General features: G+C 40.5%; 2 protein-coding genes across 2 annotated transcripts; one reads left to right on the top strand and one right to left on the bottom strand.

Moving 5' to 3' along the window:
• Positions 1 to 7,554: 7,554 nt before the first annotated feature.
• ZNF830 (zinc finger protein 830) lies at positions 7,555 to 9,204 on the bottom strand. Its single transcript, XM_002923605.4, has one exon. The coding sequence runs from the start codon at positions 9,161 to 9,163 to the stop codon at positions 8,051 to 8,053; it is 1,113 nt and encodes a 370-aa protein (XP_002923651.2). The 5' UTR covers positions 9,164 to 9,204; the 3' UTR covers positions 7,555 to 8,050.
• CCT6B (chaperonin containing TCP1 subunit 6B) lies at positions 9,204 to 35,500 on the top strand. The gene is made up of 14 exons (XM_002923603.4): positions 9,204 to 9,477; positions 11,057 to 11,120; positions 11,678 to 11,812; positions 15,211 to 15,384; positions 17,343 to 17,446; positions 21,742 to 21,852; positions 22,193 to 22,352; positions 24,420 to 24,502; positions 25,085 to 25,181; positions 25,697 to 25,844; positions 30,879 to 31,012; positions 33,268 to 33,370; positions 34,719 to 34,791; positions 35,313 to 35,500. The coding sequence occupies exons 1-14, from the start codon at positions 9,341 to 9,343 to the stop codon at positions 35,383 to 35,385; spliced, it is 1,596 nt and encodes a 531-aa protein (XP_002923649.1). The 5' UTR covers positions 9,204 to 9,340; the 3' UTR covers positions 35,386 to 35,500.
• The last annotated feature ends 18,726 nt before the right edge of the window (positions 35,501 to 54,226 follow it).

The following is a 54,226-nucleotide window of genomic DNA, read 5'->3' as shown; positions in this document are numbered from 1 at the left end:
TGCTGCCTATGCCAGTAATTTAGTGAATAATTGGGTCCTGCTCAATTTCTTATACCACTTACAATACAACCAGCCTCTAGTTTTCTTGAATGTAAGGGTCTTGTCTTCAGTCATTTATTTAATAGTATTATTGGCCTGTACTAAAAGCATTTACATGCACTGAATTCATTTAATCCTCTCAGTAATTCTAGAAGGTAGAAACTCTTACTCATCCTGTAGTGGAGGAAACCAAGGGTGAGGTAGCCTACCCAGTATCATGTGAAGAGTGGTGGACCACACGGCCCGGTCTAACTTGTTTCCCAGTTGCAGTGTCTGGGAACTGAAGTCATTCTTCTTGATCCCATCCGAGACCACTAGAGAGTAAAATTGATTGCTGGTGAAATGGAGGAGGGTGGGGCAGCGTGGACAGAGTCTGTTAACAAACTTCAGAAAACATAGCTTCCACCCAACCAAGGTCTCTGAACAGCACCGGTTCCCTTAACGTTGATCATAAACTTCCCTAATCTTAATTCTTGTTATCTTGGGGGATGCTCTCCCACTTTCCACATTTCACTAATAAATAATAGAACAATGGACCAGGAATCAAGTTCCATCTAGTCTTAACATTAGCCATTGCTGAGTGACCTTGGAGAAGTCATTAGATTGTGGTGATGACAGTTGTTTTACCTCTGGGGGGTGTTGAGACTTGAAAACTGATGTGAAGGCTGTGCATAAATGATGCTCTCACTACTATGTGAATATAAGGTAGTGTTAAATAATAATGATGCAGGATAACACTGGGGATTCTGGGATTGTTGCCTTGAGCAAGCTCCTTCACTTCTGTGCATCATCAGCTTCCTGGTTTGTAAAATGAAGGTATTATGTAATTTACAGGGTTGTTTTGAGGATTAGAGACCGTGGATGTCAAATCCTCGCACAGTGCCAGACATGTGGTAGGAATCCAGTAAATGGTAGCTATTATTAATAATAACCTGACAACCTGGCTTGGTCGACACTCTCTCCTAACCACATTTGGCAGAACAGCAAGCAAACAAACAACACACACACACACAACGAAAACAGCAATAACCACCACCATCAGCCACCCAATCAGTGTGGTCCTCTGAACTCCCCTAAAGGTGACCGCTGGCTCCCAAGTGCACATGAAGCTGGCCAAACGCCGTTAGCAAAATGGAGGCACAGCCAGATGGAACTCCTTTCCTCCTCCGAGGGACTGGGAGTGATTTCAATGAAGGATGGCTGAGTGCAGACTCACTCCGAAATAGCTTTGACTGCCAAGTGACAGGAGGAGGGAGCCAAATGAAATGGGGGTGGAGAAAGAGGACTGAGGGCTGAGAGCAGCTGGGAAGCAATGTGTCCTTGCTGACTCTTTGATCTTACTCTGCTGCTGCATCACTTTATTCCTCCTTCTCTCCACTTCAGAGGCCTCTGGGCAGTCAGGTCTGCCCACTCACTCCCGCAGACATATGGACATCCCTTTGGCTTGTTTGGTGCCGTGAGACATTCTCGTTAGCTGCTAAATGCCGAGGTGGCCCAGTACACTCCAGAGGCTGTTGTGGATACCTCCTTGCTTTGCTGCTCTCAGAACGGGTAAGGGCCTCATGTGTGAGAGAAGGGAGACACAAGGGAGGAAAAGATTGCTCAGCCCTTTAAGCCGCTGAATTGACTTTTGTTCTGGTTCCAACTTCCATGAGTTAGCTTGGTCTTTTTACCAGTTTTCCAAGCAACTTCCTGCTAGGTGGGTATTATTCAGTCGGTAGATATTTATTGAGCTGTTATTGCTTGGCATTATTTTAGGTTGTGGGCGAGGCGTACGAGTCCCCTGCCCTTGTGGAGTTTGCATTCTGGTGGGATAGAGACATAATCCATGTGCAAATAAACAAGCTAATTCAAGATAGTGGTAAGTTTAATGAATTCACAGGATGATGTGACAGAGTGACAAGAGGTCGGGGGCCGGGGGGATGGCTGTTTATTTCATCCGAGGAAGAAACATTAGGGCTAAGAATGGAATGGTAAGATTGCCATGCTGTTTGGGGGCACCTGGGTGGCACAGCGGTTAAGCGTCTGCCTTCGGCTCAGGTCGTGATCCTGGCGTTATGGGATCGAGCCCCACATCAGGCTCCTCCGCTATGAGCCTGCTTCTTCCTCTCCCGCTCCCCCTGCTTGTGTTCCCTCTCTCGCTGGCTGTCTCTATCTCTGTCGAATAAATAAATAAAATCTTAAAAAAAAAAAAAAAAGATTGCCATGCTGTTTGAAGTCAGGTTCTGGGCAGAGGGAACCGCAAGGTGCAGGTCCTAACACGGTATGTCTGAGGAACAGAAAGCTCACCAGTGAGAACCGGGACGTGGAGAACAAAGGGGAGAGTGTAACAGGTGAAGTTAGAAGACAGGTCACAGCATGGGGGCCTATGGATCACATTCAGCCCACATGGTGTTTTTATTTCACTAAAAACAAAAACAATCTTGACTTGTCATGCTTCTTGATAATTAAAAAGACTTGGCCATGCCAGCCCACTACTGAATGATGACAATTGATTTCAATATAGAGCAGTTATGCTCTCCTGCCCTTTCCACTGCCCCCCCACCTTTAGGGGAGTTTGGGGTCTGTCATTAGCTTGTAAGTAGTAGACATTTGAATCAGCAAAATGCTGAGCACCATGTGAGCTTAATAAGGGCCTGAATTTTTTTTTTCCCCAAGTGTGATGGAAGCGTATGATGAAGGTTTTCAGTGACAGTGACTTGACCTACATTTTTAAAAATCATTCTACTTGTTGATAACTGATTGTGGCTAGGGTGTGTGTGAGGCAACAGGTAACACTAATGGAAGAGATGGTGGCTAGGACCAGTGGAGACAGAACGTAGTAGACAGATTCTGGGCATATTTTAGAGGGAGAGCTGCCAAGACTTGGCTAACGCATTAGATTTGGGGGAATAAAAGGGAATGAAGGATGACTCTCAGGAGAAGGGTCAAGGCTAGGGATATAAATCGGGAGTCATCAATGTATAGGTGATATTTAAACCCACAGGAATGGATGAGATCACTGAGGGAGGAACTATAGATAGGAAGTAGAATGCAGGAAAAAAAAAAAGAAAAAAGAGAATGCAGAGTTTTGGGATTTTTTTTCCCTGTTCAAATTTAAAGCTTCTCAAGTAATTCCTGACATTATACAGGCTACTAGACTCTTAGTATTAAAAAGCAATCGAAAATGATCTTTCCAGCCACCATTCCTACCCATATACTTACTCAAATCCCCCTACACAAATATCCAGCCAAGTAGCCAGCCAATTAATGCATCGTCATTAACAGGAAACATACTATTTCCATTAAGGCCTTGATTCCATGTTCATCAGAAAGTGGTTTTTCTTCCTATCAAAATTTTAGGTATCTGTACCTCCAGAAAAGGACAGTGTTGAGAGTGAAGGGGGCAAGGCACTGTTCATAATTGCACCAAGACAAATGGGACTATGCTGGGCAAACCTTGGAAGTAAAAGCAGCGATTCTTAAGTCATCTGTCTCCAAGAGTTAATTGAATGACTTTAAAAATGTTTAAAAGGTGAGATGCCACTTGTCTTGGCAAAATTTAAAATTTGGAGTTAAAAGAAATCTCAAGAAAATCACCTGCTCTAATTACCTCAGTTTCAAAGAGGGAATTCAAGGGCATTAAATTACTAGACTAAATCAAGTTAGCATGCAGCAGGGGAAGACTAGTCCATGGTAAGTCCCGATAAACCCATTGTAAGTCAAAAATACCGTACGGTGAAAATGCATCTAACATAGCCCACCCACCAAACATCATAGCTTAGCCCAGAGCCCACCTTAAACATGCTCTGAACGCTTACATTAGCCTACACTTGGGCAAAATCTAACACAAAGCCTATTTTATAATAATGAAGTGTTGAATGTCCCATATAATTTATTGACTGCTTCACTTAAAGTGAAGAACAGAAGAGCTGTGTGGGTACTGAATGGCTGTCAGCGTATCGGTTGTTTCAACTTGTGATCACGTGGCTGACTGGGAGCTGGGGCTCACTGCCGCTGCCCTGCGTCATGACAGAATGTCACACGGCCTACCACTGGCCGGGGAAAAGATTCAAATTCGGAATTCATAAATTTGAAGGACGGTTTCTACCAAATATGTATCACTTTTCCACCATTGTAAAGTCGAAAAGTCGTGAAGTAGAATAATTTTGTCGGTAGTAGACACTGAATTTCAGCTTATAAGCCCCTTTCACACACGTGTCATGTGACCTGAGGCAGCGCTTTGTTTTTAAAGATTTTATTTACTTATTTGACAGAGAGAGGGAGAGGGAGAACAGTCAGCCCGATGCAGGACTTGATTCCAGAACCCTGAGATCATGACCTGAGCCGAAGGCAGACACTTAACCCACTGAGCCACCCAGGCACCACCCCCTCCCCGATTATCATCGTTTGGTAGTAGGCTGCACTGAGGTTTAGAGGTGTGACTTGCCCAAGATCACAAACCATTAAAATGTAGAGTGGGAACTTGAACCTGTCTTGTTTTCTCTCGCCAATTCCCGTTATTCCTATTGCTCCATACTAATCTAGTGATTGTTACTACTACAGGTTTTAGGTCTAAATTAATTTTTCTCCTGGAATTTTAATTCCACAGCCTCCTGCTTCCTGGTTTGTAAAAAGTAGTCATTACTTTCATCATTAAAGGAAATACAAATGTGAAAGCATTTTCCAAGTTGTAAGGGCAAATTTACATTTAAAGGCTAGTTAGTTCAGCTTTTTGTTACCCTCCAGTTAGGGGGACTACATTAAATTGGTAAGTGAATTAGTGAGAGGATTACCTTTGTAGCATTTATAGTAACTCTAATAAATTGTTGGCTAAATGAAGGGGTTCTCTAAAAAGAGAACAGTGACTGGAAGAGATCCACGGGACTAAGTCTTACAATTTGGGAACATTGGTGTATTCACAATCTAATGCCAAAACCGATTTGACCGAGCTCAAAGAGGTACAAAGGAGCTCTCCAATGTGTGGAGGATCAGGAAGGATCCACTAATACCTGTAGCTGTTACCACTGATCGAAGATCCAACAAGGATTTCTTTGATTTTGTTCAGGGCCCCACCATTCATTCTCTGGGATACAGAGCATTGGAAACAGAGCTTTCTGTCCCTCCTAAAAACCCAGTGCTGTTTAAATGTATAGTAACGTATCTGGCACTCCTTAAACTCTTTAACTGTGTTATAATTAAGGACTCAACCTCAAGGGTACTCAATTGTTAACTTAAAGTTCCAACTCCTTAAGAGCATGGCATTCAAGACCTTCCAAAACGGTTCATCATCTCCCTTTTTTTTTTTTAAAGATTTTATTTATTTATTTGACAGATACAGCCAGCGAGAGAGGGAACACAAGCAAGGGGAGTGGGAGAGGAAGAAGCAGGCTCCCAGCGGAGGAGCCTGATGCAGGGCTTGATCCCAGAACGCCGGGATTACGCCCTGAGCCGAAGGCAGACGCTTAACAACTGCACCACCCAGGCGTCCCCATAATCTCCCTTTCTAATCATAACTTCCACTGTTGTCAGGAGTGAACATTCTGCTCTAAACTGGTCTGCTCACTACCTCCTGCACAACTTGCTCTTTAAGCCTGTGCTGTCCTTTACTGTTAGCCACAACTGGCTAGTACTTGAACTGTAACAGCCAGTCCAAACTGAGATGTGCTATGTCAGATAGACCCAGATTTCTGAAATCTAGAACCCCCCAAATGTAAAATACTTCATTAATGATATTTAAATATTGATTATATATTGAAAAGGGGATATTTTGGACATATTGGGTAAAATAAATTACATTAAAAATAATTTCATATTTTTTACTTTTTCATGTGGCTCCTAGGGAAATGAATATATGTGGCTTGCATTGTATTTTTTTTTTATTTTTAAGAGGTTTTTATTTATTTGAGAGAGAGTGAGAGAGAGCACAAGCAGGGGGACCAGCAGAGGGAGAGGGAGAAGTAGACTCCCCACTGATCTGGGATCCCCGACATGGGGCTAGATCCCACGACCTAGAGATCATGACCTGAGCCAAAGGCAGACGCTTAATCATCTGAGCCACCCAGATGCCCCAGCATCGTATTTTTAAATGGACAGTGCTTTGCTAGATTGGCCTAGCCTCTTAAGCCAATGTAAAACAGGGCCTACTACTCAAGCCCACCTTTCAATTTTCTCATTCTAAAATAATAAAGTGATAGATGATAGAAAACTGTGAATATGTGTGGGTTTACACATTTAAGGGAGGCATGCCCTCTGTTATCATATTGAAGTTTGCTATTACCAGTCAGCTGACAGCTCAAGAAAACAGACTTTCTGCCAAAGACAACAAGATAGTTAATATGCTCAATTAAGTGTTAGATAACTTCTTTAGGGACCAACACTAAAAACCCCCAAGCCCTTGAATTTCATCTTTATCCCTCCTGTTTTTCTTCTATTGTCTGTCACTAAAATGTTGGCCCTTCCTATGAAATTTTTCAACTTTATTCCTTTACTCTCAGTCCATAACTAATCGAAGTCTTGCTCACCTTGCTTTTAAAATCTAGTTTCCAAGTAGTCTCCCTGCTTCTTTCTCCCCATCCACAATCATTCCATTTTATACACTGCAACTAAAATCATCTTCCATAATTTTTTTTGCAAATATGATTTTTTGCTCAAAAACTTCCGCTTTTCCTACACTGCTGACAGAGAATTCCTTCATCTGGCATCCAAGTGCGGCTTTTTCTTGTTATCTCTTGGTACTATTCTCTATAAACCTGGGCTTTAGAGCAACTAGACTTGGTTTATGTAAAGCAAAAGCACTTAGAACCACGCCTGTCATATATTGTAAAAGCTCTATGTTTTAACTATTATTATTACTACCACTTTCATTTGAGTATGCTGTATGCATTTCTACCCCTGGAACACTGCTAATCATTTGCATTTGAATACCTCTTTCACTAGAGGGAAAAGGAGTGATTTAAACAGTCAATGACTGCAACGGGCTAATTGTTACTCCCTGAGAAAACAACTTACCCTCCCAATAATGGACAGAAACTTTGAACCCTACTTTATTATGAAATGTAATAAAATTTAAGACTGGATGAAGTAGAAATAAAAGGTAGTATTTCTTTTGTACAATAGATGGTACACTTATGGAATATGGTATCTGAAAAAAACAAAGCCTGAAAAAATATAAATGGGTTCTGGATTTAGGGCCACATGGCTCTCCAAATTTTGGCGTATATTAGAATAACCTGGGAAGTTCTCAAAACTAAACAGATGCCTGGGCCCCATTCCAGATTTATTGAATCTCTACCACTACGCCTTGGGTACACAAGTTTTTTAAAAGCTCCAAGGTGATTCATTTGCACCTTTTTAAAAGCTTGGTGGGTGATCTTCATGTGTACCTACATCCAAGAACCACTGGTTTAATCGCTGGTTTAATATATATATGTATATATATATATTACTTCTCTTTTTTCCCCCCACCATGTTCTCCTAGTGCATGTTTTTGAAACAGAATACTTAGAGACCTGATATGCCCTGAATGACTTATGTGTTTATGAATAGTATTCTTGAAAAAAAAAAAAAAACAAACCCTCCTCCACCTTCCTGCAAAGCTCTCCTTGAGCTGACTTAGGGAATCAGAAAAGAAAAAGCCACACATATCCCAAATACCATACTTGGTTTTCATCTAAAAGCTTGTCTGTTGGCTTGGCTTCTACTTATTTATAAATTTCAAAACAGAATTACTTAAGTAAATATATATTTAACTATATATAATATTTACAGCTTACAGATTTGACAATTCAAAATTATACACTTAAGTAAATGTGTGAAAAAGTTGACATATTAGTATATAATAGTTCAAAAATTTCAAAAACAACTTTACCTCAAAAATATTTTACACCAATTTTCAAAAGTGCTATCTTCACAGGCTCATTGTATCTCAGCAACCCAGTTAGGTAATCAAATGAAGTAACCAGTATCCTATCCAGAGACAGCACTTTTGGTACCATTGTAGTGGGTATGAAAATCTTGGGTCTTCAAAACCCTATAATAAAGCCCCTTTTACCCTCCAATCCTGAGACAACAAATCTTGTAGCTCTCCTTCATCATCGCTGTCAACATTCTCCTCTTCCTTTTTCTGTAGTTCTTTTATAGTCAGAACCTCTTTAAGCTTATTTTTTATTTCATCCTGGCGATTCCGAAGCTTTTCCACCCGACGGTAACATTCTATCTGCTCATCGATCTCCCCAATTTGCCGGTCCAACCGTCCCTCCTCATCCTCTTCGGCAACTATGGCTTCGGAAATGGTATTGACCTGTCTCATGGCCTTTTGAAATTCGTCCCACTCTTTGTCCATCTGATCCTTTGGGGCATCAACCTTTCGTACTCTAGCGTCTATCTCAGGGTCGTCAAAAAAGCCTTCCGGTAATGCTTCCGCTGTGTTTTCTCTCCTTTCCACGACTTTTTCATGTATTTCTGCTTTCTCAATTGACCCTGAATGAGGAATTAAAGGGGCCTTGGGAGGATTTGTATCCGAGAAACCGCTTGGCAGCATACCACTTGTTGCCTCTCTCGAGGAGGAAAGCGAGTGTTCCCTGCCCTGTGCGTCGGGCGGCTGCTTGCTGGTGTCCCCTTTTTTCCCTTCTCCTCCCTCTTCCTCCTCCTCGTCTTCCTCATCTTCATAATCAGGGAGTAAACCGAGTCCCGACGCCTTACTGAGGGTCGCTCTGGCGGACTCCTTCCCTGTTCTGTCAATGTTGGCGGGCAAAGCGGATGTGGAGGGCTGTACCTGAGGCAGCGGGGAGGCCTTGGGTCTTTTGGCATCTTGGCCATCCGCATCCGGCGCCTTCCTCTTGGCTGACTGAGGCATTGAGCTGGAGGACGGACCCTGGGTGGTTTCCTTCGCGCCCTTCAGCTCGGCCACTTTCTCACGGTGCTGTTTTCCCAGGACGTGAGTCTGCCATAGGAGCTCGCTCTTCACCGGGGTGTTACACAGGGCACAGCTCAGCTGCCCCAAACGGTTGTACTTCGCAAACGGAGATTCTATCCGTTTCCGATTGGTGCTCAGACGCTGCTTCTCCTTCATCAACCGCCGCAGTTCGTCCTGATTCACCACTCGCTTCCCAGCCGGAGTGCGAGCGGAGGTGGTGGACGCCATCGCCGCGCCCGGAACCAAGGCGCTTCTGGGCTCAGTGCGGGCGAGGCCTGGTAACGTCACTTCCTGTCGCGGCGAGGATTGGCTGAAGCTCCGGAAGTCGGGCGGTGGCGCCGGGATTTTTCTCGAGATCCGCCTTGAAGCTGTTTTTAGCTGCCGGGTTGCGCACGCAGCGGGCCTATGGCTGCGATCAAAGTAGTAAACTCCAAGGCTGAGGTGGCGCGGGCCCAGGCGGCCTTGGCTGTCAATATATGCGCCGCCCGAGGGCTGCAGGATGTGCTGCGTACCAATTTGGGGCCTAAGGGCACCATGAAAATGTGAGAGGGCCCGGCGGTTGGAGCGGCGGTTAGGGCCGGGGGTTTTTTGGGTGTCGTGGAGCGCTGTGAGGCAGACGTTCCGCGAAGAGCCTGGAGCGACGGGATATTCTCGTTCTCATTCCTGCCCGGAGGTCACCCCTGGCCTGAGGCGGGAGGACAGCCTCCCGAGGAAAGGGCCCCGAGTGAAGCTGTGACACCCCCACTGCCCCACTTTCGTTAGCGTTCGTGTGCAATTGAAAGTCAGTTCATCTGGTGTCTCTTCAGAAGCATAAGCCATTTAACTCCCCTGTTCTTTGAGACTGTATGCCCTTAGTTCGAGTTTTGTTTGGCAGTGTGTTGTAGTGGTGCGGGCACACAGGTCTTGGACCCAACAGGCATGGGCTCAACTCCCAAGTTCCCTTCTAACTGTGCGTCCTTAGGCAAGTTACTTGAACGCTCTGTGCCTACACTTCTTCCTATCTATTCACCATTTCAGCATATATTTACTTAGCATCACCATTTTCTTTAGAAGAGTGAGGAAAAGAGGGCTAAAATGTGTAAGAGAAGAAATACATTCTAAGGGGAATGAGCAAAATTAATACTAACGGTAAAAGAGGGCTTTTGGATACTAACTGGATGCTGGAAACAAAAAAATATATATAAAATTAATTATATTGAGGGAAGGGACTAATTGCTGATAGGAGTAGGGAGGAGAAACCTCTCAGATGACAGATTTTTGATTAGAATCTTGAAAGATTAAGTTAGAGTTCACCAGTTGGAGAAGGGAGTAAAGGCCTTCTGGTAACTTCAGGAACAAGAAAGCCCATTGGTGTAAACCCAACAGAAATGAAAACAAACATGATGTATTAAGGGAGCCACAAGATTTTCCTACAAGATCTCATTTAGTAGCTACGGCAGGAAAAATAGACATAAGCTGGATTGGGAAAGGTGAACTACATCATTGCTAAATAGTCCAGATTATACCTTGAAGGTGATGGAGAATGTAAAATTCATTGAAAGATTTTTGATCAGGAAGCTGACTCACATTATTTTTTAGAAATAAATACAGTGTGTGTGGGGGGGTAAATTCAAATTCAGAGATACCAGGATGCTGTCTAAGTAGTCCAGGCTAGAGATGTTGATGACAGTGGACATGGAGAGGAGGGGGTGGTTTGAAGAAATACTTAGGGATTTAGGTTGTAGAATTAAAAGAACTTGACGATCTAATAAATGTGAGGGATGAGGGAAAAAACTTAAGTTGAGTGAACGAATGGTACATACTACCAAAATAAAAAACCTGCAGGAAATTTATAGTTTTGTAGACTTCCAAGTATCCTTTGACCAAACTTCTGCTCATAACTCATCAATTTCTCTTAAACTTGTAAATGGTCCATTTGGAATGAAATCATCATAGCAGTCCATATGGGAAGAAGTGAATCTGTAGGCTGCACATGGTGGTGATTACCATGGTATTGCCCCATGGCACTTGGAAATTTTGAAGCTCAGTTCCTTATATTAAGGATAGTGAGTGGCAAGAACTGAAAATGTCTTGCTTGACTGTTGCCATATGAGGTTAATAATATCACTGTTTTCTGAACAGGCTTGTTTCTGGTACAGGTGACATCAAACTCACCAAAGATGGCAATGTGCTGCTCCATGAGATGGTGAGCTGATGCTGCTGACTTTAATAAATCTTAATAAGCCTAGAACATAGTACAGATTGTATATCTTTAAACCAAGGCTATCAGTTAAATACTGCAGTCATGAGTTATACTTGTTGGGTTAGATCTTAATAAAAGATGATTTTGATTGTTTTCAAATCTTTGTAGAGTCCAAGTAATAGCGTAGGGATACTTCCAAATTTGTTACATCTTTTAAAAGCACTGAATTATGTTGTTGGTAATATGAAAATATAAAAAAAGTCCTTTGCAATTTTAGTGAATATATTCATCTTAGAGACTAAAGGATTTGATCTTATTTCGGAAATGTCATTGTATTCCAAAGCAAAGACTCTTAGAAAATGTTCAAACCTCATTAGTTCTCAATTGAAAAAATTTGGTATTGATATTTATTAAGTATCGATAATAAGAATTTGTGAACTTGTAGAATGAAGCTTATTTCTTAATTTTATTCTTGGCTCTTAGGTTATCTTGTTTTCATTGGGCTATTTTTTTTTTTTAAATCTCATTCTCTTTTTTAATCTGTTGCTTACTTTTCCCAGCAAATTCAACACCCAACAGCTTCCCTGATAGCAAAAGTAGCAATGGCCCAGGATGACATTACAGGAGATGGTACTACTTCCACTGTTCTAATTATTGGAGAGTTACTAAAACAAGCTGATCATTACATTTCTGAGGTATTCACGTTTTACAGAATTCACATTCATGTGATACTTTACTTTGAATGGGAAATTGTTGTTTTCACTAGTAAAATGGTTTAATTTTAGAGGGCAAAAATAATTTTTATCAAGATACTTTTGGACAATTATAAATAGAAATAATCACAAACTTTTTTGCCAAAATAATGCCTTTCATTGGAATTATATCCCACTTTTTAAAAAGAAATATTTAAGGTATATAAGAAGTAAAAAATTAGCCATTTACCCCTGAATAATGGCCAAAAAAAGAAAACATCACTGATAAAGTTGAAACCAAATTTTAAAAAAAATAACTGGAGAAAAATAATTGAAGGTTTTTCACACTGTGTATTTACCTATCTTTCTAGTTTTATTTTCCTTATAAATCATCTACTCTAGTGAAACTCCTCCATGCTGCTCATTAGCCTCTGAAATCACTGTACACGTTTCTACCTAAGTGCCTTTGTTGAATCTGTATTCTTTTCTTGGCATTACTTATCTGTCTTCTTTGATTAAGTATTTGAATGTTTCCTTTCTTTCAAGGACCATTTCAGCAAAGCATTACTTGCTCAAAGTGCTAGAATTATTACTAATTTGCATTTCATTTAGTATTGGGAATTGTCTAATAATTCAGTATCTGCAACGTACCTCATTTAGGATTCTTTTGGCTGTAGCAGCAGAAATTTGACTAAAAATCATTTAAACAATAAATTATCTCCCATGACAGAACATCCAAGTTTGGTTGATTAAAAAATTCTATTAGTCATCAAGTACCCTGGTACTTTCTGTCTCTTAGCGCCTCATTTTATAGTGCTGTTTCGTGGTAAGGCTTATTTCCATCCTGATTATATGACTGTCAGAGGGAATTAGGAATACCTGCTTCCTTTAGTAACACTCAGAAGGGGCGTGCAAGAGAAAACCATTTGCCCAATTATGGAATAAAATTTCTTCTTTACAATATGATTGAGCCAACTTTGATCTGTGTCCATCCTAAATCAATAACAGGTTTTTGGGGAATTGACTTAATCTAATAAGGATCCACCCTTTGAGTTAGCTAGAGAGGATAGCTTCCTCTGAAGACTGAAGGAAGGGATAACTTAAATTAGGGTTTTGTTAGGGAGAAAAAAGTTTGGGAAAAGGTAGATGCTGACAGACACTGACATAATAATGAAACTGTGGCAGTATAGTGATAGAGCTAGGCACAATATATGATAGAAATAGTGAGGAGGGAGGGATATCCTAAACTAGACTGAATTACGAAGCACTTTCTGGAGGAAGTAAGACCTGGGTTAAATCTTCAGGATGAGAGGGAGTGAGCCAGAGGAAAGAGTGAGGGGTAAGGAGAATGACATTCCAGGCAGAAGGAACAGCACGAGCAGAGGCAGAGAGAAGGGAAGCAATGTGGTATGTGTGTAAAGCTACAAGCATTTTGGTGTTGGCAAAGTTTAAAGTGATGTGGACAGGGGCGCCTGGGTGGCTCAGTTGGTCATTGGGCTCCCTGCTCAGCGGGGTGTCTGCCTCTCCCTTTCTCTCTGCCCCTCCCCCACACTCACGTGTGCTCTCTCTCACATAAATAAATACATAAATAAATAAATAAAATCTTTAAAAATAATAAAGTGATGTGGACAGTAATGAAAGCCTGGAGAAGTAGGTGGGAGCTAGATCACAGAGGGCATGTAGTTTGCTAACCAAGAAGAATGTTCACGTTAATGTATTAATGACTGATACGGTCAGATTGGCATTTTAAAAATTTGGGTGACAGTTTTAAGGGAGTCAAGACTGGGAGATCATAGTAGTCCAGATGACAAGTTGTGAGACCCTAGACTGAGACCATGTTTTGAAAATGGTTCATAACACAGGCTTTAGAGTCAGGGTTTGCAGGTTTAAATCCTGGTTCCACCTCTTACTATCCTGGTAATCTAAGGCAAATTACATTATCCATATAAATCTCCGTTTCCTCATCTGTGAAACAGAAATAATACCCACTTCATAGTGTTGAGAGGATGAATTAAATAATACATGTAAAGCCTTTTAGATTAGTACCTGGCACAAATGCTCAGTAAATTTTAACTTTATTTATTTTTTTTAAATGTTAACTTTAAAAAATTATAGTAGGACTGATGTAAAAGAAAGTAATTTATCCCCCGAGGGGAATAAATTAGACCCAGTTCCAGCTTTCAATAAGTTTATGTATTTTTTCCAGGATAAACAATATTATTTAAAAAAATCATTTTGTTATAATGTCAGACCTAAAGAAAAGTTTCAGGAATAGTCCAAAGAATAACATTTCTCTCTCAGACATATGCATATATATGGTGTATGTATATATATGTATGTACATATTTTTTTCTAAATAGTGTAAGTTGCAGACATGATCTTCTAAATATTTTAGTGTATATTTCTTAAAAACCAGGATATTCTCTTATGTAATCACAGAATAGTGATCAAAAACAGGAATTAGGGGCGCCTGGGTGGCTCAGCCATTAAGTGTCTGCCTTCGGCTCAGGGCGTGATCCTGGCGTTCTGGGATTGAGCCCCACATCGGGCTTCTTCGCTGGGAGCCTGCTTCTTCCTCTCCCACTCCCCTTGCTTGTGTTCCCTCTCTCGCTGGCTGTCTCTCTCTCTGTCAAATAAATAAATAAAATCTTAAAAAAAAAACCAGGAATTAATATTAACATTGACACATTGTTATAGTAGTATAACCTACAGATTTTATTCCAGTTTTATCAGTTTTCCCAACAGTGTTCTTTATAGCAGAAAAAAAATCTAGGCTCATCCATTGCATTCAGTTGTCATATCCCTTTAGTCTCCTTTAAATTGGAATAATCTTTAACTGTCTTTTGTGTTTTATGATATTGCTACTTTTAGAGTATAGGCCAATTATTTTGTAGAGAGTCCTTAATTTGGATTTGACTATTTTATCATAATTAGACTCAGGTTATGAACTTTTGGCACGAATACCATAGAAGTGCTTTAGTGTTCTTAATGCATTGTATCAGGAGGCACATGATGCCTGTTTGTCCCATTACTGTTACGTTAACATTTGGTGAAGGTGGTGTCTGTCTGTACTTTTCTCCAAATCAGTGCTCATTCTTTTCCTCTGCCTTAAAAAGAGTCTTTTCTTTTGTGCCCATTCAGAAGGGTACCACATGACAGTGTGTCATAATTCTTGGAAATAAAGAGGACTATTATAGTTTTTTGTACTGGACTTAAAATTTTTCTGTAAGTTTGAGATTGTTTTAAATATGAAGCACTGAAAAGTTAATTTTATAAGTTATATACATACACATATTTAGTGGCATTGATGTGGGTAATATTACTTTTTCTGGATATACCTGTTAATAGGAGAAGGTGGTTCCTTTTACTTTATAATTTTTAGTTTTATGTTGATGTCATAGGGCCTGCACCCTAGAATAATAGCTGAGGGATTTGAAGCTGCAAAGATAAAAGCACTTGAAGTTTTGGAAGAAGTTAAAATTAACAAAGAGATGAAAAGAGAAATCCTCTTAGATGTGGCTAGAACATCTCTACAAACTAAAGTTCATGCTGAATTGGCTGATGTGTTAATAGAGGTATGTGACTGAACTTTTGCATTCAGAATGAGTATAGACTAATGCATGATGATATTTTTCTTTTTTCTATAAGATAATCAAGCACTGCATGTAGTTGTTTTGTACGTGAAATAAAATATGGAAGACAAATATTTATAGACTTATTTAGCGACTAGACTTGATTGGTCAGAACAGTATATGTTTTTCAAAAGTGTCATATTAAACCTGCTTTTAAGTTACTGTGAAAGTTAGGAGGGGCTTGACTGTCTGTGGGTCATCCCTTGTGGATGCCATTGGGGTGATGTGCTGGTGTTAGAAGTCCATAGTTGTTATGCGAGGTGACACATAGGGAAGTGGTTAAGCTTACCACTTTAATGAAACATGATTAATCTGATAGATAATATTCACATCTGGGAAATGCATATTTGTTTTGTTTATTTCTAAAGGTAAAATGTATGTAATATAAGGACAAGACTGGGTATTTTGGGAAGGCTTTTATCAGGTGGCTATAGTTTGATATCACCATTGTTCCTCAGCTTTATATTTTTCGAAACTTGAATATATTGTTTTATTAGGAATAATGAATTCATAACCAAAATCACAAGACATTGACATATAAATCAGAATGCTCTCTTGCTAATTTGCTTTGGGAGATATAAATGACAAATGGACTGGAACACCCGAGTTGTTTCTGGTCGATTCCCCTTACCACTAGAAAAACCTACTTGGCAAATCAGATTAAGATCAGACAATTTCTTGCTCAACAGAGTTCAAATAAAGACTGCAATATTTTCTCCTGTTGGAGTACATATATCAGGTGACCCAGAATCTTCACATTATCTGGTTAAGGCCTCCATTCTCTTGGAGTTCTAGAAACACTGATATTCTCATTACCCAATCGTTTTTGTCATTAGTTCCTATTAGGCTCCAAAACCAAATATCATGTTATCTCAGATAAAGTTTTCTAAGGTATAGTTTTTTGCTTTATTTACCTTTTAGGATGGTTATACTGTAGCACTTAATTTCTGTAATTAGTTGTTTTCATATTGCTTTCTGAGCTAAGCAATAGGATGTATTGTACCATGCTTCTCAAATTATATATCCCTGGGGATAGGTGGCAGAATATGTGAGACATGTCTTTCTAGAGTGTCAGTTTTACTTTGCAATTTTGGGGAAAGGCACTACTTTCACATTAAAACAAACACGTGTATTATGGCATGATGTGGAAACTTCATGATAAAACACAAAACTTAAGAAATTTCATATTGGTATAACCAGCAAATTTTAACTCTTACCGTATAATACATTTCCTTCTTTTCCATTAATACGTTCTTTGGTGGAAAAGTTTGAGTAGTATTGATAGTAGAAAGAGTAGTAGCTTGGCAGTTGAGAACTGAATTCTAGTCCTGGCTCTGCTACTGCCTTTTAGACTTTGTTTTAAGACTGTAGCAAAAACAGCTACTACTAGTACTACTACTATTACTGCTACTACTCCTCCTCCTCCTCATCCCCCTGCCTCCTTCCTCTTCTTCTTCAGACAGAGTGTGAGCTAGTGGGGTTGGGGGAGCAGAGGGAGAGGAAGAGAGAATGCCAAGCAGGCTCCACATCCAGTGCAGAGCCTGACGTGGGGTTCGATTCCAACACCTTGAGATCATGACCTGTGCTAAAATCAAGAGTTGGATGCTTTACCAACTGAGCCACCCAGGTCCTTCTAAGACTGTAACTTCTTAAAGTTTTATCAGAGTTTACTTATCTGTGAAATGAAGGATTTGGGCCTGATGATCTCTGAAGTTCCTTTAGGTTCTAAGGTATCCATTGGCATTGGTTATTACTGGTGTCCATGATGAAGTGGCCCTTTTTGGCCTTGCCCTGTGTTTTGAGGCCTGAAGCCCTTTATCTGCTTAGTCTGGTGATTACTTGGGCCAGTGGTTTCTCTTAGTAGACCAATAATTTACCGTTCTCATTTGCTTCTCTTTCAGGCTGCTGTGGATTCTGTTTTGGCTTTTAGAAGACCGGGTTATCCTATTGATCTCTTCATGGTAGAAATCATGGAGATGAAGCATAAATCAGAAACAGATACAAAGTAAATTACATAAACTTTGACAATACATAGATTCTAGGATATTTGGTTTAGTTCCGATGTTTTTTCATTAATTTCCTTTTATTTAACATCAGTCTATTAATTCAACATATATTAATTGAATACTTAACCTGAGCCAGTCATTATTTTGGGTGCTATGGATGAAGAGTAAACAAAGCATAATTTCTTTCTCCAAGAAGATTTTGTTTCTAGTTGAGGGAGGTAATAAATACATAGTGATAATAAAAACTTGAAGAAGATAGAGTGACTATGTGAGAGCATGTGTGTGATTTTACAATGTTCAGGGAAGGTCCTTATTATAGTAAACTAAACTAGAGAGCTAAGGAGGTGTCTGAAGAAGTAAGGGAGCTAGCTGTGTGCATATCTGGAGGAAGAGTGTTCTAAGCCGAGGAATAATGGTTGAAAAGGCCCTGAGGCACAAGTGTGCTGGGGTGTTCCAGAGTGCCTGGAGCACAGGAAGAGGAAAGAGGAGTAGGAGATGAAGTTGGAGAGGAAAGAAAGCCAGACAATTGTCTGAATATGTATGTCCTCAGAGTATGTAGCATCTTGTTGATTTGGGACTTAATGAATTTTAAACTTTCTATTATGGAAAGTTCTAAACATATGTAAAAGTAGAGAGAAAAGAATAGTGAACTCCTATATACCTGTCACTCATCTTTATCAATTTTCAACATATGGCTTATCTTATTTTTCCTTTTATTTCCTTATATACTCCGTTTTCCTCCCTCCTCCTTGCCCCAAACCTGGATTATTTTGAAGCCAATCCAGATATCATTATTTCATTTGAAAATACATTCTTATTTATTTTAACATATATGTGTGTGTTTGTGGGCATCTTTATTTACCTATTTCTTGAAGTTTTATTTGGTTTTTCTTAAATCTGCCATGGCACTTTTTATGGTGGCCTGTTCCCTGCAGATCTTTATAAACCTGCCTTACATGTTTTTAAACATATAGTCATATATGATAAATTATAATATTTGAAGTTTTGGCTTGTCTGTTTCTGGTGTTTATTATATTTTGCTGGTTCTCCCTAACCGTATTTTGTTTCTATATGTGCCATTCAATGTGTTTGAAAAAGGTATTTGTAGAAATAATTTGAGACCTAGGATGAAGATCCATTTTTGCACGGAGACTTGGAATTTGCTGCTACAAGGAGCCCAGGGAATACTTTATTTTTTATTTTTATTTTTTTAAGTTGTCTCCATGCCCAGCATGGAGCCCAATATGGGGCTTGAGCTCATGGCACTGAGATCAAGATCTGAGCTGAGGTGGAAGAGTCTAGGCGCTTAACCAACTGAGCCACCCAGGTACCCCAGGAAATGCTTTAAATTAAATCCACAGCTTGAGGGCTTTTTTTGTTTGTTTGTTTTTGTTTTTAATATCCAGCTAATTTTTTTTCTAAAAATTTATTTATTTTAGAGAGAGAGAGAGCGTGCGCACACATGTGAGTGGGAGGAGGGGCAGAGGGAGAGGGAGAGACAGAATCCTTAAGCAGACTGCCTACTGAGTGTGGAGCCTGATGCAGGGCTCGATCCCAGAACCCTGAGATCATGACCTGAGTGGAAATCAAGAGTCGGCTGCTTAACCAACTGAGCCAGGCGCTCCTATCCAGTTAATTCTAATTGCTGGTTGATATAAGGGCTGCTTGCTTCTAGTTCATCCTTCTGGTTTATACGCTGAGTATGTACCCCTTTGGGGTTCCTATTTAATGGGAAAAGTGTCTCCTATTAGACTCTCTACCTTGGATGAGCCCCAAGCTTTTAATTCTGTCCCCTTCTCATTGTGAGGTTGTTGAAAACAAAGTTCAAATTTTCCTGAATTATTTAATGACTTTAGGATAAGAGTGCCTGCAGTTCTTTTCTTATCCCTTGGAGTTCATTTTCTTTACTGTTTTATAGCTCTTTAATATTTTTTTTAATGAGAGAGTGAGCGTGTGTGCATGCATGAGCCAGTGAGGGTTGGATCAGAGGGAGAAAGAAGATCTTAAGCAGGCTCCACGCCCAGCATGGAGCCTGATGCAGGGCTCAATCTCACAACCCTGAGGTTATGACCTGAGCTGAAATCTGGAGTTGGATGCTTAACCGACTGAGCCACCCAGGTGCCCCAGCATTTTTGTTTTTAGCCCAGAATTTTTAGTTGCTTTTGGTGGTAAGGTTTGGTCCCAAATAGTCTGCCATTGCTGAGGGCAAAGCAGTTCTTGATTTATATTTCAGAAGGATCTCTTTGGTTGTCATGGAGAGAATGCACTGTGGAGCAGGGCGCCTCCCAGTGCAAGGGAGAAGCAGGAGGCCAGTCAGGAATCTGTTGTAATTCAGCTGAGGGATGAAAACAGTTTAGATCAGGGTATACTTAGAAGAAGGAACAACAGGATTTGTTGATGGTTCAACATATAATGTGACAGATAAAGAGTGAAGGATATCTCCTGGGTTTTTGCATGGAACAGCTGGAAAAGGGGAAGTACCATTTCTTGGGATGGAAAAGACTGGGAGGAAAAGATTTGGGGAAATAAATCAAGAGTTTAGTTTGGGAAATGTTATGTTTTAGATGCCTATTAGGCATCCGTGTGGAGATGTTGATTCGGAGTTGGAGAGGTGTGTCTGGAGTTTAGAACAGAGGTCTGATCTGGAAATATATTTGGGAGTTATCTGTGTGTAGGTGACTTAAAGCCTGTGAGAGGTAATGAGATCATCTGGGAAGTGAATATAGATAGAAGAGGAGATTTAAAGTTGAATGTTGGAAGCTCTGATGTTTAGAAATTGAGAAGATGATGAGGATTCAACACAGGAGCCTGAGAAGGAGTGGTCACTGGTAGGAGAAAAACCAAGAGAAGCTAGTGTCCCAGAAGCTAAGAGAGGGAAATGTTTCAAGGGGAGAATAATCAAATACATCATATGCTCCTGAAACTTTGAGCAAATTGTTGTGGACTGAAAATTGACCATTAGATATGGAAAGCATTTAATGTTTTTGGTGGCTTTAATGAGAACTGATTCAATAAAGGAGTAGGTATGAAAGTCAGACTGAAGGTGGGCTCCAGAGGGAAGGGTTAGGGAAGAAGTGAGGATGTAAACTTACACCACTCAAGGAAGTTAACAGAGAAATGGGGCAGTAGCTAGATATGGGAAAAGACTTAAAGGAGAAGCATTCTTTGTTTTAAAGATGGGAATTATCATGGCAAGTCTGTATCCTGACGAGAATGCTCCTGGAGGCAGGAGGAATCGATGGCAGTTGGGGGAATGGGGGCATTGCTGGAGCAGAGAGGAGAAATGGAGTAGAGTATGCACATGCAGAGGAGCATGGGTAGTTCACTCATAGGAATACAAGGTTCAGGCTCAAGTGCAGGTGGATTGGTGGAGGTAGTGATGGGACAGTGTTTGTATCTTCTCAAAGCAGCAGGGTCATTGGCTGAGAGCAAGAGGGGGAAAGAATGGAGACTTGAAGAGTGATGAATACTGAACATATCATTTGCTTGTTTCTTCCTAAATATCTTCATTTTCAGTTAGGAGTTGGAGTAATTAGATTAAATTTGTAGTTAGATTAAAATCAGTAGTTAGGTTAAAAATTCGAAAACTTCCATATAATCATGTTTATTTTAAAAATTACTTCTTTACTTTAATGTAGAACAAATACTGGTTATAAAAGATTCAGAAGTAGAAATACCATTCCCTAACTGGGTATAAATGAAGTTTTAAAAGTTATGAAAATATTTACTCTTGAAAGAAAATTTGGAAAACAGGAAAAAACTCTCCCATCCCCCCAAATTATCTGTATTCCTACTGCCCAAGCATAACTTTACTCTAGGTTCCTTTCATTTTTTTCTTGTCAATACCAAGGTGCTTATTTTTTAAAAGAATAGTTATAATCATGCTTTATAGGTAGTTTGTTGTTCTGTGTTTATCAGCTTACCTCTGTAAATATTTTTCCATGTCATTACATAGTTTTCATGACCACCAAATAGTTGGGTCATTTATTTGCTGAACAATGCCCTATTGTTAGACATTTAGGTTAACAATTTTTGGTTGTTCCATATAATTATTTTGAACAAATGTTCCTAAGAAACTCATTGTGTGCCTGCCTTTCATTACTTGACCAGCTGTGTCATGTGTTTGAGCCACATAATTTAGAGAATAATTCTGGGTTGACTTTTCACTGTGACTTCACAGTCATGCTGCGTTAAAGTAGATTTTCTTTTCCAATTTTACTAATTATATGTTAGGCTTAAAGTTGGTGCAAGGAAACAATTATTCAGAGTAAGAAACATTACATATTTTTAATAGATTGATCAGAGGATTAGTTTTGGATCATGGTGCCCGTCATCCAGATATGAAGAAGCGAGTGGAAGATGCATTTATCCTCATTTGCAATGTGTCACTGGAATATGAAAAAACGTATGTGGCAGTTACTCTTTGTAAATTTTGAAATTATGTTTTCTAAAAGTGTTTTTAATTTCAATTAACTGATTTAGAGAAAGAGAGGTGGAGGGGGCAGAGAGAGAGAGAGAGAGACAGACGGAATGAATCCTAAGCAGGCACAGGGCTCGATCTCATGACCCTGAGATCATGATCTGAGCCAAAATTAAGGGTTGGATGCTTGACCAACTGAGCCACCCAGGCTCTCCCTAAAAGTGTTTTTTAATCTCTTTCTTCCCTCCCAAACTTTTAGTGTAAACTCCTACCTTTCCCTCTTTTTTCCTCCGCCTTTACTAGCTTGTTTTTATTAATCTTTTAGAGAAGTGAGCTCTGGTTTCTTTTATAAGACTGCTGAAGAGAAAGAGAAATTGGTAAAAGCTGAAAGAAAATTTATTGAAGATAGAGTACAAAAAATAATAGACCTGAAGGACAGTGTCTGTGCTCAGTCCAATAAAGGATTTGTTGTCATTAATCAAAAGGTGAGAAAGAAAGTTCAGATTTTAACTATTTGTAAATATTTTTCAGCATTTCTTGCAGTGTGGTCTGTGGATTCCTGGGAGTCCCAAAGACCATTTCAGGAGTCTTTGAGGTTAGAATTATTTTCATAATAATAATAATGCCTTTGACATTGTGTCCACATTTGCAATGATCATGCAAAAGCAGTGCGAGGTAAAGCTGCTGATACCTCAGTACAAATGAAAGCAGTAATGCTACATGGTACTAGTAGTCATTATGTTCTTTATTGTCACACTATCACACACTTGCAGTTTAAAAAACAAAACAAAACAAAACGGCAGTTTCATTTGAGAATCTCTTTTTTTTAAAGATTTATTTTTTTGAGAGAGAGTGAGAGAGAGTGTGCGTGTGAGCGGGAAGAGGGAGAATCCCAAGTAGATGCCCTACTGAGTGCAGAGCCCGACATGGGGCTCAATCCCATGACCATGAGGTCATGACCTGAGCTGAGTTCAAGAGTCAGACACCCAACCGACTGAGCCACCCGTGTGCCCCAATTTGAGAATATCCTGAAGTGGTAAAACTTATTAATTAAATTTTGGTTAAATATGCATCCTCTTATAATTCTGTGTGACAGAGTGTGAAATCTGCATATCAAAACATTGTTGTCTTGGGGGTGTTTGGGTGGCTCAGTTTGTTAAGCGTCCCATTCTTAGTTTCGGCTCAGATCACGATCTCACGGTTTTGAGATTGAGCCCTGTATCAGGCTCTGCACTGAGTTGAGCATGGAGTCTGCTCGGGATTCTCTCATTCCTCTCCCTCTGCCCGCCCCCAGTACAACACCCCTCCCCCGTCCCCCCCCACGATCACTCTCTCTCAAAACATAAAAAAGTTTTTAAAATATGGTTGACTTGAGGGAAAATTCATGTGTAATTGAGTTGCAAGCTGAACTAGCCACTTTTTTCATGGAATGCCATTTTTACTTTAAAGAGTAACTGGCAGGGGCGCCTGGCTGGCTCAGTCAGTAGAGCATGCAACTCTTTATCTTGGGGTTGTGAGTGCAAGCCCCATTTTGGGCAGAGAGATTTACTTAAAAAAAAAAAAAAGAATAACTGACAGAAAAACTGGTTATTTTGACTGGGTATTTGGCAGGCTTTTCTCAAAAAGGAAGAAGCGGTCTGTCACTTCAAGGAAAACAACTGACAATATTTGTTGCCAGTAACTTTGAGCTTTCAAGCCAAAACTAAAATTTTGGAGAACTTGTATCTGCCGCTGTGAACTTGACTGCTTTCCAATACTTAAAGGACTTTTCTGATAATATTAGTGGTGATATTAGCAAATGTGATATTTTTGATACTATATACCCAGGAAATGTATCAACATTTGGAAGCTCTGCTTAACATAGTGAACCACTGTTTTCTAAATGACTAAAAAATGTATAATTTAATAAAGTCATGCATGGGCAAATAATACAATCAAAGTGTAAGACAAATGGATCTTAATATGAAAGATTAGGAAAAGTTTATTAATAGGTTCCATATTTCAAATTGACACTAACCTTTAAGAAACTATCATTTATTCAGTTTTGATATAGTGTCAAAGAAGAATATCCACATTTATCTGAAAAGGCTATTAAAATATTTCTCCATTTTCCAGTACGTATTTGTGTGAGTCCAAGTTTTCGTAATATACTTTAACCCAAACAACATATCGCACCAAATTGAATGCAGAAGTAGATGTGAGAATCTAGATGTCTTCTATTAAGATAGACATTAAAAAGATATCAAAAATGTGAAACAGTGCCATTACTTTAAATTATATATTTTTTCATTTAGGAAAGTATAGTAAATTTCACTTAAAGATGTTATTTATCTAACATAAAATGGGTTTATTATTATTTTGAAGGATTAATATTTTAAACATTTCTCAATTTTAATTTATAATATGACAAATACTATAGATACAGTTCACATAAACAAAAGCTTTTTGGGTTCTTAACAATTTTTAAGAATGTGAAGCAGTGCTGAGAGCAGAAAGTTTGAGAACTACTGGCTTAAGATGTGCTTATAACTTTTATGCTAATTTTATTTTAGGGAATTGATCCATTTTCCTTAGATGCTCTTGCAAAACATGGCATAGTAGCTCTTCGCAGAGCAAAAAGAAGAAATATGGAAAGGTAAGCTTGCAGATTATTATGTATCCTGTTTTTTAACAGATTAAATTGAAATGACCCCATGGTATTCCTTTTAGCTTATATGTAAACATTATTGAGCAAAATAGCATACAAATTCCAAACATTGTTTTTAATTTCAATAAATAATGGAAGTGTCAAAAATCAAGACTGTTAAACTACCTCAGAACTTTGTTGAAGTACAAAGAAGGTTTTTATCTTAAAACATTTTTTTAAAAAGGACGAATGGGCAGAGCACTGAGTATTTTTTTAAAAAAGATTTATTTATTTATTTATTTGAGAGAGAGAGAGTATGAGCAGTGGGGAGGGGCAGAGGGAAAAGCAGACTCCCTGTTGAGCAGGGAGCCTGACGTAGGACTCAATCCCAGGACCTGGGGATCATGACCTGAGCTGAAGGCAGCCGCTTCACCAACTGAGCTACCCAAGCGCCCCTTCTTAAAACAGATTTTAAAAACAACACAACACAGCAACAGTGCAGTCTTCTGTGTTAGATATCTTTTCACCTTTAAGAAATTAAGTTTTTAGTGCTTTCTATAACAAAAGCTATGATGACATATGTCATTTCAGACTCTCTCTTGCTTGTGGTGGAATGGCTGTGAATTCTCTTGAAGACCTTAATGTAGATTGCTTGGGATATGCTGGTCTTGTACATGAGTGTACATTAGTGAGTATCTCTGGGACAGTGGTTATAAAGTGACGAGTAAACCTATTTTATTTTATTTTATTTTGTTTAATTTTTTTTAGATTTTGTTTATTTATTTGACAGAGAGCACAAGCAGGGGGAGTGGCAGGCAGAGGGAGAGGGTGAAGTGGGCTCCCCGCTGAACAGAGAGCCCACTGTGGGACTTGATGCCAGGACCCTGGGATCATGACCTGATCTGAAGGCAGATGCTTAACTGGCTGAGCCACCCAGGCACTCCACCTTTTTTTTTTTTTTTTTAATACTAAGTCTTTTAATTCAGGTTTTATCTTTTGTTGTCTGAATAATCCACAGGACCGATTTTACAATTTATTTATCTGAATGTTTGTTGAGAGTTCAAATATAGCTTAACAACGCATATTTAGTTATGTTTGATAAGACAAATTCACATGAAGATTGGATTCTAATATTATAAGCTGGGTCTTCATTTCATAATAACGTTAAGTATTAGAGTTATATCTTCTTGGATTATCCTCTAGGGTGAAGAAAAGTTCACTTTTATCGAGGCCTGTGTTAATCCTCGTTCTGTCACCTTGTTGGTTAAAGGACCGAATAAGCATACTCTCACACAAATCAAGGATGCTATAAGGGATGGACTTCATGCCATCAAAAATGCCATTGAAGATGGTAGGCTCTTTTTTGTGATGGATATGAACCTTATGTATTTTTAAAGTAGTAATAAATCTATTGTGATATATATGTAGATAGATAGTATTTTAAAAGATATGAATGATTACTATTTTGTCACTTCATTTTGGATAATTTGTAGTTTAGATTGTGAAGATTTTTCCATTGGAATATTCTTAATAAGTATGCTGTGCTTTTTTTTTTTTTTAAGATTTTATTTGTTTATTTGAGAGAGAGTGTGTGAGCACAAGTGGGGGAAGGGACAGAGGGAGAAGGAGACGGACAAGCAGACTCCCAGCTGAACAAGGAGCCTGACTTGGGGCTTGATCCCAGGACCCTGAGATCGTGACCCGAGTCAAAGTCAGATGCTTAACTGACAGCCACCCAGGTGCTCCAGTATGTTGCCCTTTGAATTAACTTCTGTTTATGAAATGAAAAAGCACTTAATTTAATGCTATAGTATCACTTTTTTATTTTTAGAAATTTATTTTTAAAACCACTGGGGTGCCTGTGTGGCTCTGACTCTTGATCTCAGCTCAGGTCTCAATCTCAGGGTGGTGAGTTAAGGCCCAAGCTGGGCTTCACGCTGGGTGTGGAGCCTACTTAAAAAAAAAGAAAAAAAGAGGGGTGCCTGGGTGGCTCAGTCATTGAGCGTCTGCCTTTGGCTCAGGGAGTGATTCCAGAGCCCTGGGATCGAGCCCCATATTGGGCTCCTCTGCTGGGAGCCTTCTTCTTCCTCTCCCACTCCCCCTGCTTGTGTTCCCTCTCTTGGTGGCTGTCTCTCTCTCTGTCAAATGAATAAATAAAATCTTAAAAAAAAAAGAGAGAGAAAAAAATTTATTTTTAAAACCATGAAAAGGCTTTTACAGCTTAGAACTCATTCCGTTACCTTAGGTGCAGTGTAATCTTAAGAAAGATTAGAAAAGAATATTAGCATGCATTATTTATTGAAAATTTATAAACTAACTTCCTTCTAAAAGGAGTTGGGGTAGGTAATGCAGTAAAAACACACGTTTAAAATAGAATAATAAGCACATGAAAAGATGCTCAACATAATTAGTCGTTAGGAAAATGAAAATCAAAACCATAAAGAGATACCATTTCACAACTGTTACGATGGCTATAAATAAAAAAGCTGGACAATAGTAAATGTTGGCAAGGATGTGGAGAAATTGGAGTCCAACATTGCTGGTGGGAACTGTTAGAAAACAGTAGGGAGTTCCTTACAAAGTTAAACACAGTTACTATATGACCCAGCAAATCAACTCTTAAATATACACCTAAGGTATACCTTACTATTCTTTGATCAAATTGTTCTGGCTACATTTGCTGAAAAGATTCTTCCTTCACCAGTGAGTTGTTGCCACTGAAACTTCTCATTGAAAATCAATTGTCCGTATTTGTGTTGTTCTCTTTGTGGGTTCTTATTCTGTTCCATTGATCTGTTTGTCTATCTCAGTGTTAATATACTATCCTGATTACTGTGACTTTATAATAAGTCTTGAAATCAATAGTGTTAATCTTCCCATTTTGTTCTTTTTCAAGTTATTTTGGTTATTTAAAATTGTTTGCATCTTCATATGAATTTTAGAATCAGCTTGTCAATTTCAACCAAAAAGACTTGAGATTTTGATTGGAATTTTACTGAATCTGTAGAACATTCTGGGAATAATTGATATCTTAATATTGAGTCATGGTATATTTATTTATTTGAGCCTTCTTGACTCTATCTCAGCAATATGTGTATATATATATATATTAATATATATACATTTTACTTCAACAATATTTTGTGATTTTTAGTGGCATATCCTTTTTTCATATTTATATAGTTCATGAATTTTGGTCCTATTGTACATGATGTTTTTAAAATTTCAATTTCTGATTGTTATTAAGATATAGAAATAAGTTGATTTTTATATATTGGTCTTGAATTCTTCAACCTTATTAATCTCACTTATTCTAGTAGCTTTCTTATAGATTTCATTGAATTGCCTATATAAATGATAAAAATGATCATGTTGTCTGCTAATAAAGACAATTTTACTTCTTCCTTTCCAATCTGGATATCTTTTGTTTCTTTTTTCCTTTTATTTCATGGGCTAGAAGCTTTAATATATTGTTGAATGGAAATGGTGAGAGTGGGTATCCTTTCCTTGCTCCTGATCCTAAGGGGAAAACATTCAGCTTTTCTATATTATGTATGATTTTTCTAGAAGTCTTCTGTCAGATTGAAGACGTTCTCTTCTCTTGCTGAGAGTTTTTATCACGAATGATGTTGGATTTTGCCAATTGCTTTTCTAGTGATCTATTGAGGTGATTATATGTTTCTTCTCTGTTAGATTATTAATGTGGTAAATTACATTGATTTTCAAATGTTCAACCAACCTTACATTCTTGGGATAAACCCTACTTACTTATGATGTATTATCCTTTTTAAAAATAGATGATAGTTTTTAAATTATTTTTTAAATTTGTGGATATGTATATATAATTTGTCATTTTAATCATTTTTAAGTGTTACAGTTCAGTGGCAATAAGTTACATTCTTTCACATTGTTGTGAAACCATCACCATCATCCATCAATAGATCATTTTTCATCTTGTAATACTGAAACTCGATAGCCATTAAACAATAACTCTCCATTCCCCTCTCCTCCCAGCTCCAGGAAACCACTATTCTACTTACTATCTCTATGAATTTGACTGTTCTATGTACCTCATTTGAGTGGAAACATCCAGTATTTGTCCTTTTATGACTGGCTTATTTCACTTAGCATAATGTCTTCAGGGTTCATCCATGTTGTGACATATGCATGAATGTCCTTGCTTTTTAAGGCTGAATAATAATTGCATTGTATATGTATACCATCTGTTATTTATCCATTTATCCATTGATGGAAACTTAGATCTCTTCACCTTTTGGCTATTGTGAGTAATGCTGCTATGTGTATGTCCTTTCTGTACATTGTTGGACTTGATTTGCTAAAATACTATTAAGAATTTTTATATCTGTATTCACAAGGGGTATTATATATTTTTTGCTTATAATGCCTTTATCTTTTTTGCTGTTAGAATAATGCTGACCTCATAGAATGAGTTAGAAAACATTCTCTCCTCTTTAATTTTCTGAAAGTGTTGAATTCTTGTGTAGAATTGGTATTACTTATTTCTTAAATGTTTGGTAGAATTCACCAGTAAAGCCATCTGGGCCTGTAGTTTTCTTCATGGGAAAAATTTAAAGTATAATCAATCTTTTTAATAGACACAGGGCTATTCAGGTTATGTGGTTTGGTTGTTGTTGTTGTTGTTTTTTTTGAGTTTGTGTCTTTCAAGAAATTTGTCTGTTTCATCTATTGAGATCGTCTGACTGCTGTCATGAGCTAAATCCTGTTTGCTGCCTGTTTTTGGTAAATAAAGTTTTATGGGATACAGCTATACCCATTCATTTATATATTGCCTGTGGCTCTTTTTGTGGTACAGTGGCAGAGTTGAATAGTTTTAAAAGAGATGATATGGCCAACAGATCCTAAAATATTTATATCTGGTCTTTTGCAGAAAGTTTGCTAATCCCTGATCTAAGTTTTCAAATTTATTAGCATAAAGTTGTTAATAATATTCCCTTACTATTATACTTTTAATGTCTGTGGAATCTATAGTGACATTTACCTTTTTCATTTCTGCCACTATTCTTTTTTTGACATTGTTCATATTTATTTCATTGATTTCCGCTCCGATTTTTATTATTTTCTTTCTTCTGTTCACATCAGGTTTTATTTGCTCTTTTCTAGTTCTTAAGGTGGAAGCTGAGGTCATTTTGAGACCTTTCTTCTCTTCTAATGTAGGTGTTTAGTGATACAAGTTTCTTTTTAGGTATTGCTTTAGTGCATCCCACAAATTTTGATGTGTTTTCACAGAATAGGATCAGGGAAGTTTCCACAGCTACTGGTTTCTGTTTCTTAAGGTGGGAGGTATATGAGTACATTTATTTGCACATTTATTCTTTATACCTTAGACATAAAAATATTCTTCTATGTAAAATCACTATTTCACAAGGAACTTAAAAAAGTTTTTTAGAATTACTTTTTAATTCCGGTATAATTAACATAAATGTTATATCACAAGGAACTTTTTAAAAATGTGAATGGGAGGAGAGGATGCAGTCACCTTGTGGATAGACAACTCTTTTGAGCAGTTATGTTGTACAGGGAAGCAGAGGAAGGGGTAAGTAATTAAAAAATGATGTGGGATAAAGGAGAGATTCTTTTTGTGTTGTTTTGTTTTAAAGATGGGTAGTAGGGAGGGCACGTATTGCATGGTGCACTGGGTGTTATACGCAACTAATGAAGCATCAAACTTTACATCGGAATCTGGGGATGTACGGTATGGTGATTAACACAATATAATAAAATAAAAAAAAAAATAAAGATGGGTGATTCCAAAGCAAATTTGCTGATTCAAACGAGAGTCATAAACTTTATAAGAACCATACCAGGAGGTATAAAAGTCATATCCTGTTGTGAAAATTGATGTTTTTAACCAGAGCTTTTACCTTAGAATAGTAAGAACACCTATATTTTTTCCTCAGGTAGCAGTTTGGGTTTCGCTTCAGTACAGGAAACAAATACTATATTAAATCCAAGGAATTCTATACTAGAATGGTGGCCAAATTATCTTGGCCTAAAGTTTTTTTCAAATCAGATACTACAATTAGTTTCCTATCCCTATAAATTATAAATAACTACCTTTTAAATGTAGTCATAAAGGAATAAGATGAAGATGGAAGAAATGTCTACTCTTACAAACAATGAGATTAGCTGCTTGAAGCCAGTTGTCTGTACCATGCCTAATTATTTAATGGTGTGTGACTTCAGGATGCTTCATAAGGCTGAACTATGCAACTTACTTTACTTCCATATATATTTAGGTCTATTTCAGGTGTTGGCGGTATAATTAAACACACTTGAGTAGCTACGTGCTTTTTTCTCTGGTGTTTCTATCTGTCATGCCTTGACAATCTCTTCCCTCCAATAGGCTGTGTGGTTCCGGGAGCAGGTGCCGTTGAAGTGGCAATAGCGGAAGCTCTTATTAATTATAAGCTTAGTATAAAAGGAAGAGCTCGTCTTGGAGTCCAAGCTTTTGCTGATGCCCTGCTCATTATTCCTAAGGTACAACTATCCTTATGGCCAAAGAACAACTGGTTAGACATAAGGGCGTTGGATTATAAATTGTCCACATTATCTAACATCAGAGTAGAAAGACAGTTTTTATTTGCATTTTCCCATGCAGTTTTGTTTAAGATATGTTACAGCTAAAGCAGGGAATAATAACTTTTGTATAATAGCTCAGAATCCTTGTCAGAGTTTCATGAAATAACTAAATTACCCCTTTGCTTATCTCTGAGCACCAAAAGTTGAAGTCTGGAAATTTCCTTCAAAATGGTTCATGATTAATCATAATGAAAACGTTTAGAACTTAAATTTTTTAAATTATTTATTTGACAGAGAGAGAGACAGCCAGCGAGAGAGGGAACATAAGCAGGGGGAGTGGGAGAGGAAGAAGCAGGCTCCCAGCAGAGGAGCCTGATGTGTGGCTCGATCCCAGAACGCCGGGATCACACCCTGAGCCAAGGGCAGACGCTCAACAACTGAGCCACCCAGGCGCCCCTAGAACTTAAAATTTAACTAGTCTTTAGGGTAGATTTTTCTCTTGGTGGTGGTATCCAAAGTATTATCATCACTTTAAATTGTGTGAAGTGAGAACTTCAGGCTGTTTAGCACTGCCAAATACAAGTGTGCTTTTGTCATTTTCATTTTAATACCTAGAAAAGGAGAGAAACCAGATGTTCCATGTATCATCAGAAGGACAGAGAACTACCATTCCTTTTCCTTTGCCTTAATCTGGTTGTGAACCACTTAGAAACACAGAAGACCATGTCAAAGATGTTATTACTGTGAATTAAAATATTAAGAACAGTGCTAGCAAAGTCTCTTTGTTAATTGCTTTAAAATTATTCATAATGTGTAGAATCTTTGAGAATTGGATATCAGTTTTTCTCTTTGCCCAAAACAGCAAAGTCAGTAAGTGATGATCCGGTAGTTGACACAAACTGGTAAGCCTGGTATACAGTGGTGGTTCTTTTTTACTTACCAGGTATTGGTTTAGTACTACTTGGAAATAAACCTGGTTTGAAGTGCTGTTATCTCCAATCCTGTTGCCACAGGTCATGACTCTCCTCATGTTGATGAGGGATATGAAGAACCTGAAAATACGTAGGGTTCCTTTAGCAGGTGCCTAGGAAAAGCTAGAAAATGTGTGGCTGAAGGGACGAGAAGAAATAATACCATTCTACTAATTTTCCATTTAATAAAGATTTTATTTATTTATTTGAGAGAGAGCATGAGAGAGAGAGAGCACAAGCATGAGTGCACAAGCATGGGGGAAGGGCAGAGGGAGAAGGAGAAACAGGCTTCCTGCTTAAGGGAGCCTGAGATGCCAGGAATCCCAGGACTCTGGGTTCATGACCTGAGCCAAAGGCAGACAGTTAACTGACTGAGCTACCCAGGTGCACCCTAATTTTCCTTTTTTTTTAAAAAATATTTTATTTATTTATTTGACAGAGACAGCCAGCGAGAGAGGGAACACAAGCAGGGGGAGTGGGAGAGGAAGATGCAGGCTCCTAGCGGAGGAGCCTGATGTGGAGCTCGATCCCAGAACGCTGGGATCACGCCCTGAGCCGAAGGCAGGTGCTTAACGACTGCGCCACCCAGGAGCCCCCTAACTTTCCATTTTTTAAGAAAGTTTTTATTTATTTAGGTAATCTCTACACCCAATGTGGGGCTTGAACTCATGACCCTGAGATCAAGTCACATGCTCTTCTGACTGAGCCAGTCAGGCGCCCCTCTTTCCATTTTTTTTTTTTTAGGATTTTATCTCTTATTTTGACAGAGAGAGAGACAACCAGTGAGAGAGGGAACACAAGCAGGGGGAGTGGGAGAGGAGAAGCAGGCTCCCAGTAGAGGAGCCCGATGTGGGGCTTGATCCCAGCACTCTGGGATCACTTCCTGAGCCGAAGGCAGACGCTTAACGAGTGAGCCACCCAGGCGCCCCCGCTTTCCATTTTTTAAGAAATCTTTTGCAAGGAGGGAAATTAATGTAGCGGGGTGAGGATGAGGGACTGTAATGTCCTTAGAATTTAGTGAAATATACATAGGGAAAACCTTTAAGTAAATATAAAAACTGCTAGATACATGAAATAATAATTTGATTTAGATTAAGAATGGAATTCTTCAAAGGAGATAATTACTGTATTATGAATATGTTTTCACAAGACTAGAGAGCAGAGACTTACTTTTTATATTTGCTATTCAAATGTGTATGTGAAGATATTTCACACATATATTTATTATTTCTATTCTTAAAGGTTCTTGCTCAGAATTCTGGTTTTGACCTGCAGGAAACGCTAGTAAAAGTTCAGGCTGAACATTCAGAATCAAAACAGCCTGTTGGCATAGATTTGGATACAGGTAAGAAAGTGATGAGAAATTAGCTGCTCAGTAAAGAAAGAGGTTATACTTCAGTGACCCAGAACTTATAGTAAGGGAGTAGAGATTTGGATGACTTCAGTATTTAAATTTTGGTTGCCTTTAATTTACTTTTGAACTTCTTAAGAGAATTATTCTTTTAAGAAATATTTTTGAGTGCTTGTTATTTGACTCTTGAGATTCACAAAAAACTAAAGAGACAAAAACCTCTGCCCTTCTAAGTTTATATTGTAGCAGGGAAGGATAGGGAGTAAATAATAACCTTAATAAATAAGTTCCCTTAGCATTTAAGGAGTAATAAATTCTATGAAAAAAATAAAAGAACCCTATAAGGATGACAGTGAATGCTAGCATGAGGCGGGGGTGGGGGAGGGGGTTGCAATTTAAAGAGAGAAGGTGGGCAGGGTAGACCTCATTGAGAATATGTCTATAGAAAAAAAATCAAAGGAAGTAAGGAAGTAGCCGTGTTGGGGAACTGGGGAAAGAGTATCCTGGGCAGAGGGAGCAGCCAGTGGAAAACCCAGTGTCGGAAACTTTTGAAGAGGAGAAATGAGATGAGAGAAGTAATAGAAAAATCATGCAGGGTGTGTGGGCCAGTCCAAGGACTTTGACTTTTACTGTAGTGGAATAGGGAGCAATTTTTGACAGAGGTGTGACATGGCCTAATTACGTTTAAAAGGATCACTCTGGCTATTCTGTGGAGAGGAGTCCGCTGAACAACTGGAAGGTTGGAATGGCCATTAACCGCATCGGAGAACTGTGGGTAGAGCAGATTGTGGTGGGGAGAGATCAGCATTGAGTTTTGGCAAAGTTAAGTTCGAAGTGTCTGGAGACTTTCAAGTGAAGTAGACAGTTGGAAGTGTGAGTCTGGAGCTCAAGAAAGAGCTCTGGGTTGGAGATAAGAACGAGAGTCATCGGAGTGTGTATGGTTTAAATCCAGAAGACTGGGTGAGATTACCTGGGGAGTGAGTGTAGAGAGTGAAGAAAAGAATCCAGGACTAAGTCACTGGCTATTCCAAAATTAAGAGCTCTGGGAAGAAGAGGAAGAACCAGGAAAGTCGACAGAACAGGAGCCACTAATGCAAAAGGAAAAACTGGGCTGAGCGTGGTGTCCTGGAAGACAAGTGAAGAAAACGTAATCAGGAGGCCGTGTTGTTTCTGATCCACAAGGCCTGAGAACTGACCACTGGATTGATTTGATAACATGGAGGTCATTGTGACCTGGACACTAGTAGTTTTGGGGGTATATTGAACACTGTTAGAATATATAACCAGTATTAACAGAATATATCAAGATGGTAGTGTAAAATAGTTTGTTTTTACTTTGCAGGTGAGCCCATGGTAGCAGCAGATGTAGGAGTTTGGGATAATTATTGTGTGAAAAAACAACTTCTTCACTCTTGGTAAATTCATATTAATAAAAAGAGAAAGACTTTTAGGGACATAATCAGTAACTTTAAAACTTGTATATTATTTTTACCATCTATACTGAAAAATGGTTAAGTGTATGAAAAGTCATGGTATCCAGTTAATAATCCTAACTTCTGTCATTTTACAGTCCTTTTTCCATTTTAATGCTAGCGGTGTCAGACATAGGAAATGTTTATCTTACCATTTATTTGAGGGGAAAGGGAAAGAAGGAAGTTTACTGAAATTGTACCACAGGCATATTGGGGAAAAGCAAATGATGTGCTAAAAATGAGCTCAGTTTTGCTGGTATATAAAATCAAACTTTTTATTTTATCAGTAAAAGAGTTGAAATTATAATACAAGGGGTGATGTTTGTATTTACAATAGCTTCATCTTGTAATATCTCATACCAACATCATTAAAGAACAAAGTACTTTTAGTAGCTGAAGATTGCTGGGGGAAAAGATGAGAGTGGGTTGGTAGGCTTTACTCACCCTATTTTCTTTTTCCTCAGCACGGTGATTGCCACCAACATTCTCCTGGTTGATGAAATTATGCGAGCTGGTATGTCTTCTCTTAAAGGGTGATTGAGTTCACAATCAACTCTTCTAGAAGCTGAGATTTAGTGCATTTACATCAACCACTGTTATATAGCCTGAGCCATTCTTAATTTTTTGCACAATAAAAGCAGTTTATATTTGTTGGCTTTAGCAGTCTCAATAATACTTCATCAAGGTATAAAGAACACAAGAAGTACTTTCACAGTAAAGAAATAATAATAAAAATAATTTTCCTTAAGAGTTCTAACTTCTGGGATGCCTGGCTGGCTCAGTTGGAAGAGCATGTGACTCTTGAGATTGGGGTTGTGAGTTTGAGCCCCACATTGGGGATGGAGATTACTTAAATAATAAGTATAAGAGTAAAAGAGTTCTAACTTCCTATCCTTTATTGTATGTGTGATATGAAATAATAAGAAATATTTATTTGGTTTTCATCCTCAGTTCCTGCACAAGAGCTTTTAAAACTTTTGTAATTTCCTGAGTAACAGAGGTGATAGGAGCATTTTTTTGGTCATAATATTTGGTCTCAATCTCTGCTTCCAGCTGTAAGAGACTTTAAGACCATTGGAATCTCTGGAATTAATGAGGTTCTTCTTGTATGCTCATTAGTGACTCTTGATGGGCCCTTTGGAAGGCACCTGGGTGCCAGAGGAACCAACCTTATGGTTAGAACTTTCAGCCTCTCCCCACATCTCCCACTCTACCCCTCTACCTCTAGGGTAGGTAGAGGGGCTGGAGATTGAGTTACTAATAATGCCTATGTGATGAAACCTCCATAAAAATTTCTAAACTATGGGATTCAGTGACCTTCCAGGTTGGTGAACACATCCATGTGCCAGGAGAATCAGCCCACTCCAGCCCTCCTGGGGACAGAAGCTCTTGTGCCTGGGAACCTTCTGGACTCGCACTGTGTACATCTTCATTAGGTTCTTTGTTTATATCCTTAATAATCTGCTAAACCTGTTTCCATGATTTGTAGTCCAGTTGGATAGAAGTGTGAATAACAAGGGTACCCATTACTTGCAATTGGTGTCTGAAGTGGGGGGCAGTCTTGTGGGACTCAGCCCTTGATCTGTGGGGTCTGCCCTACCTTCAGGTGGTCAGTGTCAGAATTGATTGTAGAACACCCACTTGGTGTCTGGAGAGTTGGAGAATTGGTTGGTGTACAGAACCCCCACACACATTGGTGTCAGAAGTGTTGTGAGTAGGGGAAGCAGTGTTCCCTTAGTAGGCTACTGCAGTTTTCATGAAGTAGGATCTGTTGGGATTCTTAGACCTTTGGACAACTTTTAGTGAACAAAATATGGCGCATAGGTTTTTGAGTACCCAAGTCAATTTCTGGTTTGTCAGAGAGTATGAATGTAACAGGACAACATTTTATTCTCTCTCAAAATTCCTTCAGTAACTTTACTCGTTCCTCTTATAAATATGACATCACTTTGTGATTATAGCTTTGGGTTTCATTGAGATCTGACAGTTTATTTTGTATATAGTATATTGTATTTTATCTGGATCTTTGGTATATATGATCAGCAACTTATACTTCTGTGCTAACTCTCTGGCCAGGTGGTTAAGTGGAGCAGGTCTCATCTGGAAAGGGGTGGGCGGGCGGGTGGGGGTGTTGGCACCAACACTGGGAAATAATTGTTTTTGGCTTTGAATGCAGCTCTTCTGTATCAGTATTATGGCAATAGCTTTTCTTTCTTGTTTGAAACACTGGAATTAATCTGTTGTACTCTTTATTATCATGAGGCTGCTTGTAGTTAATTTCTTTCTGTGGATGCAAGTTGATAAGAGATTAAAATCAGGCAGGTGCGTTTAATGGAACTTTGGCCTATTAGTGCATATAGTAGGAGGTTTGTTTAACCATTTCCTGCCTTAGTTGAAGACCTATACTTTTATACCCCCTTTCCCCCCGACTTGATATGTTGTCAACATCTTTCCAAGTCAATAACCATGCTTCTGAGCTATAATTTTTTTGTGGTTATATGACATTTGATTGTGTGGCTGTTCTGTGATTTATTTAATTCTGTTTTCAAATTTTTTTCCCATTGAAAACAAACATTTCCCTTTTTAGCTTCTGTTCTTGTTTTATAGGGTAAGTCTTTTAAGATGTGCATACCATGCATACTGCCAGACTTTTTTCTACATAAAATGTTTAAATTATGAAATATTTTAAATATACCAGAAGGACAGAAAAAATATAAACCCCTTTGTACCCTCCACCTAGCTTTAACAAATAGTAACATTTTTTCATGTTTGCTTCAGATTTTCTTTGTTGTTAAATTGCCACCCTTTCCCACCCACACCCCATCTTATGCTTTCTCCACCCTTCCTCCCTAGAAAAAGACTGCCTAGAGGTAGTTTTTGATCTTTGAAATATATCATCCCCATGCACTTAAAAAAAACCTTTTTAAATGTATGCATATGCCTGTAGCAATGTAAAATTATTCTTTTTGGGTTTTTAAGATGTAGGAAAAGTATATACTTTTGCTGCTTTTATTTCCCACTTGACATATGGTTTTGAGATTTATTCATTCATTCATTTGAGCTATTTTTGAGTATTCCAGTGTATTTCTATACTGTAATCCATCAGTGGACCTTTTGGTTATTTCTAATTTTACATAATTTTAAATACCACAGCATTGAATTTCTGTGTACATGTCTCTTTGGGCACATTTATGAGTGTTTCTAGAGATTATACCTAGAAAGGGAATGGCTTAGGTTTAGCATTATAAAGTCATTATACCAGTTGACATTCTCCCCTGCAATGTATAAAACTATTGTTCCATGCCCCTACAACCTTACTAAGTCTTAGTATTTTTAGAGTTTTAATTTTTGCCCATCTGAAAGGTATATAATTATAGCTCATCTTAAGCATTTGCCTTGATTACTAGTGTAATTGAACATATTTTCATAAATCGGTTGGCCATTTTCAGTTTTACAAAATTGCCTGTTCACATTGTTGACCATTTTTTTCATTGGATTTGTCTTTCAGATTGGTGTATGTAGGACTCTGTCTCTGTTTGTCTATCTATCTGTATTTTACAATATTTTCTCCCAGCCTGAGGCCTTCTCACCTTGGCAAAGTACTCAGAAGAATCTGATACACATATTTTTATTTTTATAGACTAAAATTTGTCATTTTTTTCTTTTCAATTTTTTGGTGTCTTTATAAGAAATTCTTCTCTACTTCAATAATAAAGATTTTTAAAATATTTTATGAGTTTTGAAATTTTATCACATTTAGGCCTTTAATTCATCTGGAATTAATTTTTGTGTATAATATGTGTTGCAGATCTAATTTTATTCCCCCACATTGCCAACCAAGTGTTCTCAGGCTGGCTGATTTATGTTATCACCTCTATCATATATTACATTCCCTTGGATTGATCAACTTTTAAAACTTGCATTTGTTTCTGGTTTAAATATTTTGTTCCCTTGGTCTGGTGGATTGTTATTATAACAATATTGCTTTAATTCTTAAAACTCTATATAAAAAAGTCTTGGTATGTGGTAGGGTGGTCCCCCAACCCCTTCTTTATTTTCTTCAAAATTGTTTTGGATATTCCTGGATCTCATCTTGTCCTTCTTCCATGTGATGTTTAGGATCAGTTTGTTGAGTTACATGTTTTGATTAGAACTGCAGTAATTTTATAGGTGATTTCAGGTTGAAATGAATATATAAGTATATATACACACCTTTCATAAATATTTAATTTCTCTTCATTTATATCTTACTAAGTGCTTCAGTTGCTTTATTTTTATTTATTTATTTTAAAGATTTTATGTATTTGTTTTGAGAGAGAGTGTGAGTCGGGGGAGTGGCAGAGGGAGAGGAAGAAAGAGAATGTCAAGCAGATTCCATGCTGAGCATTGAGCCCGATGGGGCCTTGATTCCACTATGGTGAGATCATGACCTGAGTCAAAATCAAGAGTTGGATGCTTAACTGACTGAGTCACCTACCCACCCCAGTGCTTCAGTTGTTTTAGATTAGTAAATGTTTTGTTTTCAAGAAAGCTTTAGGTATTTCCTATAAAAATGCATTGCATCTTTGGCTAGATTTATTCCTATGTGTCTCATTTTGGAAGCTATTATGAATAAGCTATTTTATAAAAATTCTACTTTTTAATTGTTCATCATTGTACTATAGGCCCTTTATGGAGTCTTCATATTGGCTTTTGTAGTCCACAACCTTGCCAAATTCTCTTACTAGTACAGTAGTTTTTCTGTAGCTAAACAGGGTTAAGTCTGTTCCTTTTTTTTTTTTTTAAAGATTTATTTATTTGAGAGAGAGAGAGGACAAGGGGGGAGAGGGACCTCGGGAGAGGGAGAGAGAGAATCCTCAAGCAGACTCCTTGCTGAGCGGGAAGCCTGATGTGGGGCTCAATTCCAGGGCCCTGAGATCATGACCTGAGCCAAAATCAAGAGCTGGCCACTTAACTGACTGAGACACCCAGGTGCCCCATCAGGTAGCATAAATTCTTCATCTGTGCCTGAACATGGTGCAGACTTTGGGCTTCAATTTCTTGTAGGAGCCCTGAGCAGAGCAAGTTTCTTTACTGTTCACTTGGTAAGTGGGTAGAGTTTGTCTGGCATCATGGAGAGGTGGTTTTTCCAAGGCTCTTCTTTCATCTAGGGGCCTCCTGTCAACTCCTTCTTTCAAGGGTGGCCTTGTTTCTGTGTGAGCATCAAAAACTTGACACCTAAACTAGATCTTATATTTAGTTTCTTATTTTCCTGGGCTTCTACTATTCACTTTAGAGTTTATCACTGTTTGGGTTTCCTCATCAGGAAAATCTCCCTCTAAGTTCCGTATAGTTTAGAGATAAGAGAGAGCCAGAAAGCACAAGTGGGGGGCGTGGCAGAGGGACAGGGAGAAGCAGGCTCCCTGAGCAGCGAGCCTGCCATGGGGCTTGATCCCAAGACCCTGGGATCATGACCTGAGCCAAAGGCAGACGCTTAACCGACTGAACCACCCAGGCACTACTATAGAGTAGTCAATTTTTTTTTTAAAGATTTTTTATTTATTTATGAGATAGAGACAGCCAGCGAGAGAGGGAACACAAGCTGGGGGAGTGGGAGAGGAAGAAGCAGGCTCACAGCAGAGGAGCCTGATGTGGGGCTCGATCCCATAACGCCGGGATCACGCCCTGAGCCGAAGGCAGACGCTTAACTGCTGTGCCACCCAGGCGCCCCTAGAGTAGTCAACTTTTAAGTATGTAAAAAATTCATGACAATTCCCTTAAAAATAAAAAAAAGACTTAATCCCAAGTTTGTTTCATAAAACTCTCAGATTCAGTTAGAGTTTCATGAGCCAAGAATCGTTATCCCCCTGTCTGCCATTCTCCTAATGGTTTGTTTCTTACCTATCTTTTTTTTTTTTTACAGTCCTTTCCATAACAATAACTCTCTCTTTGAGATCACTTTATTGGTGCCATCATTTTTGCTTTATGTTTTGATCCTGTCTGATAGTCATACATTACTGTCCTTCCAGCCTCCCACAATACCACTGCCATCGCAGGGTTTTGGCTCTTGAACATAATTCAGTTTAATATCTCTAAGTATTAGGTCTTGTAACAATCCATTCACTCTTCCTTTACAGCTGCTCATATAATTGTCAAAGAGATCTAGGGGAACAGGAATACAATCATTAAGGACATCCCCAGTGACTCCATAAATAGACTTGCTTTCCTTATCCTATTCTAGATTGAGGTCTTTAAGCTTATCAACAAGGAAATCAAGTGCCTCATGAATTAATCTTCAGGCATACTTTTCCTGGCCATATCTTTAGGCTACACAGGAAAGGGACAGAAATGGGAAACTGGAAGATCAGTGTTTTAGAGTTCAGAAGATCGGTGATTTGGTGCTTTAGTGAAAGATAAACATGCTGCTAAGCTATTTCTAAAGATTGCCTTGCACCATAGACTTGATTATGGATTTTTTAAAAAGATTTTATTTATTTATTTGACACAGAGAGAGAGAGTGTGTGAGAGCACAAGCAGGGGGAGCAGGAGAGGGAGAAGCAGGCTCCCTGCTGAGTAGGGAGCCCAACGTGGGGCTTAATCCCAGGACCCTGGGATCATGACCTGAGCTGAAGGCAGATGCTTAACTGACAGCCACACAGGTGCCCCTTGATTATGGATTTTTTTTTTAAAGATTTTATTTATTTATTTGACAGAGATAGAGACAGCCAGCGAAAGAGGGAACACAAGCAGGGGGAGTGGGAGAGGAAGAAGCAGGCTCATAGAGGAGGAGCCTGCTGTGGGGCTCGATCCCATAACGCGGGATCACTCCCTGAGCCGAAGGCAGATGCGTAACTGCTGTGCCACCCAGGCGCCCCTGATTATGGATTCTTGACTACATTTAGTTATTTTAGTTATTTCATAAATAACTTTAGTTATTTCATAAATATTAGCCTTTAAGGATTTTTAAACAAGATTTATTTATTTTAGAGAGAGAAGCTCAAGCAGACTCCATGCTGAGTGTGGAGCCCAGTGTGGGGCTCAATCTATGACCCTGAGGTCATGACCTGAGCTGAAACCAAGTGTCGGACACTTAACCAACTGCACCATCCAGGAGCCCTAATATTAGCCTTTCTTTAAAAAGGAGACTTGAGCATCTGAGTTGGAGCCATTACTGAGGGGGCATTATATTTGAGGACAGAGAGAGAAGTACTAGAGTGCTGATATTTCCCCAGAGCCTACAGATGGTAGGAATGGTTTTCCCATGACCAGATTTGCCATCTTCTCCATGCTCAGTAGAGTTCTTGATGGTACAGAACTGAGCTGATGATAGTCACAATGAGCAATGACTGCAGTTTCCTTCCTTCTGAGACTTTCTCAACATTTCTCAGTTGCTTAGTCCCAGAATCAGCTGGCATAGCCCTGTGTGTGCTCATTGCCTAGGCCAGGATGGAGCCAAGTGTCTTGTTGGACAAATAGCCTGTGGGCCTAAATCTGGCTCCTGCCCGTGCCTTGGAGATAAATCTAGATGCAGAGGTTAAAGAACAGGTTTGGGCCATATGCTTGCCTGGCAGGTGCTTCACAAAAACCTCAAGATGCATAGGGTAAGGCTGCAAAAGCAGTGAGCTTAAAAGGATCTTTCTTATTGCCTCTTTCTTCTGTAGCCCTTGAGTTATATGCAAGGGCCAAGAACTGTATGCATTGTTTGTTGGTGGAGGTGCTGTTGACATATAGGAGGCACCTTTCGTTGTGCTTGACTCTTCTATCCATTGTAGGATGTTTCACATTCCTGGCACTCAGGCAATATATCCCCATTTCTTATGATAGCCAAGAATGCCCTTGCATTTCCAGATGTCTTCTGGAAGATGGTACCACTGAAGAAAACTCCAGCCATTCAGGAATTACCCATTTGTGTATCGTTTTTATTATGTGGTTCTTTGTATTCACTAAACTTCAGCCTCAAGAAGTTCTCTTTCTCCCTCACCCCTGATCTGGGTCAAAGAATATGATGGGCTGTTCTATGCGGGGGACAGTGTTGGAGACTCCCTCTGTGATGGAGTTGTCTTTGTGGAATGGGGTTGTGCTGGCTCTGGAGCCGGAGTGCGTGGGATCATATTCTGTCTTGATCATCTATTAGCTCTGTGACCTGGGGCCAGTTAATTAACCAAAGTTTTCTCATCTGTTAAAGAGGGATAATATTGTACCTATCTTACAGGATTGTTGTGAGGTAAGTTAGTATATATAAATGCTTTATCCAGTGCTTGGTCCATGTTTTGTACTTAACAGCTGTTCAGCTATTATTTTTATTACCATCAATGGTATCCATAAGAGAGAAGGGTAGTTTGTGACATAAATAGAATAAAATCAACTAATGATAATAACCCTGCAAGCTTCTGGCTTTAGCCCTTAGACCTCAAGAAGTGTCAACATCGCTTCGACTGTAGGACTAGGATCATGCTGCCTGGAGGCAGGTTGGATGCTTGAGAGTATGCCAGAGGTGTGTCAAATGAATGTTTTCTTTCCTGTTTCCCCATTGGGCACACTGTTAGTCTCTACCTCAGACTATGACTGGTGAAACTTGTGTAGTTTTTGTAGGGGGGAGGGGGGTAATGTTCCTGAAAGACCATAAGGCCTTTAAAACCATTTTCCCTACAATGTAGGGAAAATATTTCTGCCTAAGCACTGTGTGACATGAGCTGAGAGTTCTTTTCTGTCACTCCAAATTAAACTTTCTAGAGATGCAGGCTTGACCTTACACATACATGTGGGTGGGTAAGCTGAAAGAGTGTGGTTTTAGGGCACCAAGAATGTTCCGACACTCAAACCTTCCTACCTCCTGTGGATAAAATTCCAATATTAGCACTCAATTTTTTTGTATTAAGCATTATGTGCTTTCTGGGTTTTTGTTTGAAATGCACGTATGTAGAAAAGAGTTAACATAGCAGGCCCGACTCCTGTCCTTTGAAAGGCCTCCTTCTAAGGTTGGTTCCTGGTTGGGATCTGTCACTTGGATTTTGGGAGTGTTCTTACTACCCTGATAAGAGTGGCTCACTGTGCTTCAGCTAAGCTGTCAACAGTATGGTTTGTGTTGAACATTTGCTTTCTTTCTGGTAGTCTGGAACTTGGGTTTATCTCAGGCATGGGGTGCTGATGTGACCAGCCTCCAAGAAAAACCCTGGGTGCCGAGTCTCTAATTTCCTTCCTAGGTTGGTAGCATTTCACATGTTACAGTTTCTCGGTGGGGGAATTCAGAGCATCCTGTGTGACTCCACTGAGAGAGGGCCTTTAAAAACTTGCACTTGGCTTCTTTTGCTGATATTGCTTTGCTTTCTTTTTTTCTGTAATAATTTATAGCCAAAAGTATGACTATATACTGAGTCCTTTGAGTCTTCCTAGTGAATCATTGAACTTGGGGGTGATCTTTGGGTCCCCCAACACAACAATATTCCTGATATCATAAGAAAACTACAGAACAATATCTGAGCAAAAATTCTCAATAAAATATTAGCAACCTGAATCCAATATTGTATAAAAAAATGATACACTCTGACCAAGTGTAATTTATCCCAGGAATGAAAAGTTGTTTTTACATTAAAAAAATCCATTAATATAATATATCATATTAATAGAATAAAGGACAGAACCCATACAATTATCTCAATAAACATACACAAGAAAAATCATTTACAAATTTAATGATACAACGCTGTGAACTTAGAATAGAAGGAAACTTCATTAACTTGATAAAGGGCATCTATGAAAAGATGTTACTTAATGGTGAAAGCCTGAATGCTTTCCACCTAAGATCAGGAATAAAACAAAGCTGTCCACTCACACCTCTTTGATTTAATAGTGTTAGAGGAAGAACTGTGTTCATAGACAACATTATCTGGTCTCTAGAAACTCTAAGGAATTAATAAACACAAGTTGTCCTTAGAGAAGAGCACATTGTCAAGTTTGCACGAGAATGAGTATAGGGGACTTTCTTCTTAGAGTCCTGAAAGAGCCTGGCAACACGGGACTTGGAGACTTGGAGATGGAGGAGGTGTTGAATGGGAAATTCACAGTCTGTCCGCTGCCTGGTATGTGGTTAGTTTATCTACTAGAGTACATAGGTAACTAGGAAGACAGTCTTCTCTGATATGTATCGCTAAGACAAAAGCAGGGAATGTAGGGGTTGTTGGCTGTTTAAAATTCTGCTGTAATGCCTGTCTGTGCCTTCTCATGAATTACTGAGAATGAACAGGGCTCTTACCAAAGGGACGGGAGGGGCATGACTTTTGGAACCAGACAGTTTCATCTTTGAATCCTACTTCTCTCTTACTTAGCTGTGGGATTTGGGACCATGCATCAGCCTCAGTTTCCAAATGGGGATGATGGTAGTAACTACTGTATCTGTTAAGACATGCATTTGACTGCCAGCAACTGAGATGAGGGATAACAGTAATTTAAGCAATAAAGAAGTTTATTTCTCACTCATGTTCAGAGGCAGGGACATCAGGCTTGTATAGTGGTTCCTCAGTATCAGCTGGGACCCAGGACCCTAATTTTTTTGTTCCATGATTCTGAACATAAGATTTCTATCCTCAGAGTTGCCTTTATGATCCATGATGTCCGTTGGAACTTCAGCCATCATAACTGTGTTCCAGGCAGGAAGCAGGAGAAAGGGCCCACCTCAGGAGTCTCTTCGATTTAAGGATCTTTTCCAGAAGTCCCACACAATGATTTCTTTGACATTTTGTTGGCTACAGTTTAGTCTTATGGCTATACCTAATTGCAATAGAGACTTTAAAATGTGGTCTTTAGTTAGGCTCTTTGACATTCTCGGTAAAACCAGAGTTCTCATGCTGCAGAAGTAGGGAAGCGTGGCACAGTATGGGCAAAGCAGTCCCAGCCACATCTACCTTGCTGAGCTAGCTATGGAAGGGCTCCGTGATGTCATGCACAGAAAAACCAAGCACAGGGCAGGAGCTCATGAGTGTTCTTCACTACGCCACCCCTTGGCTCTCACTACCTGTATCCAGGAATAAGGTGAGTGTTTCTTAGGGGGCTGAGTAGAGGATGTAGGTGACAGGGCACTAACCAAGGACTCCTTCTAAGGGCAGTGCCTTTCCCCACGTTTGACTACTTGGTTCAGTGCCTGCCACTTCATAGATGCCCATAAGCGCTTTTGGATGAATGGGAGAGCGTGGGATTTGGAGTCAGGCAAACCTCGTACTTGAATCTTGTCTTTGCCACTCCCTGATTAGGTTACTTAACCTCTTTAGTGTCAGTGTCCTCATCTATAAATTGGGGATGATGACAGTAGTTACTTCACAGCCTGTGAAAGGATCAAACAGGAAAGTGTTTTGTGAAATTCCTAAGCACTGAATGGAGAGCATCATCATGGAATTTTACGGGGAGGAAAACAGTATGGGAGGCAAAATTCTTCCCCTGAGCCCCCCTCCCCTTGCTCAGCCTGCTTCTCTTCAAGCCATCTTTGCCCAGGTTGCTGTCCCTACATAGCCATGAGCGTGGACCATAAAGCCAGCCAGCAGAGGTTGGCTCTCTACTCTGTCCCTTAACTGGCTGGTACTTAACTGCTCTATGCCTCAGTTTCCTCATCTATAAAATACACAGACCTCACAGGGTTGTTGGGAAGATGAGGGGACTTGATACAAAGCTTTAAGAACAGTTCCCTGTTCATGGCGTTAGCTGCTACTTTTATTTGGCATTCTCCTTCCCCTGCCTGGCACCTTTTCTCCATCTGATGCTCTTTTCCCTTCTCTACCGAAATTCACATCCTCTTGTCTCTCGTGAATAATGAACACACTTCTTCTCTGGTGCCTGCGGCCACCTAGGCAGCCCTCCCTCACCACCCTACTTCTCTTTGGCGACGCCTCAGTGGATGACAGAGTTTGTCGCCTCTTCCTGCTAGAACTTGAAGCAGCAGCAGAGCGTAAGCTTGGGAGTGGGGGTGTTGCTACGGCCGGAATGGGAGGAAGGCTCCTGTCAGGAGGGCTCTCCTCTATCTCCAGCCCCCACCCATGACTGTGGCCTAACAGGCCCTACCTTGCACCACCCCACCCACCTCTGCAGCCTCATCTCTTGCCCACCCCCATCACTTCTCTTTAGCCACATCGTTCTCCCTGCTGTTCTTCCCTTCAGGCTTGGTTTTTTTTTTTTTTTTTTTAAAGATTTTATTTATTTATTTAACAGAGATAGAGACAGCCAGCGAGAGAGGGAACACAAGCAGGGGGAGTGGGAGAGGAAGAAGCAGGCCCCTAGCGGAGGAGCCTGATGTGGGGCTTGATCCCATAACTCCGGGATCACGCCCTGAGCTGAAGGCAGATGCTTAACCGCTGTGCCACCCAGGCGCCCCTTCAGGCTTGTTTCTGTCTGGGGGACTTTGCTTTTCTCTCAGCCTAGAACACCCTTCCCCCAGGACCTTGCATGCCTTACTCCTTCATTTATTTATTTATTTATTTATTTATTTATTTATTTATTAATTTATTTATTTATTTTTAATTACTCTGCCTTCTGCCATGTTCTGTATTGTCTGCTTTATTTTTCCTCAGACCAGGCATCACTACTTGAGACTTCAATAAAATGCTAATTGTTAATTGTTTATCTCCCCTGCACCAGAATGGAAGATGCTTTCTGTCTCTGTCTGCGTCCTCAGTCCCTAGAATAGTACCTGGCACATAGTAGGGGCTCCAGGAGCTTTTGTTGTTGGGGTGGAATGCTGGTTAATGCTGACCTTTCTCTGATCATTTTTTCCTTTTTGAGCCTAAGATTGGGGGTGAACTCTGGGGTGAGATCCGGTGGGGGAGGCTGATTGTCACCTGATAGGCTTTAACATCAAGGCTTGGGGTGATGTTCTGGGACCCCAGTTTTCTCTCCTGGCTCCAGATCCTCTGCTTCTATTACTTATTTATTTAGTTTTAGAGAGAGAAGAGAGAGTGTGAGTGAGCTCAAGCTGGGGAGGAGCAGAGGGAAAGAATCTTAAGGAAGCTCCATGCTCGGCATGGAACCCTATGTGGGGCTCCATCTCATGATCCTGAGATCATGACCTGAGCGGAAATCAAGAGTGGGTTGTTCAACCTACTGAGCCCCCCAGGTGTCCCCTCTGCTTCTGTAGTTAAAGTTAGTTACAGTCAGTTTACAAAGAAACTTCGTATGCATTGTCTCTGTCTTAATATTCACAAGGATCAAACAGTTGACCTCGGGTACAGCTGGTCACTGTGTGAGCTGCCTGCCCTCCCACCGTCTTTCCTTTATGGCATGCTGCTGCAGCGCAGAAAATCCAAGTGCAAGACTTCCTCATCCTCAGGGCAGGCCCAGGGCTGCGGGCCGGGCTGGCCACAGAGAGACAGGGGCGAAGGGCAGGGCTCCTTCTCCAACATGGGCATCATCCCGTGGCCCAGGGCCTGCTCAGGGCCAACCTGCTCCACCCCTCCCCAGCCTCGACATTTTGCTGCAGGCTATTAAGGGCCCCCATCTGCACATCTCTCATTAATTAAAAATGCTACAAACCATCTGTTTGAGAGGAAGCCTCAGAGAGGGGCTGCCTGCCTGAGGCTGCATTTTCTCATACCTCTCAACTTTAATTGAAAACTTAATTTTAGATGAAAACCCAGGCCCATAATCCCTTCTTACTGCTGGTGGCAGTGATGGTGGAGGGGGTGGGCCAGGTGAGCCCCTAGGTAGCAGAGGCTCTGGGCTCCCGGGGCGGTGGTGCTGGGCAAAATTTAGGAGTTGAGTTAGCCAACTTATCGGGGAGCCTGGAGAGAGGAGCTAAGACCCAGAAGTCAGTGGCTAGAGGAACAAAGCCAGAGATGAAGGGGTGGCCCAATTTAGAGGAATACACCTTGGACATGAGAGGAGCCAGGGGGCCCAAAGCATCTCCTAACTGCTCTGTGTGTGGCCAGGCCACTTCCCCAAGTCAGCTACTTCCCCTTCCTGGGATACTAGAGTTGGGATGGGTCCTTGGCTTTGTGCAATGGGATGGTTTAGGGATGAGGGCCTCCTCAGGGAGTGGGGGCAGACCCTGGCTTTTATCCTGCCTCTGACTGCTTCCTTCCACCCTCAGTCTCTCTTCCCATTGCCCCTGCCCTGCCTGTTTCCCTGGGAACATTTTAAAGGCTTTGAGGTCACAGTCACTTATGAGGTGAGGGCAATGGGTAATGGAGATTTCAGCCAAGGCTTGATCCCCTGGATACTCTGCCCCATGCCTGGGTTTCTTGGATTTTCTCTGGATTTCCCTGGCAATTGAATAGATGGCAGTCCTTCTTCCCCACCACATACAGAAGGCCCTCTGGTTCACTGATGACATTCTTTTCAACTGCTCTCCCTGGCACCCTCCCCTCCCCCCAGCAAGATAGAACAGCAATTACCATCCCCATTTCCCCATTTTCCAGAGAAGGAGACTGGTGGCTAGGCGTAGAAAGTGACTTGCCCGAGTCATTAACACGGCTGTTAGAGCCAGAGCTGGCGCCAGAACCCAGGCCTGGCACAAAGCCAATTCTCTTTCTGCCCCATCTCACTGTCTCTTCTGGTCCTCCCCCTGTGGGTCTTGGAGCAGAGGGGATGATGGAGGCAGGCAGCATACCCTTAACCTGATGGAGAGCTCAGTCCATGGTGAGGGTGACTGTATGGCAGCCAGAAGCAGCTGATTTATACCTGTGTCCCCAGGGCCTACTGCAGAGCCTCCTGTAGGTCCTCAGTCATGTGTACTGAGTGCAGAGGTGAGTAAATGAATGGATGAGGGAAAGAAGGAAGGAAGGAAGGAAGCTTGTTTGCTCTAAGGCAAGCCATTCTGGCAGCCTCTGAAACTTAGAAATTAGAGTGATGCAAGCCAGAAGAAATCACTGGTGAATCTGGACTAACCCAGCCTGCTCATTTTAAAGAAGAGGCCCAGACAGGAAGTGACAGGCCTGGGCTCACAAGCCCACTTTTGGAGGGCCAGGCCTGGAACGCAGATCTCCTTACTTTTTCTCTTTCCCCTCTTGCCCTGGGTGGAGATCAAGGGCAGGAGGATCTGAGCTGCTTAGAATGGGCTTCACATCAAGTCATGCCAGCCTCTCTCCGTCTAATGTCCCAAAATCAATTTGCAAAACTTCCATTAATACTGTCAGGAAATCTGCAAGCTGTTTAAAGCCAGGGCAGCACAGTAACTGCCGGCATAACAGCTGCCTGGGGGGAGACCAACATTAATGGCATAATTAAAGATTAGTGTGGCCTTGGGCAGTTCAACAAAATTTACCTTTCTCAGCAACTGCTGATAGAGGAACTTTGAGTGGTGGGAGAACCCCACACTCACTAAGGGCTGGGCCAGGTGGCTTTTCACCTCTCTTATTAACACTGTGCTTATACCTAGGAGGCTGGCATCTTCTGGGGACAGGGACAAGTAGCAGCAACTTGTTTGGCTAGGTAGAGTGAGGTTGATCCAAGGAAATACCGTAGAGCAGGGCTTCTCAGACTCTGGTGGGAAGCCACACCACCGGGGCATCCTGTGAATGCGGGTTCTCCTCCACAAAGTTTGGGGTGGGGCCTAAGACTCTGCATTTCCAACAAGCTTCCGCGTGATGCTTGCGCTGCTGGTTCTTGGAACACATAGTGAATAGCAGTGCCGTAGAGATAAAATCCAGAGATGATGACAGGAGCTATAGCTCAGACACTCATGAACACAGGAAGAGGCCAGCCACCAGTTTGTTTCATTGGTGTTTCCAAGCCAGCACTGAAAGGGGGTTCTTTCTTATGTGGGGGGTTCTTTCTTATGTGGGAACCGTGGCACAGGGCTCAAGACAGGTAGCTCTGAAACCCTAGCTGCTCCAGTTCAGAATCCTAGCTCCAGCGTTCAGTGCCCAGAAGATGGAGATAGTAATTGTACCTACTTTATGGAGTTGTTACAAGGGCTAAATGAGATCATTCATTTAAAGTATTAGTTCTGAGCATATAGAAAGTGCTCCATGTCACTGCGAGATTTCTTTTAAGCCTCAAGACAGTTTGCCTAGAAAGGATATTCAGAGAATACCTATGTTTTTGAAAAGAATATCTAATTCATTAAAGTTATACGTTTTATAAAAATCTAGTTCTTATATTTTAAGATTTAGCTTATAATTTTTCTTTTTCTAAGTCTACCAAAATTTAGCAGTCAGCTAAAGGGGCCTTTGGATGATATTTGTTCTACTTACAAAGTTAGCCAAGCATCCTCAAATACTCAAAATATCATTTGATAAATTTAACATATTTCATTTTATTCTTAAGTACTACAATTTATTACCTAACTGACAAATCTTCCCAAGTAATTAAGTAATTCTTACAAATGCAAGGGAATTTTAAGTTATCTTAAATGTTCCAACACTTAACACATATGAATTTTAAGATGATTTTTTAACCTTAAAATCACAGATCTAACTCAATTATTAAATTACATTTTAGATTGGAACTAAAGGCCAACTTGCTATTTAAATAGGGCCAAATTCTCAAAACGTTGCAAATACTTAAGGTGCCAATATGCACGGACCCTTTAACATCTAAAAATATTCATCCCGTGGGCTTGAATTTCTTTCTTTTTTTTTTTTTTAAAGATTTTATTTATTTATTTATTCGACAGAGACAGCCAGCGAGAGAGGGAACACAAGCAGGGGGAGTGGGAGAGGAAGAAGCAGGCTCATAGCAGAGGAGCCTGACGTGGGGCTCGATCCCATAACGCCGGGATCACGCCCTGAGCCGAAGGCAGGCACTTAACCGCTGTGCCACCCAGGCGCCCCGAGTGGGCTTGAATTTCTATCCTTGAGGATACATCTAAACATTTCTATATTTGAGGATGGAAGATTTTTACCCACTAAGGAGATAATTATACCTTCCTAAGTGGTTTTGGGGGTCACCTTCTCAGACAGTTGAGGTTGCATAATAAACAGAGTTATCGGCCACGACACTGGCTGGATTCTTATCAGTGGCCTTGATGGAACCTGCTTAGCTGCATGTTGAGATGCTCTGCCAGGGACTCCATAAAGTAAAGAAGGAGGTGGGTACGCAATCTGCGCCCCAGGATTGGGGGCCTTTATTATGCAGTTCTTCAGTCCACTACGGAAATGTGAGACCCCTCCTAAGCCACCACAACATGTGGTCAGGCTTTGCATCTATTGGCCTCTTGAGGTACTGAAATATCCTCTTTCCCCAGGCTTTGATACCCTTTGACCTTGAGGAGATGCTGTTCTGTTTATATTCTTCCTATTTCTTAGGTTCACACCTCCTTAGATATGACAATGGCATCCTTTGGGAATTCTGGTTCTCTTTTGTGATTTGATTTACCTTTGTGGTTGCAGCTCCCAGGGTTGTGCTCTGATAAGTCAATGTTAGCACTAAATTAGGATTATCGACACTGATCATCTTAAAAGGAAGGTGAGGGGGTCTCTGTGCAGACCCCTGGGATATTCAGGAGAATGCCACACCGTGGCCCCCAGCTCCTCGGGACCTGGGCACTTGTGGTCACTCTTCCTCTAGACGTTTATGGTACAAAGGAAGGAGGATGAGCTCAGGGTCTGCCAGAGACCCCGGGGAGCAGCTTCACCTCTCTGAGCCTCAGTTTCCTCTTGTGTGAGATGGGGACTGTGGTATTTCCCTTGGTAGGGTAATCAGGAGGAGCCAGTGAGAATGAATAATACAGCATAGTACCTGGTACATTGTAAGTGGTACAAAAAGTTACGTCCTTGTTCCTTTTTCTTCAGTCCGTTTTCAAAATAGCAGCTGATTCCATATGTCTCCATAATTATAGGCAAGAGCAAATCTAAGCTGACAGACCAGACGGCGTTGTCTTCAAAACACTAACCATGGCCACTGTCCACTATGGCTGTCTGGCTGAGTGAGAATGTCTCCCCAAGGGCAGGGGCTCACTCAGCTCAAATTTTGCAATGTGGGCAGATTAGCCTGGGTCTGGAGGTGGCAGCTGACCTGTTTCAGGGAGCCATGGCCATTTCTTCACAGCCCTCCCTAACCCCACCTTGGGCCCCCTTCACTCCCGCTGCCTCTCCTGCAGCACGCTCCTCCTGGGGACAAATTGGCATCCCTAGGGTCATAGAAAGAGCACAGGTTTATGGAGTCGGACAAACCTGAGCTTGAATTCCAGTTCTGCTATTGACTGGCTGGAGACCCAGGCAAGCCACTCCATCCCCCAGGCCTCTGTTTCCTCATCCACAGAGTAAGGGTTATCGAATAAGCCCTGCTTCACAGGGATGGCATGAGATGAACTAAGATGATGGGAACTTTGCAAACTGTAAAGCCCTGTACACGTGTTCACTGTAAGGACCATCGCAGTATTAGAATGCCATTATGAAATTGACATTTTTTTTCCTCCCCATGTCATGTGCCTTTCTGAGGAGCAGTGCAAACGCTTCATCCACTGCAGCATCTTCTGAAGCCAGAGTGAAGCCTTCCCTTGTCCTTGCTCCCTGAAAGCCCAAACGTCCCCGTATTAGAGTTTGTGGAATGCTGTAATCTCCATAGCTGGTGGCTTATTGGTTAGTGTTCCCCCACTACACCGTAAATCCTGGGGTATCTTTCTCTTTTTCTGTGTGTCCAGCATAAAACGGGGCCTGCCTCAATGGATGCTAGTTGAGTGAAAGCTTGATTCACAGGCTAAGTGTGTAGTAGAGCAAGCAATGCCCCGTTTCCCCAAGAATCTTGTTTCCAACCATCTTCCCCTCTGAGTCTCTTCCTGGACTCCACTGGCCCTCCGACCGCCCCTCCCTGGGCTTCTCCACCCCTCTTCATTTCAAGCCCGGAACTGGATGCGCAGCTCCTGTTCCCTGCCTGAAGGATTAAATGCAGTGATGAGAAATGTGTTTTCTTATTGTTTTAGGAAACCCCGTAGGGTGGGGGTGAGGGAGGGAGAAATGGAATCAGAGGCAACAATTTATCTTGTGCTAAAGGGACTATAAGGAAAACAAGTACAAACTGCCTGTGACCCGCACCCTCGAGACAGCAGACTGAGACCGTGAGCCGGGGGCGCGCGCTACCAGACTTCTCACGGAGCTCCGGAACTCCGGTGGGCTCACTGGATCCAGACTGAGACCGGGAGCTCTGGGAGAGCGCGCGGGGTGGCTGGCGATTGGCNCGCGCGGGGTGGCTGGCGATTGGCGGCTGGCGGGGTTAGAAACACAAAGGACAGAGACGCGCCGGCCCTGGAAGTGAGGGCTGGGACGCCGGGTGTGGGGCACACAGCCCGGGATGCTGCAGAGTTGAGCAGCACCAACAGAAACAGAGTTAAAGTGGCCAGAACATCAGTGGAGAATGGGCCGCAATCCCTCCGTTCTGTGACAGAGGCTGAATTTCAGCCGCTACTGCTTTGACTCTCAGAAGAGGCACAGCAGACCGCCAGGGAAAGCCACCAGAGAACAAAAGCCTGGAAATACCGGCT

Source organism: Ailuropoda melanoleuca, chromosome 13 (assembly GCF_002007445.2).
Source record: "Ailuropoda melanoleuca isolate Jingjing chromosome 13, ASM200744v2, whole genome shotgun sequence".
Lineage (NCBI taxonomy): Eukaryota > Metazoa > Chordata > Mammalia > Carnivora > Ursidae > Ailuropoda > Ailuropoda melanoleuca.
This window is presented reverse-complemented; position numbering and strand designations above follow the sequence as displayed.

Coding starts and splice junctions, on each gene's coding strand:
- ZNF830 (XM_002923605.4), bottom strand. CDS start 9,163: ATGGCGTCCACCACCTCCGCTCGCACTCCGGCTGGGAAGCGAGTGGTG.
- CCT6B (XM_002923603.4), top strand. CDS start 9,341: ATGGCTGCGATCAAAGTAGTAAACTCCAAGGCTGAGGTGGCGCGGGCC. Junction 9,478..11,056: donor CCTAAGGGCACCATGAAAAT/GTGAGAGGGCCC, acceptor TTTTCTGAACAG/GCTTGTTTCTGGTACAGGTG. Junction 15,385..17,342: donor TGGCTGATGTGTTAATAGAG/GTATGTGACTGA, acceptor CTTCTCTTTCAG/GCTGCTGTGGATTCTGTTTT.